Source organism: Petromyzon marinus, unplaced genomic scaffold (assembly GCF_048934315.1).
Source record: "Petromyzon marinus isolate PM22_M1 ecotype Great Lakes invasive population unplaced genomic scaffold, UKy_Petmar_22M1.pri1.0 PM_G_Scaffold_84, whole genome shotgun sequence".
Lineage (NCBI taxonomy): Eukaryota > Metazoa > Chordata > Hyperoartia > Petromyzontiformes > Petromyzontidae > Petromyzon > Petromyzon marinus.
In genome coordinates, this window is record NW_027423040.1 from 379,583 (window position 1) to 451,671 (window position 72,089).

General features: G+C 47.0%; 1 protein-coding gene across 1 annotated transcript; it reads left to right on the plus strand.

Moving 5' to 3' along the window:
- Positions 1 to 318: 318 nt before the first annotated feature.
- On the plus strand, positions 319 to 3,876 carry LOC142921688 (beta-1,4-galactosyltransferase galt-1-like). The gene is made up of 2 exons (XM_076062993.1): positions 319 to 911; positions 2,030 to 3,876. Exon 2 carries the CDS (start codon positions 2,114 to 2,116, stop codon positions 3,491 to 3,493), a length of 1,380 nt encoding a protein of 459 aa, XP_075919108.1. The 5' UTR covers positions 319 to 911; positions 2,030 to 2,113; the 3' UTR covers positions 3,494 to 3,876.
- The last annotated feature ends 68,213 nt before the right edge of the window (positions 3,877 to 72,089 follow it).

Genomic DNA, 72,089 nt, shown 5'->3' on the forward strand with positions numbered 1-72,089 from the left:
TGTTTGCACGCAAAATTTACAGGCAGAAACCATCGCTTTTATGATTTTATTATTTTTAATGTTCAATTTATTATTTTTATTTGAAAATGTTATTTTATTATTTTTATTTTCTATCTTCCTGACTTTACCGCAAAGAACCAAGAATATTGTAATACATTTACACTGTCAATTTTAGCTGTACATTGTGAATACGAAGTGTATATGGTATATTTATATGTTTTATATAACTTAACACAATCAGCCATAGATCGGCGGGGTCGTGGTTCAAGTGCGGGGTCAGCGGTCGGCAGGAAGCGCGCGGCGGGGTCAGAGGTCAGCAGGAAGCGCGCGGCGGGGTCAGAGGTCAGCAGGAAGCACGTGGTGCTGGCGGCAACGCGGCCCAGTTCAGTTCCATGTATTTGGTATAACCCTGTGAGCCATTCAGCTCTTGAATCGGGTACGGCCCTTCCCTCTGCTGCTGCCCTCTGCTACTGCTGCTGCCCTCTGCTGCTGCTGCCCTCTGCTGCTGCTGCCCTCTGTTGCTGCTGCCCTCTGCTGCTGCTACTGCTGCTGCCCTCTGCTGCTACTGCTGCTGCCCTCTGCTGCTGCTGCCCTCTGTGCTGCTGCCCTCTGTTGCTACTGCTGCCCTCTGCTACTGCTGCCCTCTGCTGCTGCTGCCCTCTGTGCTGCTGCTGCTGCCCTCTGCTACTGCTGCCCTCTGCTGCTGCTGCCCTCTGTACTGCTGCCCTCTGTTGCTACTGCTGCCCTCTGCTACTGCTGCCCTCTGCTACTGCTGCTGCCCTCTGTGCTGCTGCTGCCGCCGGTGCCCGCGGGCTGCATTGAGCTTCGCGTGCGAGCCGAAGGGCGACGCGAAGCGGCGCTTCTACGGAGAGGAACAGCAGCAGGAGGAGCACAGCGCCCTCGACTGGCAGGTGCGGTGGTGGCGGCCTGGGGTCGTGTTAGTGCTGGCTATGGTGGTGGTTGTGGTGGTGGTAGTTGTGGTTGTGGTGGCTATGGTGGTGGCTGTGGTGGTGGTAGTGGTGGCTATGGTGGTGGTTGTCGTAGTGGTGGTTGTAGTGGTTGTGGTGGTGGTGGCTATGGTGGTGGTTGTGGTGGCTATGGTGGTGGTTGTGGTGGTGGTGGTGGTGGTTGTGGCTCTGGTTGTGGTGGTGGTGGTTGTGGTGGCTATGGTGGTGGTTGTGGTGGCTGTGGTGGTGGCTGTGGTGGTGGTGGTTGTGGTGGCTGTGGTGGTGGCTGTGGTGGTTGTGGTGGTGGCTGTGGTGGTGGTGGTTGTGGTGGCTGTGGTGGTGGTTATGGTGGTGGTGGTGGCTGTGGTGGTGGCTGTGGTGGTGGTGGTTGTGGTGGCTGTGGTGGTGGCTGTGGTGGTTGTGGCTGTGGTGGTGGTGGTTGTAGTGGCTGTGGTGGTGGTGGCTCTGGTTGTGGTGGTGGCTGTGGTGGTGGTGGTTGCGGCTCTGGTTGTGGTGGTGGCTGTGTAATTGGTTGACAATATTTTGTATTTCTCTCAATTTCAATAGATTTTATAATTAGTATTGGCCAGTATTAAGACTAAAATAACACCAAAGAAATATGTTGATGTTTGCGTAAAACGAATTATTATTGGCCACGACTATTTAGATCATCTGTTGAAATTGAGAGAAATAAAAAACAATTTCACCGTTCTGACAGCTGCAGGATCAGTGCTGCTGGGAGCGTATTGTTTAGCAATACATTTAACGCATGCTTATATCCAGGTTATCGTATGGTTACTCTTTGGTTCTTTCGGTAAAGTCACGTATGTAAAAATAAAATAAAACAAAAATAAAAACTAAATTAAATCACGACGTTTCAGGCGCAACACAAGCGTCAAATATTGCATTCACTTGCAGAGAGTTGTACCTGTACATATCCGCCCTGAGGCCAATACAGTCTTTTGATTTTGGAGAGCTTTTGTTTTTCTGTGAGGTTTACCTGAAATGGAATTGTGTAAAGTGTTGTGCATTTTTAACGCGAAGCTCTCTGTGTGTGTGTTTTTACGTAAATGTAATCACAGGCCGAGCGATATCAGACTTTTCGTCCTGAGACGGCGGTCTAGAGATTTGATCCAGACGTCTTGTCTCCTTGCACGCCTCGAAAGATGATGAAGCTACGCCTCCCGGTCCTGTTCCTCTCGCTGCTGCTGCTCAGCGTCTCATTGCTGCTGAGCATCTGGTACATGTACAGCTGGACGGGCTTCCTCGTTCGCGACCTCGATGCACTCGGCAACTCGTCCGTCTTCAGGCCAAAGCCGGGGTCTGCTTCCGATAAGATCAACCACGTGACACTGTGCGGGCAACGGGGAGCGCTGCAGAACACGTCGATGATGCGCGTGCGCGACACCAAGATATTCTTGGTGTCGGCGTACCACGACCAGCGCGAGGCCGGTCAGAGCACACGCATCATCGGCATCGCCAACCGGTATGAGCCGGACGTGCTCTCCTGCCACTTCTGCTGCCGAGGGCACTCGGAGATCCTGACGGTCACCGCCAGCGCCTACGTCCACTTGGATCACTTTGACTTCACGTACGGCACGGCTGACTTCCTGTGCACGGAGCCGCTGGACTGCGAGCCGGGACACGTGTCCGTCCAGCGCATGCGCACAATACCGGACGAGGAGGAGGCCGAGTGGGTCTTCATGCCCGTGCAAAATCGGCTCTACATGCCCCCCACCTTCACACAGGAATTCAGCGTCTGCATCTCCACGCTCTTCGGGAACTACAGCAACGTCCTGCAGTTCGTGCAGGCGATCGAAATGTACCGCATCTTGGGTGCGGGCCGCGTGACGGTATACAACACAAGCTGCAGCTCTGAGCTGAACAAAGTGCTCCTCTACTACATCAAGACCGGCCTCGTCGAGGTCGTTCAGTGGCCCATCACGGACTACGTGTGGGTGTCCAGAGGGTGGCACTACCCCGAGCACCCAGGTGAGCTGCACTACTATGGCCAGATAGCGGCGCTGAACGACTGCGTGTATCGGCACATGTACAGCACGCGTTACCTGGTCCTCACGGACATCGACGAAGTGATCATCCCTTTGAAGCACACAAACTGGAAGGACCTCACGCGGTACTTGAACGACAAGTACGGCGCCGACATTTACACATTCGAAAACCACGTGTTTCCCTACACGGTATCGGAAGAGTTTGGGTCAAAGTTCCAGGCGTGGAACGCCATCCCGGGCGTCAACATCATGCGCCACATTAGACGGGAGCCAAACCTGCCGGAGGTCTTCAACCCGACCAAGATGATCCTGAACCCACGCGCGGTGCTGCAGACGTCGGTGCACAGTACGCTCAACGCGCTGGGCATCTCGCAGACGGTGCCCGGAGACACCGCGATCACGCACCACTACCGATCGCCCAAGCAGCCCGACCTGCCGCTCGACTCGCTGGTCGTGGACCTCACGCTGTGGAGATACAATGCCACTCTGATCAGAAATGTCAACAAGGTCCTCAACAGGGTCTTCTGGAATGAGTAGGCACAACGGGCGGCGGTGGCGGCGGTGGCGTTGATTGTCATCTTGCGTTTTTTGCGGTCTTGTAATTTGAGTTAAACACCGGTGTTTGTGAGTTTTCCGTTTGCGAATGTGGTCAATGTATGGGACATTTATTTGCTAATCTTATGATTGCGTTTACAGTTAAAATTTGTTATCTTAATTTTTTTCTGCATTTTAATCCACCAGGGCACAATAGGGTTTGTATTGGTATGTCTTATGGAAGCTAGGGAAGTTAACATTGGTTTATTTTAAACCAATCCTAATTATTTCTATTGCTTTTGGGAGTACCACTCAAAATGTTTTCAGGTTAAAACATTTAAAATGTGGCACAAATTTATTTAAATAAATGTTCAGTGTGCATGTTCTACCAGTCTCTAATGAGCTTATTGTTTTCACGACTCATGTCCACGGAGGATAGTCAAATCCCAGAGTGTCAGGATTTTAAAAAGTAAATCCTGTGGTGATAAAAAAAATGCACATACGATATTAAACTTTGAATTTGAGTGATAATTTGAGTGTTTTGGGCTAAATGAGCTAGTAAAGACTCACATTAAACATTACAATAGATTCAGTAGGAATATATTTATACATCCAAATGTATATAGTTGTATATTTGAATATGTAACAACATCAGCTGTTGATACATACAGCTCATTTTAAATTATAAAGCCATGTTAATGTATTCCTAAACAATACATGGAGTTGACATTTCTGAATTGTTGCATTAGATAGTTTCACGATGGATTATTCAGCAGAAATCATCATTATCACGTACTATCAATCTTGCAAACCAGTTTTAAACATATACAGCAAAATGCTATTACTATTCTTTATCTACATATATAATATCACAGATCTGTCCTTCTGTCATTCTGTGACTGTGATTAACGCCTCCGGATTGGTTTAAGTGCGTCACGTGACCCCGAGCAAACAGCCAACCAGAGGTGCGCCCCCCCCAAACATGTATGCCCCCGGATTGGTTTAAGTGTGTCAAGTGACCGCGAGCAACCATCCAAGCAGAGATGAGCCCCTCCCCAACATGTACGCCCCCCGATGCTGCCCTGAGGCAGAGCCGTGCTCGGGCCGCTGCTGCCCCGAGGGAGATGGGTGAGGAGACATGTGAGTGACAGGAGAAGGGTGAGTGAGAGTGAGGAGAAGGTGAGTGAGAGTGAGGAGAAGGGTGAGAGTGAGAAGGGTGAGTGAGGAGAAGGGTGACAGTGAGAATGGTGAGAGTGAGGAGAAGGGTGAGTGACAGGAGAAGAGTGACAGGAGAAGAGTGAGTGAGCGTGAGGAGAAGGGTGAGTGACAGGAGGAGGGTGAGGAGAAGAGTGAGTGAGAGTGGAGAATATATGTAATTTGTACGTGTTTATCTTAGGGATGATCCTTCGGTAGAATACTTCAATACAAAACTTCCATAAATCGTTAACAAGTTTATATGCTTAACCCAGATATCATGGCACTTATGTATTTGTAACGAGAGTGCGCCACCTACAGGACGACCGGGGGGTTATTGCAGACACGTGCTATGTTGTCTCACATCTAATCAGTAAGGGGGATCCCATCTGGGTGAAAGGTAAATGGGTAGAGCTAGCGGGAAGCCTCGAGAGCCCTCTAGAATGTTCCGAGAGGGGCGTGGCTAGAGCCAGAGCTTAGCACCGCCGAGAGGGATATAAGCAGAAGCAGCAGAGGACTCTGGGTCGTCGGTGTGTGAAGAGCCCGGGTCCGAACGTCGTCACCACCTGCGCTACCACCCATCGGCCACGTGGCGGGCTCCACCAGCTGAGCCTCCCCTCTCTCCGACACGCCGTCAGCCAGCGGCGAGGCGGAGAAAGAGTGAGTGCCACGGCGGCGGGAGGCAAAGCGTGCGCCGCCGTCCCGGGAGCAAGAGAGAAGCCAGCTGCGCAGGGAGACACGTGCTGTACTGCAACTTGAGAATAAATACAACTGAAGTTTAACCCATGTCGGAGACGCTGATTACATATTGATAAGTGGATGTTAATAAAACATGCAACTAGTCGTAGTCAAAACCTTCTGTATTGTCATGTAACAATGTATCCGTTCACAAAAGTTAACATTTAAAATCGTGACGTTTAACAATATTCACATGCAGCGGTTGGCAATTTTACGTTTCAACTTTCCAGGCACTCGGGTTTGTTAATTCAGAGAGTGAAACAGCAAGGGACATTCTCGTCTCTTTGTCCTCTGTTTGCCTTCGGGTGCAGTGAGTTTATGGTGTTTTGCCATGGGTCCTCCCTTGCTCTCTCAGAAATTCCCTGAGTCACTTCTTGCCCATGGAAGAGTTATTCCTTTATGGCCTTTCATTAACGTTTCACCTTTTGCTACATGAGTTAGGTTTATTCCTGAGAAGCGAAATATTCGACGGCTTTAAGGCCTTCCTCAGCTCTGGTTATTCTCATCATGCCCATCTGATCAATGTCTCTTGTATTATGTTTACCCGTTTCTCATTATAGTGCTGTTTTGGCTTCGTCATCTGGTTTTCCCAAGCTTCAGCATGCAGGGAACGCATATTTGTCTCCAAGGAGCCATGATATAAAAATAGACAATATTACACTAACATTTTTTTGGAAGAGGCATATATACAACAGGTGTGGGAGCATGGTGCTGAGGTTTAGGAAACTGTAAGTCCCAGGCTTCTATGGTCTGGCCTTCCCATAAACAAAACACGAGGAATGGTAAGGGTGGTTGCTTACGCCTCCACCGACTATTAACACCAGTGGAGGGATGGAGGCAAGGCCGGTGAGTCAGATGCCTTCTATGACCTGTCACAAGTACTAGCTAAAGTCGCCCCTTGGGATGGAGTCATCCTGTCGGGTGACTTTAATGCCTGAGTGGGTCATGACACTGGCATCTGGGCCAAAGTGATTGGAAGGCATCGGCCAGAACAGCTCAATAACAACGGTAGGAGGCTGCTAGACTTCTATGCGGCACTCTGGGCTTACCAACACGCTGTTCCGGCATCGGCGCATCCACACAGCATCATGGATGCACACTGGGTCCAAGCAGGGACATCTGCTGGACTATATAGTAACAGAACACCGAATGCAAGCCCATGTCCTTGACACCAGGACCTACCGTTGAGGTGATCTGCCCGTTGACCATATGCTTGTCATCTGTAAGATTTTCCACTCCGGTGGTGGGTGTCCATCTAGGACACCATTCAAAGCCACATTGGCCTGGTCTCAGCTAGCTGATGAACGTTGCAAGTTAGAATGTCATCATCTCTTGCAGGAGAATACAAGTTAGGAAGCATTAAAGTCAGAACACAGATCAGAACATTTAATTAAATGACTGCGTGTTGTCTTGGTGTGGTCTGGGACTGTTTTGTTGGTGTTTTACTGCCTTGCCCTAGCTTGCGTTCGGTATTGATACATCGGCAGGCATGTATGTACTCATTTAATTTGTACTTAGATACTATATTTATAGTCGTACATTTTTAGTGACTTGCATTACTTTTTTCTATTTTGTACTCCTAACAAAATTGTATTGCTTGTTGTAACTTGATCCGCCCCTGCTGGACATTTGTGAAAAAGACCAGAAACCTTCACATTACAGGCATCGCAGAGTCCAATTCCAGTTGCCTCCAGACACTCAGACCGCCACACGCAAGCCCGCACTTTGTTGAAGGAACTGGTTCCCAGAGAGTTGGCTGCAACAATCCAACACAACCAATTTAACGGGGTTCAGGAGTTACATGAGGTGCATCCGAAGTCAACGCTACATATTGACAGAAATAATTGAATCACGCTCTATTGGGGGGCAGAGTGGTGCACCAGAATGTGTCTGGGATCGATTCCAGACTCGTGTGCTTTTTTGGGTGGGGTTGGCATGTACTCCCCTTGTTCTGCATGAGGGTGAGTGAGCGTGTGAGTGAGTGGAGTTGGAATGTACTCCCCTTGTTCTGCATGAGGGTGAGTAAGTGGAGTAGGAATGTACTCCCCTTGTTCTGCATGAGGGTGAGTAAGCATGTGAGTGGAGTTAGAATGTACTCCCCTTGTTCTGCATCAGGGTGAGTGAGCATGTGAGTGGAGTTGGAATGTACTCCCCTTGTTCTGCATGAGGGTGAGTGAGCGTGTGAGTGAGTGGAGTTGGAATGTACTCCCCTTGTTCTGCATGAGGGTGAGTGAGCATGTGAGTGAGTGGAGTAGGAATGTACTCCCCTTGTTCTGCATGAGGGTGAGTGAGCGTGTGAGTGAGTGGAGTTGGAATGTACTCCCCTTGTTCTGCATGAGGGTGAGTGAGCGTGTGAGTGAGTGGAGTTGGAATGTACTCCCCTTGTTCTGAATGAGGGTGAGTGAGCGTGTGAGTGAGTGGAGTTGGAATGTACTCCCCTTGTTCTGCATGAGGGTGAGTGAGCGTGTGAGTGAGTGGAGTTGGAATGTACTCTCCTTGTTCTGCATGAGGGTGAGTGAGCGTGTGAGTGGAGTTGGAATGTACTCCCCTTGTTCTGCATGAGGGTGAGTGAGCGTGTGAGTGAGTGGAGTTGGAATGTACTCCCCTTGTTCTGCATGAGGGTGAGTGAGCGTGTGAGTGAGTGGAGTTGGAATGTACTCCCCTTGTTCTGCATGAGGGTGAGTGAGCGTGTGAGTGAGTGGAGTTGGAATGTACTCTCCTTGTTCTGCATGAGGGTGAGTGAGCGTGTGAGTGGAGTTGGAATGTACTCCCCTTGTTCTGCATGAGGGTGAGTGAGCATGTGAGTGAGTGGATTTGGAATGTACCGTGGCGAGGCCCTAATCCGCTGTGTACCAATGCTAATGATAACGAAAAAGGGATGGCTGCGGCAGGACTCTGGGTGCACGCCTCGCCGCTAAGGCTGTTTTTACTATGCACACGCTGTGTAAGTGCGCGCGAGTGCCAGCAAGTGGGCCCCACACCGAAACCCTGCAGCCCCGCACACACCCTCTCATGCACACCGTCTCCCCACAAAAATCACAGACTCCACGCCGAGGCTCTACCCACACACACAGAAATGAACTAAAGTTTATTAACGGCACAAAAACCCGCTACCTGGAGGGGGAATATTTCGTGAGGAGAGCCTAGCCTAACTCTGCCTATGACCCCAGTTACACAAACGTCCTACCATGTACCTCGTAGCTGTTCTCACGGCATCGCACGGACGCTATGAGAGTCAGAGGGAGACGGACAAGCGAAACCCTTGCCTATCGCTGCCTCATAGCAGCACTCGCTGGCATCACATGGACGCTGCGAGCGGCTCGAGGAGGCAGGACGGCAGGCAGTGGGTCTGGATTGCCCGGAGGTTGAAGACAACTGCCCCAATCGTCCCGGGGCTCCCACCTTCATTCTCTAAACTTAAAAGGCCCAGGGTGGAATTGTACCGCGCGGCCAATCGCGCGCTTAACCTGCGCCGTCTAAATGGAGGGCCACGGGGTCTGCTGCCGCTCACCCATTGTCCTCCCGTGCTCATTAATTCTAACCCACTGGTCTGCTCTTCTGGCCAATTACTCCACACTCCGCCTATCCCAAGGTCGTGAGTAACTCATCGCGGTTGGTCCAGTGAACCTTTCCCTTCTGCGCCCATAAAATCTTCAGCCAATTTAGGGGCACCGCAGTGTAACCTGTCCTGTGGGGGGTCGGCCAATCTCCTGGCACCGGGAAAACTCTGTGCGGCAAGGCGTTTTCAGATTCATATATTCTTGTAACACCAGAGAACACACACGGTAGAGAAACCCTTCAGGTGCACTCTGTGCGGGAAGGCGTTTACAGTTTCACCAAAGCTTAAAGTACACCAAAGGACACACACGGGAGAGAAACCCTTCAAGTGCAGTGTGTGCGTGAAGGCATTTGCACAGTCATCCGATCTTGTAAAACACCAGAGAACACACACAGGAGAGAAACCCTTCAAGTGTGCTCTGTGCAGGAAGCCGTTTGCAGATTCATCAAATCTTCGAAGACACCAGAGAACACAAAAGAATCACAAGGAGCAAAGTCGGAGTCTGAAATCAGCTTGTGAAAGTCAAAGTGCCGCAATGAGCCCATCCCTCATGAAACACGAACCGGAAGAAAATCCCAGCTTGGACACTTTTAAAGGTATAAAGGTGAAATATGAAGAGGTGATGGTGAAATGTGAAGATGAAGATTCATTTCCAGAATGGGACCTTCACATTGATGAAGGCAACGTGAAGCAGGAGGAGAATTCTGACTGAGGCAGAGCGAGGCAACTCCCAGCAGTTTGTGGAAGTGGAGGTATGGGTGGACTTGCTTCTAGACAATACAAAGTCAAGTGGAGACCCGGTAGATGTGTAAGCTTGAGACGATGTCGCTACAATAGATGCACCTTTGTCACAGGCCTTTAATGACAGGAACGTGAAGTTGAACACTTTGTGGGCCCGTGGGTTGGGTAGATCTCTAACCAGGAACAAGAGCCAATAAGCTCCCAAGCATTCACTATGTTATCATAATAATTGATTTTACATGGTGCTTGGTTAATTCCCTCAGCAACTCGGAGTTTTGTGTCGTACCTCGTCTGAAACACTCGAAGAGCATCCCCAAGTAGCAGGGTTTCTCTCCTGTGTGTGTTCTCTGGTGTTTTACAAGATCGGATGACTGTGCACAAGGTGGTGGCCCTGCACCAGCCTGCATGTGGACAAGAGCCTGTCAGTAGGGGGCGATGATTGATGCGTCATCTCAGTTGTGTAGTTTGTAGGCAATCTTCATTCGAAGCTTTCGTGACTGCAGGAATCCACACTCTTGAGTTATTTCGGTAAAGTCACCACGTGGGTAGAAACATAACAGATCACGGCGTTTAGATCACAACACAAGCAATCGTCATCAGGTGGGACAACCACAGCAAGAGAAACTGCTGAAGTAGTAGGCGCCTACTCCAGCAGTTTCTTCTTATTGCTGCTGTGCTTGTCCCACCTGATGACGATTGCTTGTGTTGCCATCGAAACGCCGTGATCTGTTATTTGTAGTGTGATGTTTTAAATTTGCTACATTTTGACCCAGACGCCAGCATGCAACGGCCTACTCGTTTTGAATGACGCAACAATAGTACGTTGTACATACACTGTTAAGCAGACGGTGCGTATTTGTAAAATAACTTCTTGTTAATACGATGTAACGTGATGCAGTCGATTTCGCTGCAGTAATTCAATGTTGCTGATATGCCCGTCAATGATTTATAATGAATACTTGTCTGATTGTGCATGTAACATTATCTGAGGGTCACACATTGAACAAGTGATGTTAGGACAAAGTGTGTGTGTGTGTTTGGAAGTAACCTGTACAGAGAACTCAGGTGAGACCAGTTGTTCTTGTGATACAGGTCAAAGGGTACTTTTGTGTTTCACGAAGCGTCTGCCTCTGGAGCAACTCATCGTCTTTGAAATAGGGAGCACGCTCGGATCATTCATCAGTTACAAGGCATACCACTTGAAAGTTACACGTATAGGAGGAGGTACATTCTCTAAAACACGAATTGTAGTTTTGTCTTACGTGTTAACGTAGATTTTGTCTAACTAGGACTAGAAATGCTCCTTGCTAATTGACGTCTGGATGTTCGTTACCTATCGGTTGAAGCAAACCCCACTGCTGTTGTTGAGAGGCTGTGCACCAATAATGGTCCAACACATTGACGGCCTTCAGGCCAGGAAAGTCACAACATTTGCACACGAAGGACACATTCACACAAGTACCCCATGCTCCGTTTTGAAGTTTTAAAATGAAACATCTTTGAATTGTGTTGTGTTATGAATTAGATGATTTTATTTTTTCATTAAAAGCTTGTATCAATTTACATCTGGAAGACTTCATTGAAAAGGACATTTCGTGTGAATTTTCTCTCGTCATTAAGTAGATGGCCTTTGCCGGGGGTTCGGACACACAGTGTACACACACAGTGTACACACAGTGTACACATGCACACAGTGTACACACACACAGTGTATACACACATAGCGTACACACACACAGTGTATACACAGTGTACACACACACAGTGTACACACACATTGTACACGCACACAGTGTATACACTGTACACATACACAGGGTATACACTGTACACACACAGTGTACACACATACAGTGTATACACACAGTGTACACACACGGTACACACACAGTGTATATACACACAGTGACACATAGTGTGCACACGCAGTGTACACACACTGTATGTGTACACAGTGTACACACGCAGTGTACACACAGTGACACAGTGACACAACAACAACCGCAATTCGCCACTAAGTGGCGGTGACGTCACCACGACGCTTGTGCCAGGCACAGTGACACACACAGTGACACAGAGCGACACACAGTGACACACAGTGTATACACAGTGTACACACACACAGTGTACACGCACACAGTGTATACACAGTGTATGTCCACACAGTGTATATATGTACACACACACAGTGTATACATAATAATGTCCACGTTGTTGCTGAGCTCACACACCAAAGGGAGGGAGCAATGGAAAATTAATCTAAATCAGCTTAAACTCCAACTCTGTGACGTCACCACTCTGCATACCTCATCGGCGTGAAACGCCAGGGTGAGGTGTACCTCGCTAGTGACGTCATGTCACCAAGGTATTCCACCGTGCTCTTGAACGTGACGTCACCTCCGCCAGTGTCACTGCAGATATCTTTCCAGTGGCAATCCTTATTTGGGCAAAGCTACGCCCAGTGACTGGCGGCTCATTAACATAATGTGACCGTTAAAGCCGTCTCGAGTTTATTGCGACGGGTTCAGCGCCCACGCCCCCATCCCTCCACATATGGGCCGGCCTCATTAACATAATTTATTCAGGTACAGAGCCGCTCTTGGGAGGGAAGTGACGTCATACTACTTCCTGCTGTCGCTAGGCAACAGGAAGCTGCCCTGTGCGCGCTTGCACTGAAATCCGAGGTGAGAAATTCTCATCGTTGTGGTGATGGTGGTCGTTGTGGTGGTGGTGGTTGTTGTTGTTTACCAAGGTAGAGCCTCGCTCTCTCTCGTAGGGATGTCAGTTGAGTAGCAGCGAGCATGGGAATCGATGTCCAGGTTGGAACTTTACAACGCGGGGCCTAGCCACGCGGGGCCTTGCCTCCTGCCCTCGCCTGATTGCATTCACTTTAATTATCTCGATTAAGTTTAATTTGTCTTCACCCGGCTCGCCACTTTGTAACATTGTTTTATTGTAAATATTCACGCAGTTTTTATTTTCGTTCTTTTGTTACCAGGCCAAGCCCGCTTGAGCTGCTATACCGCTCTTGTTATCAGAAGCGACCTGCCCACAACAACACAAGGTGAGGCTTTGTCAACGTGTGTGAATGTTTTGACTTAAAACTTTGGTGACTGCAGGAATTAATATTCTTGGTTCTTTCGGTAAAGTCATGTAGATAGAAAATTAAATGAAAATAACAATAAAATAAATGAATAATTCCAAATAAAGCAAAACAACTCACGTCGTTTTGATCGCAACACAAGTGGTCTTTATTTAATGTAATTGTATTATCTGTTATTGTTATTTTCTATCTACGTAACTTTACCGAAAGAAACAAGAATAAGTGTGTCAATGTCTATCGGTCAAAGACACTAAACGGAGTGACGCGCAAACAGCAGGCGTCAGGGTCGGGATCGAACCCACGACTTCCTGTATACCAGGTGAGGTAGTTAACATCTCACCACGGAGAGAGGCACGCAAACTCCAGTTAGCCTCGGATATGTTCGTTGATCCTCAATTAATTACTTGGTGGAGTGAGGAAGCATTCATGCCAAGCAGATGAAGGTGGCCAGGCGTGATTCTAGACAGTTTGTGTTTGCAGTAACGTCTATTAACTCTGTTGAACACGGAGGTTATATCATAACAATAGTTTATTTTTGTTTTCCTCTGGAACTCTTCATAAGAATGGAAACAGGAGGTGAACACAGCACACACATTCAGCTGAAGTCGGAACTGTTCATCCCAGCATTCAAGGACATCTGAGCCTGGATTCACACCTCTAAGTTGCGATTGAACGTTGATTTATGCATTTCTGCATTACACAAATAGTATTGTTTTCAACACCCTTTGCTATGTAAGCTGAATTTAGCTCTCATAAATATTCGTTTTTTAGCCAGACAGCCGAAATTGTGTACTTAGAGTTTTGGGTTAACATTCATTTTGAAGATACGAGGGCTTCCAGGCATGTTTATAACCATTTGCCCTCTCATTGTGTGCCATCACAGCCCGTGTGATGAAGTTGGGACACTTTTTTACTACATAATGAATATATGAATAAGTATAGACGTGTAAGTCACATGTGACTGTATATATGCATTGACGTGTCGATGGTGTGGATATTTTTTTCTGTCAGCAGCTGACGCTGGTCTAATGGAGCAAAGGCAGTCGGCACAGCTCGGTACGACAAGTCAACAATGCGACCAGCGTGCATACAGCACGGATCGGACTGGAAATTTGACACAGCACCAGAGAACACACACGGGAGAGAAACCTTTCAAGTGCAGTGTGTGTGTGAAGGCATTTTCACGGTCATCTGATCTTGTAAAACACCAGAGAACACACACAGGAGAGAAACCCTTCAAGTGCACTCTGTGCGGGAAGCCGTTTGCACTTTCATCACATCTTCAAGTATACGAGAGAACACACACGGGAGAGAAACCCTTCAAGTGCAGTGTGTGTGGGAAGGCGTTTGCACAGTCATCTGCTCTTAAAATACACCAGAGAACTCACACAGGAGAGAAACCCTTCAAGTGCAGTGTGTGTGGGAAGGCGTTTGCACAGTCATCTCCTCTTGTAACACACCAGAGAACACACACGGGAGAGAAACCCTTCAGGTGCACTCCGTGCGGGATAGCATTTGCACAGCAACAACAACTTCAAGTACACCAGAGAACACAAAAGCATCAGAAGATCCACAAGGAGTGGAGTCTGAAATCAGCTTGTGAAAGTCAAAGTGCCACCATGACCCCATCCCTCATGAAACAAGAACCGGAAGAAAATCCCAGCTTGGACACTTTTAAAGGTTTTGGGGTGAAATATGAAGAGGTGATGGTGAAGAGGGAAGAAGTGATGGTGAAGAGCGAAGAAGTGAAGGTGAAATGTGAAGAAGTGATGGTGAATAGCGAAGAAGTGAAGGTGAAATGTGAAGATGAAGATTCAACTCCAAAATCGGACCTTCACATCGATGGAGGCAACGTGAAGCAGGAGGAGAATTCTGACTGTGAGGAAGAGCGAGACAACTCCCAGCAGTTTGTGGAAGTGGAGGTGTGGGTGGACTTCCTAGACAATACAAAGTGAAGTGGAGAACCGGTAGATGTGTAAGCCAGAGACGATGTCGCTACAATAGATGCACCTTTGTCACAGGCCTTTAATGACAAGAATGTGAAGTTGAACACTCAGTTCTTAGGTTCAACCTGCAGAGTAAGAGCGGCCAGTCTTTGTGGACCTGTGGGATGGGTCAATCTCTCACCAGGAGCGAGAGCCAATAAGCTCCCAAGCATTCACGATGTTCTCATGATAATTGCTTTTCCGCTTTGCTCGCTTAATTGCCTCGGCAACTCGGAGTTTTGTGTCGTATCTTGTCTGAGACACTCGAAGAGCATCCCAAAGTAGCAGCTGCCCCTGTGTGACACAAGGTGGTGGCCCTGCACCAGCTTGCATGTGGACAAGAGCCTGTCAGTAGGGGGCGATGATTGATGCGTCATCTCGGTTGTGTAGTTTGTAGGCAATCTTGATTCGAAGCTTTTATGACTGCAGGAATCCACACTGTCTAGTTATTTCGGTAGTCATCACGTGGGTAGAAACATAACAGACCACGGCGTTTAGATCACAACACAAGCAATCGTCATCAGGTGGGACAACCACAGCAAGAAGAAGACGCTGAAGTAGGCGCCTACTTCAGTTTTGTCTTCTTGCTGCTGTGCTTGTCCCACCTGATGACGATTGCTTGTGTTGCGATCTAAACTCCGTGATCTATTATTTGTAGCTAATGTTTATAATTTGCTACATTTTGACCCAGATGCCAGCAGGCAACGGCCTACTCGTTTTGAATGACACTACAATAGTACGTTGTACATACACTGTTAAGCAGGCGGTGCGTATTTTTAAAATAGCTTCTTGTTAATACGATGTAACCTAATGCAGTATATTTCATTGCAGTAATTAAATTTTGTTAATAAGCCTGTCAATAATTACGAATGAATACTTGTCTGTGCATATTTTAAATGTTATTCTTTTATAAGGTGCTGTTGATATCGAAAACTGACACATAACTGGCATGCCATAAATAGGAAATTAACACTGCTTATTCGAATCAATGTATTCATATATGTTGATAAACTCTTTTCAAGCAGATTTTGTCTCTAACAGCGACTACAGGGACCACGTGATTGTTTAAAAATGTCTTTGATTATAACTATAATTGCCTACAATTCGTCATGTGTAGCTTATTTAGACTAATTTATTCACTACCCAAAATGTATTTACTTGAAAACATAGAGCTGATATTTGTAAGCAGTCTTTTTTATTTATACGTTTGAAAAAAAATATTTGCACAAATTGAACTTGTTCAGATACAAGGTGAATTCACAAGGCTTTGTAAAAAATCCAATATTTCAGAATTTTGCCTTAACGGAGAATATTTTTTTAAATGTTGGTAAAAATAAAGATTCAGAAATATATATTGTGCCGTGTCTACAATTTTATTGTAAAGTGGAATTGGTAAAAAAATTGATGGTTCAATGAGCAACTCTGTCTACGGGAAAGCTACCCATACGGATGCTTACCTGAAACCGGATTCCCACCACCATCCATCCCAGAAGAATTCCCTCATCAAGACTCTGCACCATAGAGCCCAATGCATATCCGACCAGGAACACATAGCCAGTGAACTCAAACGCCATGTCTCGGACCTCATTCATGAACACAAAGCAGACCTAAAACACGGTAGGACCAACACCTCGGCCGTGGCAGATCATTGTTATAATTCAGTAGGCTCACTTGACATTGACTTTTCCAAGAGAGAGGTTCTTTGTAAGCCATCTGGCTACCATGAGAGATTCGTTCATGAGGCTATCCACATATACAAGCACAGAGACAATTTCAACCGAGAAGATGGATTCTGGCTTAGCAATCATTGGAAAGATTTGATAAACCATTTCAGGTCTTAATTGATTGTTCACGCTTACAGTGGCTTTCAGACAGCATACATTAAACAAATTTCGTCTCCCCCACTCCTCTTTTCAGAACATAGATGGACTAGTTCTTCTAAATAAATTGCCAAATCGCTGCGCGTGGCGCTAACGTTTTTTTTTTTATAAATAAATAAATAAATACACCGTTTAAAAATAAATACATTTATGCAAACCGACACACCTGATGACAACCGTTTGTGTTATGGTCGAAACGTCGTGATAATTTTTATTGTTTTATATATTGTATTATTTTATTGTTTCCCTTCAACGTGACTTTACCGAAAGAACTAAGAATATTAATTACTGCAGTCACGAAAGCTTTAAATCAAAATGCATATTAAAATTAATTAGCATGCCAAAATTAGCATAGGACAACCGTTGACCAATCGCTGTGCACCATCGCCGGAGACGCTCCCAGGTTTGCTTCTCGACCAATCGGATCGCTGGCCCTCCCCCCCTCCCCACTTTGGCACGCGGCGACCAATCAGATCGCGGGAGGACGCTACCATTTTTAATGCCCTACACGCTGAACGCCGCGCGCCCATGTGCGTGTGAGTGTTTAGTTTTGTTTTAATTATTTTAATCATTAAAGTTCGCGAGTGTCAAGGTAAGCTACGTTGACTTTATTTTTTAAAGCATTTTCTCAAGAGAACCATTGTTGCTGCTGCTGCGGCTGTTGTTGTGAAAGGCCCGGTACACCCTGAGGCCTTGCCTAGACTAGGACAGCCTTGATGTCACGTGGGTCCACACTCTTTGCTTCTTTCGGTAAAGTCACGGAGGTAGGAAATAAAATTTATTTATTTAATTTAATTACATTTTACTTTATACCTACGTTAAATTTAATTTAATATTTTTATTAAGTTAATTGAAACTTATTTTATACATACGTATTTTTTTTTATAAATGAATATTTTTTTAATTTAAATTAAATTTATTTTATGTTATACCTACATTAAATTTCATTTAGTAAAAAATTAAATTTTATTCACATTTATTTTATTTCATACCTACGTAAAATTAAATTGAATTTTTTAATTAATTTATTTAAATTCATTTTATTTTATACCTACGTAAAAAATTTTTTATATATATAAAAATTACATTTATTTTATTTAAATAAAATTTATTTTATACCTACGTTAAATTTTTTTATAAATTATTTTTTAAAATGTATTTAATCTTATACCTACGTTAAATTAAATGTTTTAATAAATTAAATTTATTTTATTTAAATTACATTTATTTTAGTTAATACCCACGTTTAATTTAATTTTTTTTAATAACTAACATTTTATTTAAATTAATTTTATTTTATACCTACGTTAAATTAAATTCTTAACAAATTAAATTATTTTATTTAAATACATTTTTTAAAATAAATTACATTTATTTTATTTAAATTACATTTATTTTATACCTACGTAAAATTAAATTAAATGTTTTAATCAAATTTATTTTACATGTACAGTCATTTTAACTGCTCTGACTGCCACAAGCTAAGTGCGGCCTGGAAGCGTATTATTAAGTAATACATTTTACAATTACAATTCCTTATAGAGGAACCCCATACTAATGAACTGACTACGTATCTATACAATTAAAAGACCGCACGCAGATTTCGCAAAAGCGGACCCCGTTGTCAATGATATAATTTGATGTACGTACAGTTGCTGTACGTACATCATTAAAATTACATCGATTGTAATACGTCACCAAAGACACAATTTTAATTTGACCCCCGGGTCTGATCGCGTTAACTGTGCAGGTGGCGGGTCGAGAGGTTACTTGCATGTGTGTGCAGCTTATTGAATATTGACGTGCGATGACTTGTGGAGAGGAAGAATGATGATGATGATGTTGATGGCGATGCAAGTCTTGAAGTCTGACGTTGTTCTCCGAGTCGTGTAGCCTACCGCGTGCAACTTTGGGGATTGCGTAATGTCATTTTAGTTTCCTCTGTGGAACTTTTTATTTTGTTGATTCTAACGCTTTAACTAACGTAGGGCGGGCTTGGGAGCGGCGTTGACGATGTGTTTTGGCGTTACACCAACCAGCACCTTTGCATTCATTTTTTATTTTTTTTATTTTTTTATTGTTTTATATATATTTTGTTATTTTGTTGTTTCTCTTCAACGTGACTTTACCGAAAAAACTAAGAATATGAATTACTGCAGTCACGAAAGCTTTAAATCAAAATTTAAGTTGGAGGTGCTTTGATTGTTACAGCGAGAGGTGGAATCATCACCGTTATGGGTTTAAGTGGGCACGGAGCCTGTCAAGGGAATGGGTAGGTAGAGGAATGGGGTTGGAGAGTATACACAACTTGCATTTCTAGTCATTTCAACAATTTATGGGCATGCGCATCATTAACAGTATCCTGATTGATGAGCAAAACAAAATCATCAATCTATTGTCATAAATGAGTCCGAAATATCAAGTCATGCTCAAAACCGCATTCCTATTGTTATAAAAATCATTGCACCCCCATTCATGATGACAATTCCAATATGGTCATTATGTTGCTCAGAATTACACTTATATTCTCAGAATCATGAACATTTATTAAAACAGCAGTGTGCTCAAAATGCTCATTTAACAATTTCAACATGTACACAATTCCAAGATTATAATCAAAGTAAGTCCTATGTATCGTGGTGTTTTTATGCTTATCCATTATTGCGCGCCCCCCCCAAAAAATATTCAAAAGTCTATTTTTATAATGTTTGCACGGTGTACAGTCTGGAAATTACCCACATGGCAAATTTCCAGCTTGGTGCGTGTCGGGAATTACGCTAAACATTTTGAACAGACGCACACATTCACAACTTTGCCTTTGGTATATATGGAGATTAGTAATAAATTGTTAATTTAACTACTTTCATGTTGACTGATTCGAAATAGGAAAAGCACTGGCTCACCACGGGGCTTATCGCGTGGTATCTGGGGACTTTATTTGAAACGTAAACCCCACAGTGTGTGAGTACAATTCCTCGCAAGTTGCGTCCACAGAGACAGACAGACAATAACGTTTCTAGGTAAGAGTAAGAAATGAATCTACGTGTCGAGGAGAGACGAGAGAGCAAAGAGGTCACCTCGGGAGACGGGGCGGCGCGTCAACCTTAGTCACATGACGGAAGGAGTGTGGGCGTGCCATGCGTGTGTGTGTACCGTGTGTGTGTGTGTGCACCGTGTGTGTGTACTGTGTGTGTGTGCTGTGTGTGTGTGTACTGTGTGTGTGTGTGTTACATATTTCAGTTTAATTCGTGGTTTCGTGGTAATTAATTGAAGGTGAAGGGGTTACCAGCCCCTCGCACCCGTCCAGAGCCCCCGTTTAGCCCCTGTGGTGGACACATATGCCATGAGGGGAGGAGCCAATCAAAATTGGATCTCCCCACACAGCGCTGTCCACGACAGAGTTGCCCGTCCGGCACCGCGAGGAGGTAGGGGGTTGTTTTGCCGGGCAATATCTTTTCATCAGTTGCGTAACGCTGTGTGGAAGCTACCTGGTCTGTCGCTCCGCACTAAGCTTCAGGTCTTCTCGGCCACGGTCATTCCCTCCCTTCTCTACGCTTGCGAAACGTGGACCCCCCTAATGGAGCATCTTCGCCGGTTAGAAACATTTAGGCTGGCCTGCCTACGATCCATCCTGGGTTTAACCAGACTGGATTGTGTGAGGAGCTCACAAATCCTTGAAAGATCTGGGCAGGGTCCCATCGGTGAGCTCCTCCGGCAGGCAAGGCTGCGATGGCTGGGTCATGTAGCCCGCATGCCCAGCCACCGCATGCCAAAACAGCTTTTGTTTGGCCGGATTGAGGGGGCTAAGCGGGCGCGGCACGGGTTAGAGAGGAGATGGAGTGATGTGGTACAGGAGGACGTGGAGTTGAGTGGACTTGCCGATGACTGGTACCAGCGGTGTCAAGATCGGCCTCTGTGGAGGAGGCTCGTGAAGGATGCTCCTGGGCAGTTGGAGGCAGTCGCCCTCCAACAACAACGGAGGGCGGAGGAGCGACGCTCAGAACAACGAGCGGAGCGCCGGGTGGCTAAAGCACAGCAGGTTGGCACAGTAGGGGGCACAGGTGGTGCATCAGCCAGTCATCTCAGTCAGTCGACCCGTGGCACCTGGGTCTGCCCAGTGACCTCCTGCCAGCGGGCGTTCGACACTTCACGTGGCCTCACGGTGCACATAGCCTAGCACAAGCGTCGTGGTGACGTCACCGCCACTTAGTGGCGAATGGCGGTTGTTGTTGTTGTGTGTGTCTACTGTGTGTGTACCGTGTGTGTAACGTGTTCGGCGGTAGTCCAGCGTGACGTCACCTCCGCTTGGGTCACTGCCGATATCAATCCAGTGGCAATCCTTATTTGGGCAAAGCTACGGCCAGTGACTGGCGGTTCATTAACATAATGTATCCGTTAAAGCCGTCGAGAGTTTATTGCGACGGGTTCAGCAGCCACGCCCCTTCCCTCGACATATGGGCTGGGCTCATTAACATAATTTATTCAGTTACAGAGCCGCTCAATGTGGAAGGGGCGTGTCTCTTGCCCCGGATGTGACGTCATGTTTCTTGCTTACCCGCGTGACGTCGCTAGGTAACAGGAGGCTGCCGATCCGCGCTTGCACTGAAATTCGAGGTGAGAAATTCTCATGGTGGTGGTCGTGGTGGTTGTTGTTGTTTACCAAGGTAGAGCCTCTCTCGTAGGGATGTCAGTTGAGTAGCAGCGAGCATGGGAATCGACGTCCAGGTTGGAACTTTACAACGCGGGGCCTAGCCACGCGGGGCCTTGCCTCCTGCCCTCGCCTCATTGCATTCACTTTAATTATCTCGCTTAAGTTTAATTTGTCTTCACCCGGCTCGCCACTTTGTAACTTTGTTTTATTGTAAATATTCACGCAGTTTTTATTTTCTTTTTCACCAGGCCAAGCCCGCTTGAGCTGCTATACCGCTCTTGTCATCAGAAGCAACCTGCCCACAACAACACAAGGTGAGGTTTTGTCAACGTGTGTGAATGTTTTGACTTAAAACTTTGGTGACTGTAGGAATTAATATTCTTGGTTCTTTCGGTAAAGTCACGTAGATAGAAAATTAAAATAAAATTAAATGAAAAATTGAAAATAAAGCAAAAAACCCACGAGGTTTCGATTGCCACACAAGTGGTCTTTATCTTATTAAATTTAATCTGTTATTTTTATTTTCTATCTACGTGACTTTACTGAAAGAACCAACAATACGTCTGTCAATGTATCTATCGGTCAAAGACGCTAAGCGCGTGCCTCTGTTGACTCTGAATGTGTGGAGGGGAACACCTTCACCACGGGGAGAGAGAGACAGAGACACGGATAGCCTCGGCTATGTTGATTGATCCTCGATTCATTACTTGGTGGAGTGAGGAAAAATTAATGCTGAGCAGATGAAGGTGGCCAGGCATGGTTCTGGTCACACCACCACCTGTTTACTCATGGCAGTGTGTGACAGTGTCAAGTTTGTGTTTGCAGTAAAGTCTATTAACTCTGTTGAACACGGAAGTTATATCAAGACAATAGTTTTTTTGTTTTCCTCTGGAACGATTTATAAGAATGGAAGCAGGAGGTGAACACAGCACACACATGCAGCTGAATTCGGAACTGTTCATCCCAGCATTCAAGGACATCTGAGCCTGGATTCACACCTCTAAGTTGCGATTGAACATTAATTTCTGCATAACACAAATAGTATTGTTTTCAACACCCTTTGCTATATCAGCTGAATTTAGCTCTCATTAATATTCCTTTTCTAGTCAGACAGCCGAAATTGTGTGCTTAGAGTTTTGAGTTAACATTCATCTTGGAAGATATGAAGGCTTCCAGGCATATTAATGACATTTGCCCTCTCATTGCGTGCCATAACAGCCTGTGGAGAGAAACCCTTCAGGTGCACTCTGTGCGGGAAGGCGTTTGCACGTTCATCAAATCTGATGAATTTGGGAAACTTTTTCATTACATCATGAATATATTAATAAGTATAGACGTGTAAGTCACGTGTGCATTCCTCTGTGCCTGACGTGTAGATGGTGTGGATATTATTTTTTTCTGTCTGCAGCTGACGCTTCCTCTGCAGAATTGGTCTGATGGAGCAAAGGCACTCAGCGCAGCTCGGTACGACAAGTCAACAATGCGACCAGCGTGCATACAGCACGGACCGGACTGGAAATTTGACACGGCACCAGAGAAGTCACACAGGAGAGAAACCCTTCAAATGTACTGTGTGTAACAAGGCATTTGCATGGCCATCAGTTCTTCAGACCCACCAGAGAACACACACGGGAGAGAAACCCTTCAGGTGCACTCTGTGCGGGAAGGCGTTTGCACAGTCACCACATCTTAAAGTACACCAGAGAACACACACGGGAGAGAAACCCTTCAAGTGCAGTGTGTGTGGGAAGACATTTTCAGATTCATCTGCTCTTGTAAAACACCAGAGAACACACACGGGAGAGAAACCCTTCAGGTGCAGTGTGTGTGGGATGGCGTTTACACAGTCATATAATCTCGTATTACACCAGAGAACACACACGGGAGAGAAACCCTTCCAGTGCAGTGTGTGTGGGAAGGCATTTTCACGGTCATCTCTTAAAAAACACCAGAGAACACACACGGGAGAGAAACCCTTCAAGTGCACTCTGTGCGGGAAAGCGTTTGCACAGTCATCACATCTTAAAGTACACCAGAGAACACACACGGGAGAGAAACCCTTCAAGTGCAGTGTGTGCGTGAAGGCATTTGCACATTCATCAAATCTTCAAGTACACCAGAGAACACAGAAGCATCAGAAGATCCACAAGGAGTGGAGTCTGAAATCAGCTTGTGAACGTCAAAGTGCCGCAATGAGCCCATCCCTCATGAAACAAGAACCGGACGAAAATCCCAGCTTAGACACTTTTAAGGTATAAAGGTGAAATATGAAGAGGTGAAGCTGAAATATGAAGAGGTGAAGGTGAAATGTGAAGAAGTGATGAGCGAAGAAGTGAAGGTAAAATGTGAAGATGAAGATTCAACTCCAAAATGGGACCTTCACATCGTGAAGCAGGAGGAGAATTCTGACTGAGGCAGAGCGAGGCAACTCCCAGAAGTTTGTGGAAGTGGAGGTGTGGGTGGACTTGCTCCTAGACAATACAAAGTCAAGTGGAGACCCGGTAGATGTGTAAGCCAAAGACGATGTCGCTACAATAGATGCACCTTTGTCACAGGCCTTTAATGATTAGAACGTGAAGTTGAACACTCATTTCTTAGGTTCATCCTGCAGAGTAAGGGTGGCCAGTCTTTGTGGGCCCGTGGGTTGGGTAGATCTCTAACCAGGAGCAAGAGCCAATAAGCTCCCAAGCATTCATGGTGCTTGCTTAACCACCTCAGCAACTCGGAGTTTTGTGTCGTACCTCGTCTGAAACACTCGAAGAGCATCCCCAAGTAGCAGCTGCCCCTGTGTGGCACAAGGTGGTGGCCCTGCACCGGCCTGCATGTGGACAAGAGCCTGTCAGTAGGGGGCGATGATTGATGTGTCATCTCAGTTGTGTAGTTTGTAGGTAATGTTTAGAATTTGCTACATTTTCACTCAGACGCCAGCATGCAATGGCCTCGTTTTGAATGACACAATAGTATGTTTTACATACACTCTGAAGCAGACTGCAACTTTTTTTTCAAAGCTTGTTAATACGATGTAATGTGATGCAGTATATTTCGCTGCAGTAATTCAATGTTAATATGCCTGTCAATAATTTAGAATGTATACTTGTCTGGTTTTGTGCATACTTGTAACATTTGATCTGTAAGGGTCAAACATTGAATAAGTGATGTTAGGACAAAGTGTGTGTGTGTGTTTGGAAGTAACCTGTACAGAGAACTCAGGTGAGACCCGTTGTTCTTGTGATACAGGTCAAACGGTGTTTTTGTGGTTCCACGAAGCATCTGGAGCAACTCATTGTCTTTGAAATAGGTAGTACGCTCAGATCATTCATCAGTTACAAGGTATACCACTTAAAGGTTACACGTATAGGAGGAGGTACATTCTCTACAACACGAATTGTAGTTTTGTGTTACGTGTTGACGTAGATTTTGTCTAACTGGGACTAGAAATGCTCCTTGCTGATTAACGTCTGGATGTTCGTTACCTATCGGTTGAAGCAAACCCCACTGCTGTTGTTGAGACGCTGTGCACCATTTAATGGTCCAACACATTGACGGCCTTCAGGCCAGAAAAGTCACAACATTTGCACACGAAGGACGCATTCACGCAAGTACCCCATGCTCTGTTTTGAAGTTTTAAAATGAAACATCTTTGAATTGTGTTGTGTTTTGAATTAGATAATTTGTATTTCTTCATTAAAAGCTTGTTTCAATTTACATCTGGAAGACTTCATTGAAAAGGACATTTCGTGTGAATTTTCTCTCGTCATTAAGTAGATGGCCTTGCCGGGGGTTCGGTTCAATGCGGACACAAACAGTGAACACACACACAGTGTACACACACAATGTACACACAGTTTATACACAGTGTACACACAATGTACAGACAGTGTACACAGACAGTGTACACACACACAGTGTACACAGTGTGTACACAGAGTGTACACACAGTGTACACACACACTGTATACACAAAGTGTACACACACACAGTGTACACACACAGTGTACACACACAGTGTATACACAGTGTACACACACAGTGAACACACAGTGTACACACACAGTGTCTGTACACAGTGTACACACACAGTGTATACACAGTGTACACACAGTGTACACACACGCACAGTGCACACACACAGTGTACACACACAGGGTACACACAGTGTATACACAGTGTACACACACAGTGTACACACACAGTGTACACACAGTGTACACACACACAGTGTACACACACTGTACACACAGTGTACAAACATACAGTGTACACACATAGTGTACACACCGGGTACACAGTGTACACACACACAGTGACACATACACACAGTGACACACACAGTGACACACAGTGACACACACAGTGTACACACACAGTGTACACACACACAGTGTATACAAACTGTACACACAGTGTATACAAATAGTGTACACAGTGTACACACACTGTACATACACAGTGTGCACACACAGTGTACACAAACTGTACACACACAGTGTACACACACAATGTACACACACAGTGTACACACACACAGTGTACAAACACGCAGTGTACACACACAGTGTATACACACAGTGTACACACAGTGTACACACACGCAGTGTACACACACAGTGTATACACAGTGTACACACACAGTGTACACACACACAGGGTATACACAGTGTACACACACAGTGTACACACGGTGTACACACAGTGGATACACCCAGTGTACGCACACAGGGTACACACACAGTGTATATATACACACAGAGTGTACACACACAGTGACATAGTGACAAGCACACTGACACACAGTGACACGCACACAGTGACACAATGACACACACAGCGACACACAGTGACACAGTGTATACACACAGTGTACACACACACAGTGTACACACACACAGTGTATACACAATAATGTCCACGTTGTTGTTGCTGAGCTCACACACCCAAGGGAGGAAGCAATGGAAAATGAATCTAAATCAACTTAAACTCCAACTGTGTGACGTCACCACTCTGCATTACGTCATCGGCGTGAAACGCCAGGGGGAGGTGTACCTCGCTAGGACGTCATGTCACCAAGGTATTCACCCCTCCCCCGTCCACCGCGCTCTTGAGCGTGACGTCACCTCCGCCCGTGTCACTGCCGATATCGTTCCAGTGGCAATCCTTATTTGGGCAAAGCTACGCCCAGTGGCTGGTGGCTCATTAACATAATGTGTCCGTTAAAGCCGTTGCGAGTTTATTGCGATGGGTTCGGCGCCCACGCCCCCATCCCTCGACATATGGGCCGACCTCATTAACATAATTTATTCAGTTAAAGAGTCGCTCGTGGGAGGGAAGTGACGTCATACTACTTCCTGCTGTCGCGAGGCAACAGGAAGCTGCCGTGTGCGCGCTTGCACTGAAATCCGAGGTGAGAAATTCTCATCGTTGTGGTGGTGGTCGTTGTGGTGGTGGTTGTTGTTGTTGTTTACCAAGGTAGAGCCTCTCTCTCGTAGGGATGTCAGTTGAGTAGCAGCGAGCATGGGAATCGATGTCCATGTTGGAACTTTACAACGCGGGGCCTAGCCACGCGGGGCCTTGCCTCCTGTCCTCGCCTGATTGCATTCACTTTAATAATCTCGCTTAAGTTTAATTTGTCTTCACCCGGCTCGCCACTTTGTAACTTTGTTTTATTGTCAATATTCACGCAGTTTTTATTTTTTTCACCAGGCCAAGCCCGCTTGAGCTGCTATACCGCTCTTGTTATCAGAAGCGACCTGCCCACAACAACACAAGGTGAGGCTTTGTCAACGTGTGTGAATGTTTAGACTTAAAACTTTGGTGACTGCAGGAATGAATATTCTTGGTTCTTTCGGTAAAGTCACGTAGATAGAAAATTAAATGAAAATAACAAGAAAAATAAATGTAAATAAAGCAAAAAAACTCATGTCGTTTTGATCGCAACACAAGTGGTCTTTATTTAATCTAATTGTATTATCAATTATTGTTATTTTCTATCTACGTAACTTTACTGAAAGAAACAAGAATACGTGTGTCAATGTCTATCGGCCTGGTATACTTCCTGTATACCAGGTGAGGTAGTTAACATCTCACCACGGAGAGAGACACGCAAACTCCAGTTAGCCTCGGCTATGTTCGTTGATCCTCAATTATTTGGTGGAGTGAGGAAGCATTCATGCCAAGCAGATGAAGGTGGCCAGGCATGATTCTAGACACGCCACTGCCTGTTTACCCAGTGACAGTGTACAGTTTGTGTTTGCAGTAACGTCTATTAACTCTGTTGAACACGGAGGTTATATCATAATAGTTATTTTTTGTTTTCCTCTGGAACTCTTTATAAGAATGGAACAGGAAGTTAACACAGCACGCACGTGCAGCTGAAGTCGGAACTGTTCATCCCAGCATTTAAGGACATCTGAGCCTGGATTCACACCTCTAAGTTGCGATTGAACATTAATTTATGCATTTCTGCCTAACACAAATAGTATTGTTTTCAACACCCTTTGCTATGTCAGCTGAATTTAGCGCTCATAAATATTCCTTTTGTGCTCGGAGTTTTTGGTGAGTATTCATTTTGAAGTATAGACGTGTAAGTCACATGTGACTATATATGCATTCCTCTGTGCCTCGATACTGACGTGTAGATGGTGTGGATATTATTTTTTTCTGTCTGCAGCTGACGCTTCCTCTGACGCTTCCTCCACAGAATTGGTCTGATGGAGCAAATGCGCTCAGCGCAGCTCGGTAGGACAAGTCAACAATGCGACCGGTGTGCATACAGCACGGATCGTACTGGAGATTTCACACGGCACGAGAGAACTCACACAGGAGAGAAACCCTTCAAGTGCAGTGTGTGTGGGAAGGCGTTTGCACATTCATATAATCTTGTAACACACCAAAGAACACACACAGGAGAGAAACCCTTCAGGTGCAGTGTGTGTGGGAAGGCGTTTGCACATTCATCTACTCTTGTAGACCACCAGAGAACACACACGGGAGAGAAACCCTTCAAGTGCAGTGTGTGTGGGAAGGCGTTTCCACGTTCATCTGCTCTTGTAATACACCAGAGAACACACAGGAGATAAACCCTTCAAGTGCAGTGTGTGTGGGAAGGCGTTTGCACAGTCATCTACTCTTGTAACACACCAGAGAACACACACGGGAGAGAACCCCTTCAAGTGCAGTGTGTGTGGGAAGGCGTTTGCACAGTCATCTACTCTTGTAACACACTTGAGAACACACACAGGAGAGAAACCCTTCAGGTGCACTCTGTGCGGGATAACGTTTTCACAGCAACAACATCTTCAAGTACACCAGAGAACACAGAAGCATCAGAAGATCCACAAGGAGTGGAGTCTGAAATCAGCTTGTGAAAGTCAAAGTGCCGCAATGAGCCCATCCCTCATTAAACAAGAACCGGAAGAAAATCCCAGCTTGGACACTTTTAAAGGTATCGAGGTGAAATATGTAGAGGTGATGGTGAAGAGGGAAGAAGTGATGGTGAAGAGGGAAGAAGTGATGGTGAAATGTGAAGAAGTGAAGAGCGAAGAAGTGAAGGTGAAATGTGAAGATGAAGATTCAACTCCAAAATGGGACCTTCACATCGATGGAGGCAACGTGAAGCAGGAGGAGAATTCTGACTGTGAGGCAGAGCGAGGCAACTCCCAGCAGTTTGTGGAAGTGGAGGTGTGGGTGGACTTCCGAGACAATACAAAGTCAAGTGGAGACCCGGTAGATGTGTAAACTTTACGTTTTAATAATTGTGTTTTTTTAATTTTATTTTGGGCACCTTTATAATACATGCCACAGGACCCGCACGAGCTTAATCCGGCACTGTCTGGGATACCGTTCCAGTGCCCAACCAGGCAGTGTTGAAAACACCGCGGGTGGAGTTGAGGGTGACGGTGGAGGGCGCGACGGGGGCGAGTGATGCCGATGGGCGGCGAGGTGGTCATCCGAGAGGATGCCCAGTGGGGAGATGAAACAATTAAATCGCTCCACGTGTCAGGTGATGTTGATATCGAAAACTGACACGTAACTGGCATGCCATAAATAGGAAATTAACTCTGCTTATTAGAATAAATGTATTCATATATGTTGATAAACTGTTTTCAAGCATATTTTGTGTCTCTAACGGCGACTACAGGGACCACGTGATTGTTTAAAAATGTCTTTGATTATAACTATAATTGCCTACAATTCGTCATGTGTAGCTTATTTAGACTATAATTTATTCACTACCCAAACTGTATTGACTTGAAAACATAGAGCTGATAGTTTTAAGCAGTTTTTTTTATTTATACGTTTGAAAAAATATATTTGCACAAATTGAACTTGTTCAGATACAAGGTGAATTCACAAGGCTTTGTAAAAAATCCAATATTTCAGAATTTTGACTTAAGGGAGAATATTTTTTTAAATGTTGGTAAAAATAAAGATTCAGAAATATATATTGTGCCGTGTCTACAATTTTACTGTAAAGTGGAATTGGTAAAAAAAATAGATGGTTCAATGAGCCACTCTGTCTAGGGGAAAGCTACCCATATGGATGCTTACCTGAAACAGGATTCCCACCACCATCCATCCCAGAAGAATTCCCTCATCAAGACTCTGCACCATAGAGCCCAATGCATATCCGACCAGGAACACATAGCCAGTGAACTAAAGCACGTACACCAAGCTCTTAAGGCTAATGGTTACTCTGACTACACAATCCGCAAAGCTATCACTGCAACCATGAAGAAGGACCCTTTTGAGGAGCCTTTCAAAACCATCACTTTGCCCTACATTGCGGGGATCACAAAAAAGATCTCCAAAATCTTGAATGAACACAAGATCCAGGTCCGTTTCAACACATAACATAAAATCCGTGATCTGGTTCCGTCTGTAAAAGATGTGATTCCGGACATACAGTATCCTGGTGTCTATAAACTAAGTTGCCTCTGTGGTAGTAGTTACATTGGAGAAACCATACGACATGTCTCGGACCTCATTCGTGAACAGAATGCAGACCTAAAACACGGTAGGACCAACACCTCGGCCGTGGCAGATGACTTATAATTCAGTAGGCTCACATGACATTGACTTCTCCAAGACGGAGGTTATTTGCAATCCATCTGGCTACCATGAGAGATTCGTTCATGAGGCTATCCACATATACAGAGACAATTTCAACCGAGAGGAAGGAATTCTGGCTTAGGAATCATTGGAAGGATTTGATAAACCATTTCGGGTCTTAAATGATTGTTCACACTTATGGTGGCTTCCAGACTGCATCCATTATTTTCGTCTCCCCCCTCCTCTATCCCCAACATATATGGACTCGTCCATCTGAATGACTGTCAAATCGCTCTCCGTGGTGCTAACGTTAAAAAAACGCCACTTTTTTAATTTTCTTGCTGTGGTTTTCACACCTGATGATGATTGCTTGTGTTGCAGTCGAAACGTCGTGAGAATTTTATTGTTTTATATTTTTATTATTTGATTGTTTCCCTTCTACGTGGTGACTTTACCAAAAGAACCAAGAATAGTTCATAGTTCCATTTATTTGGTATAGCCCTGTGAGCCATTCGGCTCTTGAATCGGGTGCAACCGCAACATACAAAAAAACATGAACAAGAAAACATCTTAAAGTGATTATGTGACTGTGCAAACAGAAAATCCAGGAAAAAAACATCAAAATATTCCTGAAATAGCACCGTACACCAACGCTGTGTGCAAAAATCCCAGTGGGATGCAAGTCAAACAACAACAACCACAAGACAACTAAGATTAAGGCCATCAGTCTAACTCCGTGCTACAATAAACAAAAACATGGCCAAACCAAAAAAACGTTTTCGAAATCACCAAAATAGAGCCATAAATGCAATGTAACCGTGATCATAGGGACTGTGACCGAACTTTGAACAATAAACTACATAAATAACATGTAACACCAAACCCTAGAGCCATAGCTGGCTGCAAATATGAATCCCTGCAGTCACGAAAGCTTTAAATCAACATTTATTATTACTCCGCTAACACCTTTCACTTTCACACGCCGCTAATTTTTTGCGACAAGAGGTTTCATTACCACAGGTTACACGTGCAGTGGGCCCAAGACGAGGCGAGACGGTTCGCTAGAGGCAACACGTTTATTCAACAAGGGAACCACAGCACAGAGGGGTGACGACCCCTCACAGCCGATAACCTCAGGAGGCAGTCCCTCCACACTACGGTGCCCTTACTCTGGTTCTAGCGCTAACCCTACACTGGTTATGTCTGAACCCGACCCTAGCCAGGGTCACTGGGCTCTTCGCTTCAGGGTCTTCAGAGTCTTCAGGGTAGTGCTCAGAGTCTTCTTCAGAGCTTCAGGTGGACAAGGACCGCCAAACCCGTTCAGGGGTCCGGCTTTTATCCCCGTTCCAGGGTCTCTCTGCCCCTGGCCAAGCCTTCTGGAACTCTCTAGGGGGCCCTGGAACATCCCTCAGCCCCCCCCCCTCCCCTCTTGGGGTCTGGGGGCCCTGTTCGTCCCACCTGGTCTGTACACCACCCCCTGTTGACGCATGTCCGCTATTACAGGTCAGCTCCCGTGGTAATACGCATACAGCCCAACATGGCGCTACATCATCCCCCCCCCCCCCCCCCCCCCGTAGCATCCAGGCGTCTGCTACGTTCACAGGAAGCCCTAGACGCATGCACGAATATGCTCAAGGTGCCATGTCATACGTTCGAGCGTATGGATGTCCCCGACTTATTTATTACCTTTACATGTAATCCAACTTGGCCTCAGATAAAACAAAAAAAGTAATAACTTTCATTCGGCCAGACACCCAGCCGTCGATACGACTTCACAGCCAGGGTGTTCAGACAAAAGCAAGTCAAATTCATCGAGAGCATTCACTGAGAGTCGTGTTTTTTGGAGAAACAAGATGCTGGATGTACTCAACTGAGTGGCAGAAACGAGGACTTCCACATCATCGGGGTTTCCCCTTTTTTTCTGGCAACAAAACTGAAACCTTTTGGCGTCCTCTGGTCGAGCACCAATTGGGTCGAGGCTCTAAAGAAAGCCGTCCCTTGGTGTGGACCAATCGGTTTCAAGGACAATGTCACATATATTATCATAGTGCGTGTGTTTTGTTTGCATTTTGACTGCAGGTATTGTGGTTAATGCAGTAGACATGAATCCTTGTAAAAAGGTTTCAGTTTTGTTGCCAGAAAAAAGGGGAAAAACCCCTATTATTATATTTTGGTACTGGCAAAGGAGGTCTAATGATGTAGATGACTTCCCCACGCTCATATTTTAATCCGGCTGAAAGAAAAAAATCATCCAATCCAAATCGATGTTATATCTGCCGAGTTTCCAAATCCAGAGGAAGACCCAAAATCTGTTTGCAGTAGTGACCGCAAATATGATTCATGGGCCATGCGGAAACCTTAATGTCAATGTAGCAGCATGTATGAAGGATATAGAGAGCAGCAAGAAATATCCGAGACAATTTATTAAAGACACACAAACTGGAGATGATGGATATCCTCGCTATAGAAGGTGAGCTCCAGCAGACGGTGGATACACAGCAAGACTGAAGATTAGAGGCAACGCGGAAATCGAAATGGACAACAGGTGGGTTGTTCCGTATTCTCCGCTTCTTTCTAAAATGTTTCAGGCGTAGATGTGTTGACCACGCTCCACCTCCTCCAGTCAGTGTGTGTATCATGGTGTGTGTGTCAGTGTGTGTGTCAGTGTGTGTGTGTGTCTGAGTGGCTGGGTCATGTAGCCCGCATGCCCAGCCACCGCATGCCGAAACAGCTTTTGTTTGGCCGGATTGAGGGGGCTAAGCGGGCGCGGCATGGGCTAGAGAAGAGATGGAGTGATGTGGTACAGGAGGACGTGGAGCTGAGTGGACTTGCCGATGACTGGTACCAGCGGTGTCAAGATCGGCCTCTGTGGAGGAGGCTCGTGAAGGATGCTACTGGGCAGTTGGAGGCAGTCGCCCTCCAACAACAACGGAGGGTGGAGGAGCGACGCTCACAACAGCGAGCGGAGCGCCGGGTGGCTAAAGCACAGCAGGTTGGCACAGTAGGGGGCACAGGTGGTGCATCAGCCAGTCATCTCAGTCAGTCGACCCGTGGCACCTGGGTCTGCCCCGTGACCTCCTGCCAGCGGGCGTTCGACACTTCACGTGGCCTCAGGGTGCACATAGCCTGGCACAAGCGTCGTGGTGACGTCACCGCCACTTAGTGGCGAATGGCGGTTGTTGTTGTTGTCTGAGTGTGTGTGTGTCAGTGTGTGTGTCAGTGTGTGATTAACTCTCTGCTTTATTGACCTGGTCAAGGCCTATGATACCATCAGTAGGCCTGGGCTCTGGGTTGTTCTTCGTGCTTTTGGAGTACCTGACCCTCTGCTCACGATCATTAAGGACCTTCATGATGGTGAGCGGGCCCGGGTAAAACTACGTGGCCGGGAGTCAGAGCCATTCCCTGTACACCTTGGGGTGCGACAGAGATGTCCTCTGGCTCCCATATTATTTAACATCTATTTTGACCACGTAGTTCGTGAAGCCTTCAATAGCTGTACCGGGGGAATCTCCATATGGTACAGATATAATGGGAGGCTGATCAATGCCCGGATGCGGTCAAGGGATGGCTCCCTATTGCTCAACCACGTTATGTATGCTGATGATTTGGTAATAGCTGCTCAGTCAGAGGAGGAGTTGGAGACGCTGCTGCTGAGACTGGAGCGTGCCACTAAGAAGTGGGGCCTTACCATCAGCCCCAACAAAACTAAGCACCTGCCTGGGTATTTTGTACCATCGGACACTCCACCCCCACAACTCCCAATCGTTGATGGGGCAGTTGTGGAGAGAGTGGAGAGTTTCCCATACCTGGGCAGTGTGCTTATGACTAGCTCCAGTTTAACTGCAGAGGTCTCACTCCGAATCAGTCGAGCGGCAATATCTTTTCATCGGTTGCGTAACGCTGTGTGGAAGCTACCTGGTCTGTCGCTCCGCACTAAGGTTCAGGTCTTCTTGGCCACGGTCATTCCCTCCCTTCTCTACGCTTGCGAAACGTGGGCCCCCCTAATGGAACATCTTCGCCGGTTAGAAACATTTAGTCTGGCCTGCCTACGATCCATCCTGGGTTTAAGCAGACTGGATTGTGTGAAAGATCTGGGCAAGGTCCCATCAGTGAGCTCCTCCGGCGGGCAAGGCTGCGATGGCTGGGTCATGTAGCGCGCATGCCCAGCCACCGCATGCCGAAACAGCTTTTGTTCGGCCGGATTGAGGGGGCTAGGCGGGCGCGGCACGGGCTAGAGAAGAGATGGAGTGATGTGGTACAGGAGGACGTGGAGCTGAGTGGACTTGCCGATGACTGGTACCAGCGGTGTCAAGATCGGCCTCTGTGGAGGAGGCTCGTGAAGGATGCTACTGGGCAGTTGGAGGCAGTCGCCCTCCAACAACAACGGAGGGCGGAGGAGCGACGCTCAGAAAAACGAGCGGAGCACCGGGTGGCTAAAGCACAGCAGGTTGGCACAGTAGGGGGCACAGGTGGTGCATCAGCCAGTCATCTCAGTCAGTCGACCCGTGGCACCTGGGTCTGCCCCATGACCTCCTGCCAGCGGGCATTCGACACTTCACGTGGCCTCAGGGTGCACATAGCCTGGCACAAGCGTCGTGGTGACGTCACCGCCACTTAGTGGCGAATGGCGGTTGTTGTTGTTGTCAGTGTGTGTGTCAGTGTGTGTGTGTCAGTGTGTGTCTGAGTGACTGAGTGTATGAGTGAGTGACTGAGTGACTGTCTGAGTGAGTGACTGAGTGTCTGAGTACGTGTCTGAGTGACTGAGTGTCTGAGTGTCTGAGTGAGTGTCTGAATGAGTGACTGAGTGTCTGAGTGAGTGACTGAGCGAGTGACTGAATGAGTGTCTGAGTGAGTAACTGAGTGACTGAGTGAGTGTCTGAGTGAGTAACTGACTGACTGTGTCCGAGCGAGCGAGTGAACCACTCCCAACGCCCTCACCCGCTGCCCTGGAGTCTCCTCACCCTCCTCCTCACCACCCTACACCTCACCACCCAGCCCCTCCTCACCACCCTACACCTCACCACCCAGCCCCTCCTCACCACCCTACACCTCACCACCCAGCCCCTCCTCACCACCCTACACCTCATCTGCTCCTCCTCACCCTGCATCTCCCCTCCAGCTGGTGTATCTCAGCCATGATGTCGTCTATCTGCTTGAGAATCCGGCACTCCTCCACCCTCTTGAGACTCGCCACCCTCTCCTCCTCCTCCACCTCCTCCTCGTCGCCCGACTTGCAGTCGCCATCATCGGCTGCACTGCGTGATCTCCGTAGTCCCCTCCTCCTCCTCCTCGTCCTCTTCTTCTTCTTCCTCCTCCTCCTCCTTCTCCTCGTTGTCCGCCACCTCCCCATCGTCTCGTGCTATGTCGACACTCGGCTGCAGGCGGCTGGCGTAAAATTTCAGCAGCAGCCTGCGGACGCCCCCCGTAGACTCCACCACCTCCTCCTCCTCCTCCTCGTTCCTCCGCTCCTTCACCTCGTCACCCTCCACCACTACCTCCCCCTCCTCCTCCTCGTCGTCCCTCCGCTCCTTCACCTCGTCATCCTCCACCACCACCTCCTCGTCCCTCCGCTCCTTCACCTCGTCACCCTCCACCACCACCTCCCCCTCCTCCTCCTCGTCGTTCCTCCGCTCCTTCACCTCGTCACCCTCCACCACCACCTCCCCCTCCTCCTCCTCGTCGTCCCTCCGCTCCTTCACCTCGTCACCCTCCACCACCTCCTCCGGTGTTGAAGACGACGACGATGTGTCCGAGAACGACCAACAGTTGGACGACGATGACGACGCTCTCTGCTGCCGGTATTGTTGCTGAATTTGTTTCCGTCGCTGCCGCTGCTTCTCCAGGGCGCGACCCCGGCGCCTCTCGGTGGGTGGCGGCGGCTCAGCCAGCGGCCGCGGCATCAGCGAGGAGAAGTGGAACGTCGCCCCACGCGGGGCCGAGCGCCGCTTGCCCGCGACCGCCGGCGCCAGCAGCGTCGGAGGAGGAGCCGGCGGCGTCGGAGGAGACGGAGGAGGCGGAGGAGGCGGAGGAGCGTGGCAGGTAGAGGAGCCCGGGCAGGGATTGGGATTCGGTCCCGCCGGGCAATCCGCCGCCGCCGCTGCCTCCCGCCGCTTGCTTAGCGGAGACCTCCCGGCCAAAACCTCCTCCTCCTCTTCCTCCGCCGCCGCCTCGGCCTCCTCTTCCCCTCCTCCTCTCGCTCCTCCTCCTCCGCCCCTCCTGCTGCTCGCCCTCCTGCCCACGCCCTGCCACCAAAAGTCGAAGTGTCTCTTCCGCGCCGCACGCGGTCCAACCGCGGCCTCCCTGCGTCTCTCCGCCTCCTCCGCCTCCTCCTTGCCCGCCGCCTCGTCAGCGCCGAGCGCCGGCCCCGACTCTCCGCCGCCGTCTCCACGCTCCGGGGCGACCCTCGGGCCGATTCCCGGTGTCGGCGTCGTCCGGGCGCCGCCGCCGCCGCCGCCGCCGCCGTGGGAGCTCTCCTGGGGGGGCGCCGCCGCCGGAGTCTCCCGGCGGCGGCGCCCCCCCTCGAGAGCCCGGAGCATCACGGGGCGACGAAGACGACGGTCGCGGCGGGGAGGCCCCGGCGCAGGCCCCGGCCCCCCGGCATCGTCGTCGTGGAGCGGGCGAGCGACCTTGAAGGGCGCCGCGTGGGACTCGGCTCCTCCTCCTCCTCCGGCGTCATCCGCGGAGCGCTTGGGCACCCGGATGGGCCAGGAGGAGCGAGCCCTCGCGGAGGGGGCGGCCGTGGCCGTGGCCGGGGCCGGGGCCCGGGCCGGGGGAGGCCGTCTGGGAGGCTGCTGGTGAAGGGGGAGGGCCGGAGGAGAGGGAGGAGACGCGGGATCAGATTCCAGCATTCAGCACGCAAACGTCCTGGTAGTGGTGGTGGTATTGGTGGTAGCGGTGGTGGTCAGTGATTGTAGTGATGTTGGTAATGGTGGTGGTAGTGATGGTAGTGTACGGTAGTAGTGGTGGTATTGGTGGTGGTAGTGATGGTAGTGTATGGTAGTAGTGGTGGTGGTGGTGGTGGTAATGGTGGAAGTGGCGGTAGAAGTGGTGGTGGTGATGGTGCTAGTGGTGGTGGTAGTAGTGGTGGTGTAATGGTAGTGGTAGCGTTGCTGGTAGTAGTGGTGGTAATGGTGGTGGTGGTAGTGATGGTAGTGTATGGTAGTAGTGGTGGTAATGGTGGAAGTGGTGGAAGTGGTGGTGGTGATGGTGCTAGTGGTGGTGGTAGTAGTGGTGGTGTAATGGTGGTGGTAGTGTTGGTGGTAGTAGTGGTGGTAATGGTGGTGGTGTCCGGCAAAACAACCCCCTACCTCCTTGTGGTGCCGGACGGGCAACGCTGCCGTGGGCAGTGCCGGGGGGGAGGGTCAATTTGGATTGGCCTTTCCCCTCATGGCGTTTGTAACCACCACAGTGGCTAAGTGGGGGCTCTGGACAGGTGTGAGGGGCTGGTAACCCCTCCACCTCCGATTAATTACCACTAAACCACGACCACAATATTTTGTGCCGGAGGCCCCGGGGGGACAGGCGTCTATGATGTCTCCTGACCAAACCCAATTTGGCGGAGCCAGGAGACTGAATCCTTCCCCTCGGGGCTCCTCCAAAAACAACAAAAAGCCACTACGTGTGGCCACGTGGAATGTTCGAATGCTCACTGCGGAGGAGAGGCTGCCACTCCTCTGTCAAGAGCTGGACCAGTACTGCCTGGATCTCTGTGGTAATAAGGAGGTCCTGTGGACTGGCTCTGGCTCCTGCCACCATGAGGGGTGGACAGTCCTCTACTCGGGGCAGGAGACTGCCAAACAACAGGGTGTGGCTCTTTTTCTGAATAAAAGAATGAAGGGCTGTGGGAGCGTGGTGATGAGGTGTGGGAAGCTGTAAGCTCCAGGCTACTTTGGGCTCGCCTTCCCATCAACCACAGGCGAGGAGTGGTGGTCATGGTAACTTATGCCCCCACCAAAGACGAACATCCGTGGAGGGATGCAAGCAAGGCCAATGAGTCAAATGCCTTCTATGACCTCCTGTCACAGGTGCTGGCTAAAGTGGTCCCTGGGGATAGAGTCATCTTGTTGGGTGACTTCAATGCCCGAGTTGGTCATGATGCTGGCACCTGGTCTGGAGTAATTGGAAGGCATCGGGCAGATCAGCTCAATAACAACGGCAGGAGGCTGCTAAATTTTTGTGCAGCCCATGGGCTTGTAATTACCAACACACTGTTCCGGCATTGGCGCATCCACACCACATCATGGATGCATGCCGGGTCCAAGCAAGAACATCTGCTGGACTACATAGTGACGGAACAGCGAATGCGAGCCCATGTCCTTGACACCAGGACTGACCGTGGAGCTGATCTGCCCACTGACCATCGACTTGTCATCTGTAAGATGCACCTGCAATTCTTCTACTCCGGTGGTGGGTGTACACCCAGGACCCCATTCAAACCCTTAGTGGCATGGTCTCAGCTAGCTGATGAAAGTTACAAACGAGAATTTCATCATCGCTTGCGGCTGGGATTGGCATTGTCTCCCACTCCTCTTGATGTCGAGGGGAAATGGGCGAGGTTTGGGACTGTAGCTCATGTAGTTGCAATGGCTGCTTTGGGTACACGGTCTAGACCTCCCCAGAGACCCTGGCTGACAAGAGGTGTTCAAGCTGGCTGAGAAAAATCGACAGGCCCACTCTCATCGGCTACAGCGTCCCACGTCGGAGAATGAGGAGGCTTACCGCAGCCTTCGCTCGGAGGTTCGGGGAGCCGTGAGGCGCTGCAAGGATGGGTGGTGGTCACGGGTTGCTGAGGAGATGGAGTCTGCCTCAGTGGCCCGCGATCACAAATCTCTATTTAACTCCATCAAAAAAGTAACCTGCAGCGCCACACCTATTACCGTCATTAGGGGAAAGAACGGTGATCCAATATCCGACCCCCAGGAACAGGTTTGCAGATTTTCTGAGCATTCCTGATGTCCTGGGGAAGTGGAAATCCCTCAGCCAGGAAAACAACGTGGGACAAAGTGGGGATGACCCTACTGAGGCTGCGGTGCCTCAAATATTGGAGGAAGTCACCCCCTGTGAGTGGCTGGCTGAGGTGCCATCCGTTGAGGACAGCAAGTTGGCCCAGTAGGGGGCACAGGTGGTGCATCAGCCAGTCGTCTCAGTCAGTCGACCCGTCGCATCTGGGTCTGCCCCGTGACCTCCTGCCAGCGGGCGTTCGACACTTCACGTGGCCTCAAGGTGCACATGGCCTGGCACAAGCGTCGTGGTGACGTCACCACCACTGAGTGGCGAATGGCGCTTGTTGTTGTTGATAGTGGAGCTGCTGGTAGTATATTTGGAGTGTGTGTGTCTCTCGCCTCGTGGTCACGTGGATTTGTTTCTGGTTCCTCCGGTTTCCCCCCCTCCAGATTTAGAATTAACATCACGCATTTAAAATATTTCACTGCGATACATTTCCACACGATGAAGTCACGTTGTGTTGAGCTTTCATTCGTGATGGCCAGGTCGCTTGTGAAAAAACGCCACATAGCTCAGTGGGCCTTACCTTGTACAATAAAATAGAAAAACTAGTTTATAGTTGAAGAAGAGAGATGAGTTGGATCTGTCACGTGGGTTATTTAAATAAAAAAGGTTATTCGTTTCATCAGGTCATGTGCACAGATTACAATAACATTTGGAGGGAAAAAAAACATGCTGGCCGTTATGTGACTTCACCGAAAAAGCCAAAAAGTAAGTTATGGTCAAGTTTTATTTTAAATTTATTTAGGATATTTGCTCTTAATGTGCTTACTTTCCCCCAGCACATTCACTGCATTGTCTTGGTGAATGCATGGCATCGCGTGGTCATAACCCACCGGGATATTTTTCCCTTACGCGTCAAGAGATTGACATTCTCAATGGAAATCATTTCAGGTATTCACTGAAAGTGTCAGAGATGAATTTTCAGGATAAAACTGAACATTCGTGCTAAAGATTGGTGCCATATTGTACGATTATAATTGTGCAAAATGCAACCAGAACACAATTAGCACGGTTAGCTACGTACCGCTACAGTCTACATTATAGACTCTCAGTACACTCACTCAGCTTAATAACCAGGCTACAGTCTACATTATAGACTGTCAGTACACTCACCATACTTAATAACCATTACTACAGTCTACATTATAGACTGTCAGTAAACTCACCATACTTAATAACCATTACTACAGTCTACATTATAGACTGTCAGTACAATCACCCAGCTTAATAACCAGGCTACAGTCTACATTATAGACTGCTAGTACACTCACTCAGCTTAATAACCATTACTACAGTCTACATTATAGACTGCCAGTACACTCACCATACTTAATAACCATTTCTACAGTCTACATTAAAGACTGTCAGTAAACTCACTCAGCTTAATAACCATTACTACAGTCTACATTATAGACTGTCAGTACACTCACCCAGAATTAATAACCATTACTACAGTCTACATTATAGACTCTCAGTACACTCACCATACTTAATAACCAGGCTACAGTTTACATTATAGACTGTCAGTACACTCACCATACTTAATAACCAGGCTACAGTCTACATTATAGACTCTCAGTACACTCACCATACTTAATAACCATTACTACAGTCTACATTATAGACTGTCAGTACACTAACTCAGCTTAATAACCATTACTACAGTCTACATTATAGACTGTCAGTACACTCACCATACTTAATAACCAGGCTACAGTCTACATTATAGACTGTCAGTACACTCACCATACTTAATAACCATTACTACAGTCTACCTTATAGACTGTCAGTACACTCACCATACTTAATAACCAGGCTACAGACTACATTATAGACTGTCAGTACACTCCCCATACTTAATAACCATTACTACAGTCTACCTTATAGACTGTCAGTACACTCACCATACTTAATAACCAGGCTACAGACTACATTATAGACTGTCAGTACACTCACCATACTTAATAACCATTACTACAGTCTACATTATAGACTGTCAGTACACTCTGGTTAATAACCATTACTACAGTCAACATTATAGACTGTCAGTACACTCACCATACTTAATAACCATTACTACAGTCAACATTATAGACTGTCAGTACACTCACCATGCTTAATAACCATTACTACAGTCTACATTATAGACTGTCAGTAAACTCACCATACTTAATAACCATTACTACAGTCTACATTATAGACTGTCAGTAAACTCACCATACTTAACAACCAGGCTACAGTCTACATTATAGACTGTCAGTACACTCACCATACTTAATAACCATTACTACAGTCTACATTATAGACTGTCATTACACTCACCATACTTAATAATCATTACTACAGTCTACATTATTATTCACAAATTAAATCGTTTGTATTTTGTCAATGGCCATAGCCTCAGCACTGTCCCATAGACCCAACACTGCCCATAAATTCAACAGTGCATATTTAAACTATCTGCGAATCACGGGCTGGACATTTGAGGCCACTTTTTACCTCACGTTTTCCCTCACGAGAGGCGATCTCGCACCCCTGGGGGGTCGTCATCGTCGATAATTTCTGCTCCGAAATAAAAAAAATTCAAATCCGCACCTCACGACTCTCAAAATGGCGCCTGGCCGACGAGGAGTCTCAAAAATTTGGCGGGAAAAAAAATCCCGCGTCACGTGGCTAGGGAGGAACCAAATCTGATTGGCTCCAAGCCGCCGCTTGGACCAATCAGAGAGCTCCAAGCGCCTCGCCTCACAGCAGCTCCGCTCCTGCACTGATAGATCACTGCAGGTCTCTCGTCTATAGTTGAATAGTGTAATAGTGTGTGTGTATCTGTGTGTATGTAGCTGTGTGTATGTGTGTATATGTGTGTATCTCTGTGTATGTGTGTCTCCGTGTGTATGTGTGTATGTGTATCTGTGTGTGTATGTGTGTGTATCAACCACGTTATGTATGCTGATGATTTGGTAATAGCTGCTCAGTCAGAGGAGGAGTTGGAGACGCTGCTGCTGAGACTGGAGCGTGCCACTAAGAGGTGGGGCCTTACCATCAGCCCCACCAAAACTAAGCACCTGCCTGGGTATTTTGTACCATCGGACACTCCACCCCCACAACTCCCAATCGGTGATGGGGCAGTTGTGGAGTGGAGAGTTTCCCATACCTGGGCAGTGTGCTTATGACTGGCTCCAGTTTAACAGCAGAGGTCTCACTCCGAATCAGTCGAGCGGCATTAACTTTTCATCGGTTGTGTAACGCTGTGTGGAAGCTACCTGGTCTGTCGCTCCGCACTAAGCTTCAGGTCTTCTCGGCCACGGTCATTCCCTCCCTTCTCTACACTTGCGAAACGTGGACCCCCCTAATGGAACATCTTCGCCGGTTAGAAACATTTAGGCTGGCCTGCCTATGATCCATCCTGGGTTTAACCAGACTGGATTGTGTGAGCTCACAAATCCTTGAAAGATCTGGGCAGGGTCCCATCGGTGAGCTCCTCCGGCAGGCAAGGCTGCGATGGCTGGGTCATGTAGCCCGCATGCCCAGCCACCGCATGCCGAAACAGCTTTTGTTTGGCCGGATTGAGGGGGCTAAGCGGGCGCGGCACGGGCTAGAGAAGAGATGGAGTGATGTGGTACAGGAGGACGTGGAGCTGAGTGGACTTGCCGATGACTGGTACCAGCGGTGTCAAGATCGGCCTCTGTGGAGGAGGCTCGTGAAGGATGCTACTGGGCAGTTGGAGGCAGTCGCCCTCCAACAACAACGGAGGGCGGAGGAGCGACGCTCACAACAGCGAGCGGAGCGCCGGGTGGCTAAAGCACAGCAGGTTGGCACAGTAGGGGGCACAGGTGGTGCATCAGCCAGTCATCTCAGTCAGTCGACCCGTGGCACCTGGGTCTGCCCCGTGACCTCCTGCCAGCGGGCGTTCGACACTTCACGTGGCCTCAGGGTGCACATAGCCTGGCTCAAGCGTCGTGGTGACGTCACCGCCACTTAGTGGCGAATGGCGGTTGTTGTTGTTGTTGTATCTGTGAGTATTTGTGTGTATGTATCTGTATGTACGTGTGTGTATGTGTGTATGTATGTGTATCTGTGTGTATGTGTATATGTGTATCTGTGTGTATGTATCTGTGTGTACGTCTCTGTGCGTGTATCCGTGTCTCTTTGATCTTTGTGTCTGTGTGGGTGCACATAGCCTGGCACAAGCGTCGTGGTGACGTCACCGCCACTTAGTGGCGAATGGCGGTTGTTGTTGTTTGTGTGTGTCTCTGTGTGTGTGTCTCTGTGTGTCTCCGTGTGTGTACGTGTGTGTGGTGTGTGTCTCTGTGTGTGGTGTGTGTCTCTGTGTGTGTTTCTGTGTGTGTATCTCTGTTTGATGTGTGTGTCTCTGTGTGTCTCGTGTGTGTGTCTCTGTGTGTGTGATGTGTCTTTGTGTGTGTCTGTATGTGTGTGTCTCTGTGTGTAATGTGTGTCTTTGTGTGTCTCTGTGTGTGTGTCTCTGTGTGTGTCTCTGTGTGTCTCTGTGTGTGTCTCTGTGTGTGTTGTATTGCCTTGTTACGCGGTAAATGCTGCGGCACAACAGGAGGGAACTGCAGGGATGAGGCTCTCCAGTCTTGGTGCTGTGAATTAAAACAGCGCCAGGGTGGAGCATCGCGTCCCTACAGCTCGTAGCTGTGATGGAGCGAGAGTGATCAGCGGACAGCCACCATGGTTGCCAAGTAAGGGGAGACTTCACCCGGAACTCTCCTCCACACGTGTTCCCCATGAACATTGTCGCAATAAACGTACGATCAGGAATCTTTAAAATATCCGACCTTTGTTGTTCCGCAAGAATATTAACGCTCAAACTCGTATCGAACTCTTCATTAATTCACTTGGTCAAACAGTTCAGGTACTCGGCAAAGCATTTCACCACCCGGTATGCAACAGTTAAACAATCTACTCCAAATCAACACCGAAATGTCAAATCATCATCCACCATTGACTTCCACATCGATGGAAGCCATTTGCCATGACGTCCAAGCCATTAAACACCGGAACAACGAACGTGCCATTCAAGTACATCTTGAAACCCATTATCTGAAGTAGTTTGTATTAAACAATAACTAAATAATAGAAACACGTTTACAAAATTAAGCGAAGTTATAGTCACGGACTTTTTCCAACTTTAGCTCAACAGGACCACAAAAACTCGGATATGCGGTGCATAATAAATGAATCAATCTGATTGAAATCATCAACTGGCTAAACACTTTCCGATTTCAACATCACCTTATAAAAGAATAACATTTTAAATATAAGCGCACAACTGTATCTATCTGTGATGAGCGCTGCACTTTCCGTTGTTTTAATGCAGGGGGCGCTGCAAACTTACGCACCCCCTGCATGGACGACGGAGGCGCAGGGACAGACGTTCGATTACGTTGGAATCGATCTGCAGACGGCAGTCTTCTCACATGGCCAGCAGCTCCGTGTCGCCTTATCTCGATCCCGCAATCCCAAACAGGTGAAAGTCCGCATCGAACCGAACCCCCGGCAAGGCCATCTACTTAATGTTGAGAGAAAATCCACTTGAAATGACCTTTTCAATGAAGTCTTCCAGATGTAAATTGATACAAGCTTTTAATGAAGAAATAAAATTATCTAATTCAAAACACAACACAATTCAAAGATGTTTCATTTTAAAACTTCAAAACGGAGCATGGGGTACTTGCGTGAATGCGTCCTTCGTATGCAAATGTTGTGACTTTCCTGGCCTGAAGGCCGTCAATGTGTTGGACCCTTATTGGTGCACAGTGTCTCAACAACAGCAGTGGGATTTGCTTCAACCGATAGGTACGAACATCCAGACGTCAATCAGCAAGGACCATTTCTAGTCCCAGTTAGACAAAATCTACGTCAACACGTAAGACAAAACTACAATTCGTGTTGTAGAGAATGTACCTCCTCCTATACGTCAAGTGGTATGCCTTGTAACTGATGAATGATCCGAGCGTGCTACCTATTTCAAAGACAATGAGTTGCTCCAGAGGCAGACGCTTCGTGAAACACAAAAGTACCCTTTGACCTGTATCACAAGAACAACGGGTCTCACCCGAGTTCTCTGTACAGGTTACTTCCAAAACACACACGCACTTTGTCCTACCATCACTTATTCAATGTTTGACCCTCAGACAAAATGTTACATGCACACGCACAATCAGACAAGTACGCATTCTAAATCATTGACGGGCATATTAACAACATTGAATTACTGCAGCGAAATTGAATGCATCACGTTACATCGTATTAACAAGAAGTTATTTTACAAATACGCACCGTCTGCTTAACAGTGAATGTACAACGTACTATTGTTGCGTCATTCAAAACGAGTAAGCCGTTGCATGCTGGCGCCTGGGTCAAAATGTAGCAAATTCAAAACATTACACTACAAATAATAGATCACGGCGTTTCGATGACAACACAAGCAATCGTCATCAGGTGGGACAAGCACAGCAGCAAGAAGAAGAAACTGGAGTAGGCGCCTACTACTTCAGCAGTTTCTCTTGCTGTGGTTGTCCCACCTGATGACGATTGCTCGTGTTGTGATCTAAACGCCGTGATCTGTTATGTTTCTACCCACGTGGTGACTTTGCCGAAATAACTCAACAGTGTGGATTCCTGCAGTCACGAAAGCTTCGAATCAAGATTGCCTACAAACTACACAACTGAGATGACGCATCAATCATCGCCCCCTACTGACAGGCTCTTGTCCACATGCAGGCCGGTGCAGGGCCACCACCTTGTGCCACACAGGGGCAGCTGCTACTTGGGGATGCTCTTCAAGAGTCTCAGACGAGATACGACACGAAACTCCGAGTTGCCGAGGCGATTAAGCGAGCACCGCGTAAAAGCAATTATCATGAGAACATCGTGAATGCTTGGGAGCTTATGGCTCTCGCTCCTGGTGAGAGATTGACCCAACCCACAGGTCCACAAAGACTGGCCGCTCTTACTCTGCAGGTTGAACCTAGGAGCTGAGTGTTCAACTTCACGTTCTTGTCATTAAAGGCCTGTGACAAAGGTGCATCTATTGTAGCAACATCGTCTCTGGCTTACACATCTACCGGGTCTCCACTTGACTTTGTATTGTCTAGGAAGTCCACCCACACCTCCACTGCCACAAACTGCTGGGAGTTGCCTCGCTCTGCCTCACAGTCAGAATTCTCCTCCTGCTTCACGTTGCCTCCATCGATATGAAGGTCCCATTTTGGAGTTGAATCTTCATCTTCACATTTTACCTTCACTTCTTCCCTCTTCACCATCACTTCTTCACATTTCACCTTCACTTCTTCGCTCATCACTTCTTCCCTCTTCACCATCACTTCTTCATATTTCACCTCGATAACTTTAAAAGTGTCCAAGCTGGGATTTTCTTCTGGTTCGTGTTTCATGAGGGATGGGCTCATGGTGGCACTTTGACTTTCACAGGCTGATTTCAGACTACACTCCTTGTGGATCTTCTGATGCTTCTGTGTTCTCTGGTGTACTTGAAGATTTGATGAATGTGCAAATGCCTTCCCGCACACACTGCACTTGAAGGGTTTCTCTCCCATGTGTGTACTCTGGTGTACTTGAAGATTTGATGAATGTGCAAATGTCTTCCCGCACACACTGCACTTGAAGGGTTTCTCTCCTGCGTGCGTTCTCTGGTGTTTTTTAAGAGCAGATGAACCTGAAAATGTCTTCCCACACACACTGCACCTGAAGGGTTTCTCTCCCGTGTGTTCTCTGGTGTCTTTTAAGAGCAGATGACTGTGAAAATGCCTTCACACACACACTGCACTTGAAGGGTTTCTCTCCCGTGTGTGTTCTCTGGTGTGTTTTAATATGATATGAATCTGGAAATGCCTTCCCACACACACTGCACTTGAAGGGTTTCTCTCCCGTGTGTGTTCTGTGGTGTTTTTTAAGAGCAGATGAATCTGAAAATGTCTTCCCACACACACTGCACCTGTAGGGTTTCTCTCCCGTGTGTGTTCTCTGGTGTTTTTTAAGAGCAGATGACTGTGAAAATGCCTTCACACACACACTGCACTTGAAGGGTTTCTCTCCCGTGTGTGTTCTCTGGTGCCTTTGAAGATTAAATGAATCTGGAAATGCCTTCCCACACACACTGCACCTGAAGGGTTTCTCTCCCGTGTGTGTTCTCTGGTGTGTTTTAAGAGCAGATGACCGTGAAAATGCCATCCCACACACACTGCACTTGAAGGGTTTCTCTCCCGTGTGTGTTCTCTGGTGTGTTTTAAGAGCAGATGACCGTGAAAATGCCTTCCCACACACACTGCACCTGAAGGGTTTCTCTCCTGCGTGCGTTCTCTGGTGTTTTTTAAGAGCAGATGAACCTGAAAATGTCTTCCCACACACACTGCACCTGAAGGGTTTCTCTCCCGTGTGTGTTCTCTGGTGTCTTTTAAGAGCAGATGACTGTGAAAATGCCTTCACACACACACTGCACTTGAAGGGTTTCTCTCCCGTGTGTGTTCTCTGGTGTGTTTTAATATGATATGAATCTGGAAATGCCTTCCCACACACACTGCACTTGAAGGGTTTCTCTCCCGTGTGTGTTCTGTGGTGTTTTTTAAGAGCAGATGAATCTGAAAATGTCTTCCCACACACACTGCACCTGTAGGGTTTCTCTCCCGTGTGTGTTCTCTGGTGTTTTTTAAGAGCAGATGACTGTGAAAATGCCTTCACACACACACTGCACTTGAAGGGTTTCTCTCCCGTGTGTGTTCTCTGGTGCCTTTGAAGATTAAATGAATCTGGAAATGCCTTCCCACACACACTGCACCTGAAGGGTTTCTCTCCCGTGTGTGTTCTCTGGTGTGTTTTAAGAGCAGATGACCGTGAAAATGCCATCCCACACACACTGCACCTGAAGGGTTTCTCTCCCGTGTGTGTTCTCTGGTGTGTTTTAAGAGGAAATGAATATGAAAATGTCTTCCCACATACACTGCACTTGAAAGGTTTCTCTCCCGTGTGTGTTCTCTGGTGTTTTTTAAGAGCAGATGAATCTGAAAATGTCTTCCCACACACACTGCACCTGAAGGGTTTCTCTCCCGTGTGTGTTCTCTGGTGTGTTTTAAGAGCAAATGAATATGAAAATGTCTTCCCACACACACTGCACTTGAAAGGTTTCTCTCCCGTGTGTGTTCTCTGGTGTGTTTTAACAGCAGATGACCGTGAAAATGCCATCCCACACACACTGCACTTGAAAGGTTTCTCTCCCGTGTGTATTCTCTGGTGTTTTTTAAGAGCAGATGAATCTGAAAATGTCTTCCCACACACACTGCACTTGAAGGGTTTCTCTCCCGTGGGTGTTCTGTGGTGTGTGTTTAAGAGCAGATGACTGTGAAAATGCCTTCCCACACACAGTACACTTGAAGGGTTTCTCTCCTGTGCGAGTTCTCTGGTGCTGTGTCAAATTTCCAGTCCGATCCGTGCTGTATGCACGCTGGTCACATTGTTGACTTGTCGTACCGAGCTGCTGTGCTGAGTGCATTTGCTCCATCAGACCAGCGTCAGCTGCAGACAGAAAATAAGAATATCCACACCATTTACACGTCAGTATCGAGCCATGGAGGAATGCATATATACAGTCACACATGACTGACACGTCTATATTCATTCATGTATTCATGACTAGCTGTACTACCCGGCTTCGCTCGAGACTTGGATCCACCACGTCCGGCCGCCTTTGTCTCCCCAGTGGCGATGTTCACACCACAACAGTTACTCGTTTTAGGCTGAGTTGACCTAGGGGAGGCCCAGAAGCGGTTGAAATAATTATCACCGGTGGTGGCCGTGAGCGGGAATCGAACTCGGGTCGCCGGGTTCGTAGCGTAGCGCTAACCACTACACTACAATGCGTTACGCTTCCACACACACACAGACACATACACAGACACACACAGACACACACAGATACAAACACACACACACAGACACACACACAGACACACACACAGACACACACACAGACAGAGCTAACCACTACACTACAATGCGTGACGCTTCCACACACACACAGACACACACAGATACACACAGACACACACACAGACACACACACAGACACACACACAGATACACACACACAGACACACACACACAGAAACACACACACAGACACAAAGATAAAGATCCCCCATATAGCCTTAACAGACTGTAGGGGCAAGTGCTGTTAGCGACACACACACACACAGACAACGCTAACCGCTACACTACAATGCGTTACTCTTCTACATGCGAGGGTCACGTGACAGATTTGACGTCACAGCTCACTTGCCGTGCAAAAAATCTATACATTATTGAGCTCCCCCCCCCCCTTAAAACAACACAAAAGTGTATTTGTATAATGTTTGTACGCTGTACAGTCTGGAAAGTACCCACATGGCAAATTTCCAGTTTGTTGCATGTCGGGAAGTACGCTAAACATTTTGAACAGACAACACACACAATCACAACTTTGTCTTTTATATATATTTGGAGATGCAGTGAAAAACTTTCCCAAAATTCATCACGCGGTTTCAGTATTTTTGATTTTCAGTTTGATTTATTTTGGTTATAGTCCCGTGAGCCGTTCGGCTCTTGAATCGGGTGCAATCACAACAAGCAACAAAACAAAAACACGACCAAGAAAAACATCTTACAGTGACTACGTGTGACTGTGCAAACAGCACTGTCATGGCACGCAATGAGAGGGCAAATGTCATAAATATTCCTGTAAGCCCTCGCATCTTCAACATTAATGTTGCCATAGAAACGTTGTGGGGTGTTTTGCATCATTTAAAAAAAGATAAATTATTATGTGTTATTTTCATTTTATTTTCTATCTACGTGACATTACCGAAAGAACCAAGAATATTAATTCCTGCAGTCACCAAAGTTTTAAGTCAAAACATTCACACACGTTGACAAAGCCTCACCTTGTGTTGTTGTGGGCAGGTCGCTTCTGATAACAAGAGCGGGATAGCAGCTCAAGCGGGCTTGGCCTGGTAACAAAAGAAAATCAAAACTGCGTGAATATTTACAATAAAACAAAGTTACAAAGTGGCGAGCCGGGTGAAGACAAATTAAACTTAAGCGAGATAATTAAAGTAAACGCAATCAGGCGAGGGCAGGAGGCAAGGCCCCGCGTGGCTAGGCCCCGCGTTGTAAAGTTCCAACCTGGACATCGATTCCCATGCTCGCTGCTACTCAACTGACATCCCTACGAGAGAGAGAGGCTCTACCTTGGTAAACAACAACAACCACAACCACAACAACAACCACAACCACCACCACAACCACCACCACCACAACGATGAGAATTTCTCACCTCGGATTTTAGTGCAAGCGCGCACACGGCAGCTTCCTGTTGCCTCGCGACAGCAGGAAGTAGTATGACGTCACTTCCCTCCCACGAGCGGCTCTCTAACTGAATAAATTATGTTAATGAAGCCGGCCCATATGTTGAGAGATGGGGGCGTGGACGCTGAACCCGTCGCAATAAACTCGGCTTTAACGGTCACATTATGTTAATGAGCTACCAGTCACTGGGCGTAGCTTTGCCCAAATAAGGATTGCCACTGGAGCGATATGGGCAGTGACCCAAGCGGAGGTGACGTCACGCTCAAGAGCGCGGTGGACAGGGGAGGGATGAATACCTTGGTGACATGACGTCACTAGCGAGGTACACCTCACTCTGGAGTTTCACGCCAATGAGGTAATTAAGAGTGGTGACGTCACAGAGTTGGAGTTTAAGTTGACTTTAGATTCATTTTCCATTGCTCCCTCCCTTGGGTGTGTGAGCTCAGCAACAACAACGTGGACATTATTGTGCATACACTGTGTGTGTGTACACTGTGTGTGTATACACTGTGTGTCACTGTGTGTGTCACTGTGTCACTGTGTGTCACTGTGTGTGCACACTGTGTGTGTCACTGTGTATATACTGTATGTACACCGTGTATACGATGTGTGTGTGTACACTGTGTATACCCTGTGTGTACACTGTTTGTGTACACTGTGTATACACTGTGTGCGTACACTGTGTGTGTGTACACTGTACATTGTGTGTGTACACTGTGTGTGTACACTGTGTGTACACTCTGTGTATACACTGTGCGTGTCACTGTGTGTGTCAATGTGTGTGTGTCACTGTGCCTGGCACAAGCGTCGTGGTGACGTCACCTCCACTTAGTGGCGAATGGCGGTTGTTGTCACTGTGTGTCACTGTGTGCGTCACTATCACTGTGTGTGTACACTGTGTATATACTGCGTGTACACACACAGTGTATACACACACACAGTGTACACTGTGTGTATACTATGTGTATACACTGTGTGTACACTGTGTGTGTCACTGTGTCACTGTGTGTACACTGTGTGTGTGTACACTGTGTGTGTACACTGTATGTGTGTGTACACTGTGTGTGTACACTGTGTGTGTACACTGTGTACAGACACTGTGTGTGTACACTGTGTGTTCACTGTGTGTACACTGTGTATACACTGTGTCCACTGTGTATGTACACTGTGTATACGGTGTGTGTGTACACTGTATACACTGTGTGTACACTGTGTACACGTGTGTGTACATTGTGTGTACACTGTGTATAAACTGTTCACTGTGTGTGTGTACACTGTGTGTGTGTACACTGTGTGTATACTGTGTGTATGTACAGTGTGTGTACTGTGTGTGTACACTGTGTGTGTACACTGTGTTTGTGTCCACATTGAACCGAACCCCTGCAAGGCCATCTACTTAATGACGAGAGAAAATTCACACGAAATGTCCTTTTCAATGAAGTCTTCCAGATGTAAATTGAGACAAGCTTTTAATGAAGAAATAAAATCATCCAATTCAAAACACAACACAAGTCGAAGATGTTTCATTTTAAAACTTCAAAACGGAGCACCGGGTGCTTGCGTGAATTCGTCCTTCGTGTGCAAATGTTGTGACTTTCCTGGCATGAAGGCCGTCAATGTGTTGGACCATTAAATGGTGCACAGCGTCTCAACAACAGCAGTGGGGTTTGCCTCAACCGATGGTTGTGAACATCCAGACGTGAATCAGCAAGGTGCATTTCTAGTCCCAGTTAGACAAAATATACGTCAACACGTAAGACAAAACTACAATTCGTGTTGTAGAGAATGTATCTCCTCCTATACGTGTAACTTTCAAGTGGTATGCCTTGTAACTGATGAATGATCCGAGCGTGCTCCCTATTTCAAAGACGATGAGTTGCTCCAGAGGCAGACGCTTCGAGAAACACAAAAGTACCCTTTGACCTGTATCACAAGAACAACGGGTCTCACCTTAGTTCTCTGTACAGGTTACTTCCAAAACACACACACACTTTGTCCTAACATCACATATTCAATGTGTGACCCTCAGATAAAATGTTACATGCACAATCAGACAAGTATTCATTCTAAATCATTGACGGGCATATTAGCAACATTGAATTACTGCAGCGAAATTGACTGCATCACGTTACATCGTATTAACAAGAAGTTATTTTACAAATACGCACCATCTGCTTAACAGTGAATGTACAACGTACTATTGTTGCGTCATTCAAAACGAGTAGGCCGTTGCATGCTGGCGTCTGGGTCAAAATTTATCAAATTCTAAACATTACGCTACAAATAATAGATCATGGCACTTCGATGGCAACACAAGCAATCGTCATCAGGTGGGACAAGCACAGCAGCAATAAGAGGAAACTGCTGGAGTAGGCGCCTACTACTTCAGCAGTTTCTCTTGCTGTGGTTTGTTGTATATGAGCCTTTTCCAAAATTGATATTAACAATAATATTTGCCGTTATATATATCATATTTTTTTTAACAAACGAAACAAAATAATTAATAAAACCCGTAAGCCAGGCACACGCAAAACCAGGTGTCGGTCATAAACAGGCCATTAATAAATAAAGAAATAATAAAACTCTCGAGGCGAGGATGTTAGCAGCTATCTGCGAAGATCTCCAGATGAACAAGAGTTTGATGTGCCCTAAGGGAGGTCACGCAGAGGGAAGCCCTCCGCAAGCCAGAAATGAGGACGCCCACGGGTTAAACTATTTTTTTTTAAACAACAGTTCAAATTTAAAATGCAATAACAAGAATAAGCTAAAGTTAGCGGTCCTCGCGCTCACTCCAATTAAGAACAGGCCACCAGACACATCAGTGAATTATTATCCAATGAATAATTCGCTATCAAATGATTTTCACCTTTAATACTTTTACTGTTAAAACAAAGCTTGGAGCAGGAATACCGAGTCACATCAAAGGTTATCGAGAAGGAATGAGACAACGGGCAAACTTGCGAAAGAGTTTAAACAATACCCCAAGCAACCCCGACCACCTTTGTCTCTCTCACAGCGCGGAGAAGCAGGAATTACACCTTATCACAAGGGGCCATCTGGAAAAGCCAGCCGGGTTTGATGAGGAGACACACCCCACCCCACACACGGCAACCAGACAAACAAGTTTTAAAGAAATTGCAAAATAACATTAATAATAACGTGTTAACCTTAAACGATATTCCATTATAGAACCTTACAGAACCAAGGGATATGGATTCCAACCATCTGGAAACGGACCTCTTAAACTCAGGATGGAAATTATTTTTCTTTTTAATAATTCCATCATAACAATTCGAACCTCGGTAAACCGAGAGGTGTCGGGAGGACGTAGTTACAAACACGAGTCGTGGCGAACATGGGACCAAATGGTATTTGAGAAATATAAGTCGAAAGTATAAAGAGATAGGTGCTCCCGACCACCTTTGTCTCTCCCGAAGAGCGCGAGAGAGGAATTTCACGCCAGGGCAAACAGATCGTTATCGCAGGAGCCATCTGTACACACACACACACGAACTCACACACACAGACCCCGCCCCCCCTTTTCCACTGCGCAGAGAGAATTGTCTTTGAATATAACGGTCAGCCGCATTTTTCAAAAGTCAGTGAAGTTAAGTCAAGAGTCAAGACAGATCAGCGAGTCGAGACGTCCACAGGACGAGCAGTCGCATGGAGCGGCTGGCTCCTAGCCTCGCTGAGTAGCGAGGATCGCTGAGTCGCGATGTATCAACAAAAGTGAGTCATACAGCAGTGGAGGAAACCTGCTGTCAGCGAACCAGCACGGGCGCGTTCGCGCACTTCAACAGAGAGAGCACGTGCGACTCAACTCACTCAACTGAAGAAAAAGCTTGGCCAGCCGCCAACAAAGTATCAGCGAATCAGCGCTGAGAGCGCTCGAGCATCTCCACAAAGCAAGCATGTGCAACGTGGCTCAACCAGCAGCGGAAAAGCTTGGGCAGCCGCCAACAACTTCAGCAAACCAGTGACCAAGCGCGTGCGACTTGAGTCATACAGCAGTGGAGGAAACCTGCTGTCAGAGAGCCGCCAACAACCTCAACAAAGAGAGCGCGTGCGACTCGGCTCACTCAGCAGAAGAAAAACTTGACCTGTCGCTCGCGAGCGCAGCGTCAGATACTACAGCAGCGGAAAGAGCGCGCGCCGGCGTAGCTCATCCAGCAGTGGAGGAAACTGCTGTCAGCGAATCAGCACGGGCGCGTTCGCGCATCTTCAAGGAGAAAGAGCGCGGCCAGCAACGCCAAGCAAGAGCGTGCAGCAGCTCAGCCAGCAGTGGAGAGAAACTGCTATCAGCGAATCAGCACGGGCGCGTTCGCGCATCTTCAAGGAGAGGGAGCGCGCCACCAGCGTGCCATCAGCACCATCACCAGCGCGTGCCAACAGCGCGCCACCAGCGTGCCATCAGCACCAGCGCATGCCAGCAGCGTGCCACCAGCGTGCCACAGTGCGCAACTTCGCATCACCAGCGCTGAGAGGGCAGCGGCCCCGCACTCAACACCCATCGGCGCGACGACGGCGAGCGTCGTGCTGACTCATCCAGCCAGCGGTGGACAGAAACTGGCAGCCGGTCGTATGCAACCCCTCCTCCACACTCTCCCCCTCACTCCCCCACCGCGCCGCAACACACAGGAAACACATTTTGGACACAAGAGATGCTAACCTCGGCGTCTGCTTTACGCAAAGAATTGAACCAGTGATAAAGAAGACACACGATATGCATATCGGGATAATCAAGAAGGGTGCCACTCCAAGGTGGTGCATTAAAAATCAATTCATAAAGGAAAATACTGCTGTCATTGAGTTGCATAATAACCAATCGTCCTGTTAACAATGTGATACGAATTGACTTGAAGGTCTATGAATGGATGTGGTACTGTGTGGGCAATGTTTAAACACGAATTTACATATTATAAGGTTAAGGTTTTGATAGAATAGTTGCATGTTTTAATCTCTCTCTCGACAACCGATTGATTGTGTTACGCGTCGGGAATTAACCACAGGTGCCGCTATCGAGGTGAAACAACGCAATCGTGATGGTATCATGTTAACGCTGTGTTGAAATTCCAAAATCCCGAGATTGAGTTTTCATATTATCCAAAAATTAAAGTTAGCTAGAAAATTAAATTGATTAAAGCAGAAGGTTTGTGTGTGATTCTTCCCGAAATTCTGCATAATATTGTTCTGCGTTTGAGATCTGAATCCTGGGGACCTATCATAAGCACACTATCACCACACATAATCCATCACCCACATAATCCGTAATGTTCAATCGAGAGTAATCGTATCCTTATCGATAATACGGAATTAAAGAGCAGAGTCGAATCGACTCTCTCTCATTCACGCTCACAACGCCTGCGTCACTGCATACGATTAATTGCGTTATTCCAATTCATAACACAATCCTCGTCACCGAGGCTCGACCTGATAATCCATAACGACCTGCATTATCATAACCACGCCCACTCGCATAAATTAATACAATTATCTCTCGGATCAGCATAATTTATGAGCATATTTACACTGATTAACATAACTTCGGATAAATTAGGCAAATCTCAAATTTCATTTAATTTTCATTATTTTCATCAATTTTCATAACACCTATATATACAACAGGTTGTCCGACCTGATGACGATTGCTTGTGTTGTGATCTAAACGCCGTGACCTGTTATGTTTCTACCCACGTGGTGACTTTACCGAAAGAACTCAAGGGTGTGGATTCGAATCAAGATTGCCTACAAACTACACAACTGAGATGACGCATCAATCATCGCCCCCTACTGACAGGCTCTTGTCCACATGCAGGTTGGTGCAGGGCCACCACCCTGTGCCACACAGGGGCAGCTGCTACTTGGTGATGCGCTTCGAGTGTTTCAGACGAGGTACGACAAAACTCGGAGATGCCGAGGCGGTTAAGCAAGCGCCGAGTAAATGCAATTATTATAACATAGTGAATGCTTGGGAGCTCATTGTCTCTCGCTTCTGGTTAGAGATCTACCCAACCCACAGGTCCACAAAGACTGGCCGCTCTTACTCTGCAGGTTGAACCTAGGAATTGAGTGTTCAACTTCACATTCTTGTCATTAATGGCCTGTGACAAAGGTGCATCTATTGTAGCGACATCGTGTCTGGCTTACACATCTACCGGGTCTCCACTTGACTTTGTATTGTCTAGGAGCAAGTCCACCCACACCTCCACTTCCACAAACTGCTGGGAGTTGCCTCGCTCTGCCTCACAGTGAGAATTCTCCTCCTGCTTCACGTTGCGTCCATCGATGTGAAGGTCCCATTTTGGAGTTGAATCTTCATCTTCACATTTCACCTTCACTTCTTCCCTCTTCACCATCACTTCTTCACTCTTCACCATCACTTCTTCACATTTCACCATCACCTCTTCATATTTCACCTCAATAACTTTAACAGTGTCCAAGCTGGGATTTTTTTCCGGTTCGTGTTTCATGAGGGATGGGCTCATGGTGGCACTTTGACTTTCACAAGCCGATATCAGACTGCACTCCTTGTGGATCTTCTGATGCGTGTGTGTTCTCTTGTGTACTTGAAGATTTGATGAATGTGCAAACGCCTTCCTGCACAGAGTGCACTTGAAGGGTTTCTCTCCTGTGTGTGTTCTCTGGTGTATTACAAGATTAGATGAACTTGCAAATGCCTTCCCACACACAGTGCACTTGAAGGGTTTCTCTCCCGTGTGTGTTCTCTGGTGTACTTGAAGATGTGGAGACTGTGCAAACGCCATCCCGCACAGAGTGCACCTGAACGGTTTCTCTCCCGTGTGTGTTCTCTGGTGTTTTTTAACAACAGATGACTGTGAAAACGCCTTCCCACACACAGTGCACTTGAAGGGTTTCTCTCCTGTGCGAGTTCTCTGGTGCCGTGTCAAATTTCCAGTCCGATCCGTGCTGTATGCACGCTGGTCGCATTGTTGACTTGTCATACCGAGCTGCGCTGAGTGCATTTGCTCCATCAGACCAATTCTGCGGAGGAAGCGTCAGAGGAAGCGTCAGCTGCAGACAGAAAAAAATAATATCCACACCATCTACACGTCAGTATCGAGGCACAGATGAATGCATATATAGTCACATGTGACTTACACGTCTATACTTATTCATATATTCATGATGCAGTGAAAAAGTTTCCCAAATTCATCACAGGGCTGTTATGGCACACAATGAGAGGGCAAATGGTCATAAACGTGCCTGGAAGCCCTCGTATCTTCAAAATGAATGTTCACCCAAAACTCCGAGCACACAATTTCGGCTGTCTGGCTACAAAAGGAATATTTATGGGAGCTAAATTCAGCTGACATAGCAAAGGGTGTTGAAAACAATACCATTTGTGCTATGCATAAATTAATGTTCAATCGCAACTTAGAGGTGTGAATCCAGGCTCAGATGTCCTTAAATGCTGGGATGAACAGTTCCGACTTCAGCTGAATGTGTGTGCTGTGTTCACCTCCAGTTTCCATTCTTATAAAGAGTTCCAGAGGAAAACAAAAGTAAACTATTGTTGTGCTATGACGTCCGTGTTCAACAGAGTTAATAGACGTTACTGCAAACACAAACTGTACACTGTCACTGGGTAAACAGGCAGTGGCATGTCTAGAATCATGCCTGGCCACCTTTCATCTGCTTGGCATGAATGCTTCCTGACTCCACCAAGTAATTCATTGAGGTTCAACGAACACAGCCGAGGCTAACTGGAGTTTGCGTGTCTCTCTCCGTGGTGAGATGTTAACGACCTCACCTGGTATACAGGAAGTCGTGGGTTCGATCCCGACCCTGACGCCTGCTGTCTATTTGGAGTTTGCGCGTCTCTCCGATGAGTGTCTTTGACCGATAGACATTAACACACGTATTCTTGTTTCTTTCAGTAAAGTTACGTAGATAGAAAATAACAATAACAGATAATATAATTACATTAAATAAAGACCACTTGTGTTGCGATCAAAACGTGAGTTTTTTTTCTTTATTTACAATTATTTTTTCATTTTATTAGCTGTTATTTTAATTTTATTTTATATCTACGTGACTTTACCGAAAGAACCAAGAATATTAATTCCTGCAGTCACCAAAGTTTTAAGTCAAAACATTCACACACGTTGACAAAGCCTCACCTTGTGTTGTTGTGGGCAGGTCGCTTCTGATAACAAGAGCGGTATAGCAGCTCAAGCGGGCTTGGCCTGGTGAAAAAAATAAAAACTGCGTGAATATTTACAATAAACAAAGTTACAAAGTGGCGAGCCGGGTGAAGACAAATTAAACTTAAGCGAGATTATTAAAGTGAATGCAATCAGGCGAGGGCAGGAGGCAAGGCCCCGCGTGGCTAGGCCCCGCGTTGTAAAGTTCCAACCTGGACATCGATTCCCATGCTCGCTGATACTCAACTGACATCCCTACGAGAGAGGCTCTACCTTGGTAAACAACAACAACAACCACCACCACGACCACCACCACCACAACGATGAGAATTTCTCACCTCGGATTTCAGTGCAAGCACGCACACGGCAGCTTCCTGTCACCTCGCGACAGCAGGAAGTAGCATGACGTCACTTCCCTCCGACGAGCGGCTCTCTAACTGAATAAATTATGTTAATGAGGCCGGCCCATTCGTGGAGGGATGGGGGCGTGGGCGCTGAACCAGTCGCAAAAAACTCGCGACGGCTTTAACGGACACATTATGTTAATGAGCCACCAGTCACTGGGCGTAGCTTTGCCCAAATAAGGATTGCCACTGGACCGATATCGGCAGTGACCCATGCGGAGGTGACGTCACGCTCAAGGGCGCGGTGGACGGGGGTGGGGTGAATACCTTGGTGACATGACGTCACTAGCGAGGCTCACATGACATTGACTTTTCCAAACAGAGGTTCTTTGTAAGCCATCTGGCTACCATGAGAGATTCGTTCATGAGGCTATCCACATATACAAACACAGAGACAATTTAAACCGAGAAGATGGATTCTGGCATTGGAAAGATTTGATTAACCATTTCAGGTCTTAATTGATTGTTCACGCTTACAGTGGCATTCAGACAGCATACATTAAATTTTTCGTCTCCTCCCTCCTCTTTTCAGAACATAGATGGACTAGTCCTTCTAAATAAACTGCCAAATCGCTGCGCGTGGTGCTAACGTTTATAAATAAATAAATACACCGTTTAAAAATAAATACATTTATGCAAACCGACACACCTGATGACGACCGTTTGTGTTATGGTCAAAACGTCGTGAGAATTTTTATTGTTTCATATATATTTTATTATTTTATTGTTTCCCTTCAACGTGACTTTACCGAAAGAGCTAAGAATACGGAATATCATTTGGGTCATTTTTTTGTTACTCAAGATGAGATTTCTGATATTACTGCGTTTTTTTAAATATTTACATAACCAATAAAAATTTGGTTTTTTTTTCAGACCGCGCCAATGCCAACGCGAGCGTTTATTGTTGATGGTGAGTTTTGTAAATCCGTCGTACGGTTAAAAAGAAAAACAATTTCCCCGAAAAAAAATAAAAATCTCTCCGCCTTGGAGCCAATCAAGTTTCAGTTTCTCCCCTCCCACGTGACGCGGAGTTTTCTGGCTCCTCCTCGCTCGCCGCCATTTTGAGAGTCGTGAGGGAGGTGAAGCCTGCGGCCTTGACAACGACGAAGATTCACCAGGGTCAGTGACAACCTCACACTCACACTGTGACAACCTCACACTCACACACACACTGTGACAACCTCACACTCACACACACTGACAATCTCACACTCACACACACTGACAACCTCACACACACACACTGACAACCTCACACACAGACTGACAACCTCACACTCACACACTGACAACCTCACACACACACACACTGACAACCTCACACACACACACACTGACAACCTCACACTCACACACACACTGACAACCTCACACTCACACACACTGACAACATCACACACACTGATAACCTCACATTCACACACACACTGTGACAACCTCACACTCACACACACTGTGACAATCTCACACACACACACTGACAACCTCACACACACACACTGACAACCTCACACACACACACACTGACAACCTCACACTCACACACACTGACAACCTCACACTCACACACACTGACAACCTCACACACACACACACTGACAACCTCACACACACACTGACAATCTCACACTCACACACTGACAACCTCACACTCACACACACACACTGGCAATCTCACACTCACACACACAACCTCACACACACACACTGACAACCTCACACACAGACTGACAACCTCACACTCACACACACACACTGACAACCTCACACTCACGCACTGACAACCTCACACTCACACTGACAACCTCACACACACACACTGACAATCTCACACTCACACACACTGACAACCTCACACACACACACACTGACAACCTCACACACACAGACTGACAACCTCACACTCACACACACTGACAACCTCACACACACACACTGACAACCTCACAATCACACACACACTGACAACCTCACACACACACACACACTGACAACCTCACACACACTGACAACCTCACACTCACACAGTGACAACCTCACACTCACACACTGACAATCTCACACACACTGACAACCTCACACACACACTAACAACCTCACACTCACACACTGACAACCTCACACACACACTGACAACCTCACACACACACACTGACAACCTCACACTCACACACACACACTGACAACCTCACAATCACACACACTGACAACCTCACACACTGACAACCTCACACTCACACACTGACAACCTCACACTCACACACTGACAACCTCACACACACACTGACAACCTCACACTCACACACACACACTAACATCTCTCAGGGACATGATCTAACCCACGCCCTCCTGTAGACCAGGCGAGGTAGTTTTGTTAACAAAGTAAATAATCTCCTCATCGTGTACATGTACACACGTGTGTATAGAGAGAGAGTGAGTCACGAGTGATAGATAATTAATAATTAATCTGAAGTTAGTCGTCCAAGTGGGAACGTGAAGAGTTTGCAGTGTTGGTTTTGGTGACGGTTTGTTTTTGGCGGGAAAAGTGGAAACGGCTGCGCTGGGGGCTCGCGTGAGGTAAACTTTTAATTAAACACAACTCTTAAATTACTCGCCTAATGTTTATTTTATCATCGTAATATACACGGCGTTTAATATTTGCGCAGGTTGAGCACGTTTCGGGCAACGGGGGGAGCGGTGGCACAATGGTTAGCACGCATTGACCAGCGTGGTGAAGTATGGTCAGGTCACATTGACCAGAGTGGTGAAGTATGGTCAGGTCACATTGACCAGGGTGGTGAAGTATGGTCAGGTCACATTGACCAGCGTGGTGAAGTATGGTCAGGTCACATTGACCAGGGTGGTGAAGTATGGTCAGTACACATTGACCAGGGTGGTGAAGTATGGTCAGTACACATTGACCAGCGTGGTGAAGTATGGTCAGTCCACATTGACCAGCGTGGTGTAGTATGGTCAGTACACATTGACTAGCGTGGTGAAGTATGGTCAGTACACATTGACCAGGGTGGTGAAGTATGGTCAGTACACATTGACCAGGGTGGTGAAGTATGGTCAGTACACATTGACCAGGGTGGTGAAGTATGGTCAGTACACATTGACCAGCGTGGTGAAGAATGGTCACTACACATTGACCAGCGTGGTGAAGTATGGTCAGTCCACATTGACCAGAGTGGTGAAGTATGGTCAGTACACATTGACCAGCATGGTGAAGTATGGTCAGTACACATTGACCAGAGAGGTGAAGTATGGTCAGTACACATTGACCAGCGTGGTGAAGTATGGTCAGGTCACATTGACCAGGGTGGTGAAGTATGGTCAGGTCACATTGACCAGCATGGTGAAGTATGGTCAGTCCACATTGACCAGGGTAGTGAAGTATGGTCAGTACACATTGACCAGCGTGGTGAAGTATGTTCAGGTCACATTGACCAGGGTGGTGAAGTATGGTCAGGTCACATTGACCAGGGTGGTGAAGTATGGTCAGGTCACATTGACCAGCATGGTGAAGTATGGTCAGTACACATTGACCAGGGTGGTGAAGTATGGTCAGTACACATTGACCAGGGTGGTGAAGTATGGTCAGTACACATTGACCAGAGTGGTGAAGTATGGTCAGGTCACATTGACCAGCGTGATGAAGTATGGTCAGGTCACATTGACCAGCGTGGTGAAGTATGGTCAGTACACATTGACCAGCGTGGTGAAGTATGGTCAGGTCACATTGACCAGCGTGGTGAAGTATGGTCAGGTCACATTGACCAGCGTGGTGAAGTATGGCCAGTACACATTGACCAGCGTGGTGAAGTATGGTCAGTTCACATTGACCAGCGTGGTGAAGTATGGTCAGGTCACATTGACCAGCGTGGTGAAGTATGGTCAGGTCACATTGACCAGGGTGGTGAAGTATGGTCAGGTCGCATTGACCAGATTGGTGAAGTATGGTCAGTCCACATTGACCAGGGTGGTGAAGTATGGTCAGTACACATTGACCAGGGTGGTGAAGTATGGTCAGTACACATTGACCAGCGTGGTGAAGTATGGTCAGTACACATTGACCAGGGTGGTGAAGTATGGTCAGTACACATTGATCAGGGTGGTGAAGTATGGCCAGTACACATTGACCAGCGTGGTGAAGTATGGTCATTACACATTGACCAGGGTGGTGAAGTATGGTCAGTACACATTGACCAGGGTGGTGAAGTATGGTCAGGTCACATTGACCAGCGTGGTGAAGTATGGTCAGTACACATTGATCAGCGTGGTGAAGTATGGTCAGGTCACATTGACCAGCGTGGTGAAGTATGGTCAGTACACATTGACCAGGGTGGTGAAGTATGGTCAGTACACATTGACCAGCATGGTGAAGTATGGTCAGTCCGCATTGACCAGAGTGGTGAAGTATGGTCAGTACACATTGACCAGAGTGGTGAAGTATGGTCAGGTCACATTGACCAGGGTGGTGAAGTATGGTCAGGTCACATTGACCAGCGTGGTGAAGTATGGTCAGTACACATTGACCAGGGTGGTGAAGTATGGTCAGTACACATTGACCAGGGTGGTGAAGTATGGTCAGTACACATTGACCAGCATGGTGAAGTATGGTCAGTCCGCATTGACCAGAGTGGTGAAGTATGGTCAGTACACATCGACCAGGGTGGTGAAGTATGGTCAGTACACATTGACCAGCGTGGTGAAGTATGGTCAGTGCACATTGACCAGCGTGGTGAAGTATGGTCAGTCCACATTGACCAGAGTGGTGAAGTATGGTCAGTACACATTGACCAGCGTGGTGAAGTATGGTCAGGTCGCATTGACCAGATTGGTGAAGTATGGTCAGTCCACATTGACCAGGGTGGTGAAGTATGGTCAGTATACATTGACCAGGGTGGTGAAGTATGGTCAGTACACATTGACCAGGGTGGTGAAGTATGGTCAGTCCACATTGACTAGGGTGGTGAAGTATGGTCAGTCCACATTGACCAGCGGTGTGAAGTATGGTCAGTACACATTGACCAGGGTGGTGAAGTATGGTCAGTACACATTGACCAGGGTGGTGAAGTATGGTCAGTACACATTGACCAGCGTGGTGAAGTATGGTCAGTACACATTGACCAGGGTGGTGAAGTATGGTCAGTACACATTGATCAGGGTGGTGAAGTATGGCCAGTACACATTGACCAGCGTGGTGAAGTATGGTCATTACACATTGACCAGGGTGGTGAAGTATGGTCAGTACACATTGACCAGGGTGGTGAAGTATGGTCAGTACACATTGACCAGCGTGGTGAAGTATGGTCAGTACACATTGACCAGGGTGGTGAAGTATGGTCAGGTCACATTGACCAGCGTGGTGAAGTATGGTCAGTACACATTGACCAGCGTGGTGAAGTATGGTCAGGTCACATTGACCAGCGTGGTGAAGTATGGTCAGTACACATTGACCAGGGTGGTGAAGTATGGTCAGTACACATTGACCAGCATGGTGAAGTATGGTCAGTCCGCATTGACCAGAGTGGTGAAGTATGGTCAGTACACATTGACCAGAGTGGTGAAGTATGGTCAGGTCACATTGACCAGGGTGGTGAAGTATGGTCAGGTCACATTGACCAGCGTGGTGAAGTATGGTCAGTACACATTGACCAGCGTGGTGAAGTATGGTCAGTACACATTGACCAGGGTGGTGAAGTATGGTCAGTCCACATCGACCAGCGTGGTGAAGTATGGTCAGTACACATTGACCAGGGTGGTGAAGTATGGTCAGTACACATTGACCAGCGTGGTGAAGTATGGTCAGTACACATTGACCAGCGTGGTGAAGTATGGTCAGTACACATTGACCAGGGTGGTGAAGTATGGTCAGTACACATTGACCAGAGTGGTGAAGTATGGTCAGTACACATTGACCAGAGTGGTGAAGTATGGTCAGGTCGCATTGACCAGCGTGGTGAAGTATGGTCAGTACACATTGACCAGGGTGGTGAAGTATGGTCAGTACACATTGACCAGAGTGGTGAAGTATGGTCAGTACACATTGACCAGAGTGGTGAAGTATGGTCAGTACACATTGACCAGCGTGGTGAAGTATGGTCAGGTCACATTGACCAGCGTGGTGAAGTATGGTCAGTACACATTGACCAGAGTGGTGAAGTATGGTCAGGTCACATTGACCAGGGTGGTGAAGTATGGTCAGTACACATTGACCAGGGTGGTGAAGTATGGTCAGTACACATTGACCAGCGTGGTGAAGTATGGTCAGGTCACATTGACCAGCGTGGTGAAGTATGGTCAGTACACATTGACCAGCGTGGTGAAGTATGGTCAGTCCACATTGACCAGCGTGGTGAAGTATGGTCAGGTCACATTGACCAGGGTGGTGAAGTATGGTCAGTACACATTGACCAGGGTGGTGAAGTATGGTCAGTACACATTGACCAGCGTGGTGAAGTATGGTCAGTACACATTGACCAGCGTGGTGAAGTATGGTCAGTACACATTGACCAGGGTGGTGAAGTATGGTCAGTACACATTGACCAGAGTGGTGAAGTATGGTCAGTACACATTGACCAGAGTGGTGAAGTATGGTCAGGTCGCATTGACCAGCGTGGTGAAGTATGGTCAGTACACATTGACCAGGGTGGTGAAGTATGGTCAGTACACATTGACCAGAGTGGTGAAGTATGGTCAGTACACATTGACCAGAGTGGTGAAGTATGGTCAGTACACATTGACCAGCGTGGTGAAGTATGGTCAGGTCACATTGACCAGCGTGGTGAAGTATGGTCAGTACACATTGACCAGAGTGGTGAAGTATGGTCAGGTCACATTGACCAGGGTGGTGAAGTATGGTCAGTACACATTGACCAGGGTGGTGAAGTATGGTCAGTACACATTGACCAGCGTGGTGAAGTATGGTCAGGTCACATTGACCAGCGTGGTGAAGTATGGTCAGTACACATTGACCAGCGTGGTGAAGTATGGTCAGTCCACATTGACCAGCGTGGTGAAGTATGGTCAGGTCACATTGACCAGGGTGGTGAAGTATGGTCAGTACACATTGACCAGGGTGGTGAAGTATGGTCAGTACACATTGACCAGCGTGGTGAAGTATGGTCAGGTCACATTGACCAGCGTGGTGAAGTATGGTCAGTACACATTGACCAGCGTGGTGAAGTATGGTCAGTCCACATTGACCAGCGTGGTGAAGTATGGTCAGGTCACATTGACCAGCGTGGTGAAGAATGGTCAGTACACATTGACCAGCGTGGTGAAGTATGGTCAGGTCACATTGACCAGAGTGGTGAAGTATAGTCAGGTCACATTGACCAGGGTGGTGAAGTATGGTCAGTACACATTGACCAGAGTGGTGAAGTATGGTCAGTACACATTGACCAGCGTGGTGAAGTATGGTCAGGTCACATTGACCAGAGTGGTGAAGTATGGTCAGGACACATTGACCAGGGTGGTGAAGTATGGTCAGTACACATTGACCAGGGTGGTGAAGTATGGTCAGTACACATTGACCAGGGTGGTGAAGTATGGTCAGGTCACATTGACCAGGGTGGTGAAGTATGGTCAGTCCACATTGACCAGCGTGGTGAAGTATGGTCAGTACACATTGACCAGAGTGGTGAAGTATGGTCAGTACACATTGACCAGCGTGGTGAAGTATGGTCAGTAGGGCAGAGAGCACGCTGTCCACAATGTCCGTCTTGAAGTTTGAAAATGAAACAGCTTATAATTGTATTATGTTTTGAATTGTATAGTTGTATTTCTTCATTAAAAGCTTATTCATTGAAAACGATATTTCGTGTGAATTTTCTCTCGTCGTTAAGTAGACGATGGCCTTGCCGGGGGTTCGGTTCGATGCGGACTTTCACCTGGTTGGGATTGCAGGATCGAGATAAGGCGACACGGAGCTGCTGGCCGTCTGCAGATCGATTCCAACGTAATCGAGCGTCTGTCCCTGCGCCTCCGTCGTTGGTACAGGGGGTGCGTGTCTCCGTTGTGGAGTTTCTGGATAATGTTTGGAATTAACCCAATTTTGACTGTGACACCAACATGCAATGACCTGTGTGTTGTGAATGATGCAACGTTATGTTTTACATGTGCCGTTTAGCAGACCGCGCATATTGTGGTGAATGTTGCTGGGGTAGCCAGGTGTGCCTGTCGGATTTTAACCTTGAACCTCTGCAATAAATAGAGAATGTGCTACCACATTCTTGGTTCTTTCGGTAAAGTCACGTGAATAGAAAACAAAAAACAAGAAAATTGGAAAATAATACATTGATAAAAAGATGCCCATTGGTCGACTGAGATGACTGTGCCCCCCACAGTACACACACTGTGTACACAGTGTGCACACATAGTGCACACACAGTATACACACACAGTGTACATTCACAGTGTACACACACACACAGTGTACACATACACAGTGTACACACAGTACACACACAGTGTACACACACACTGTACACACAGTGTAAACAGTGTAAACACAGTGTACACGCCCACATTGTGTACACACACAGTGTAAACACACACACAGTGTACACACACACAGTGTACACACACACAGTGTACAGACACAGTGTACACACACACACAGTGTATACACACACAGTGTACACACACACACACAGTGTACACACAGACACAGTGTATACACACAGTGTACACACACACACAGTGTACACACACAGTGTATACACATTGTACACACACAGTGTACACACACACACACACGGTGTACACACACACAGTGTACACACACAGTGCACACAGTGTACACACACACAGTGTACACACACACAATGTACACACACAGTGTACACACACTGTACACACAGTGTACACACACAGTGCACACACAGTGTACACACACACAGTGTACACACACAGTGTACACATACACAGTGTACACACACACACAGTGTACACACACAGTGTATACACACAGTGTATAGACACAGTGTACACACACAGTGTATACACACAGTGTACACACACAGTGCACACAGTGTACACACACACAGTGTACACACACACAATGTACACACACAGTGTACACACACTGTACACACAGTGTACACACACAGTGCACACACAGTGTACACACACACAGTGTACACACACAGTGTACACATACACAGTGTACACACACACACAGTGTACACACACAGTGTATACACACAGTATATATACACACACACAGTGTACACACACACACAGTATACACACAGTGTACACACACAGTGTATACACAATAATGTCCACGTTGTTGTAGCTGAGCCCACGCATCCAAGCGAGGGAGCAATGAAAATGAATCTAAATCAACTTAAACTCCAATCCCGCTCTGTGACGTCACCACTCAGCATAACTTCATCGGCGTGAAACGCCAGGGGGAGGTGTACCTCGTTAGTGACGTCATGTCACCAAGGTATTCCACCGCGCTCTTGAACGTGACGTCACCTCCGCTTGGGTCACTGACGATGTCGTTCCAGTGCCAATCCTTATTTGGGCAAAGCTACGCCCAGTGACTGGCGGCTCATTAACATATTGTGTTCGTTAAAGCCGTCGCGAGTTTATTGCAACGGGTTCAGCACTCACGATGTAACGGACGGCTACATTAGGATAATTTATTCATTCTCTAATTTATTTATTTACGGAGCCGCTCATTGTGGGAGGAGCGTGTCTCGTACCCCGGAAGTGACATGACGTCACCTGCTGCTGCGTGACGTCACGAGGTAACAGGAAGCTAGTACACACACAGTGCACACTGAAGTCCGAGGTGAGAAATTCTCATTATGATTGTGGTTGTTGTGGTGGTGGTTGTGGTGGTGGTTGTTGTTGTTGTTTACCAAGGTAGAGCCTCTCTCTCTCGTAGGGATGTCAGTTGAGTAGCAGCGAGCATGGGAATCGATGTCCAGGTTGGAACTTTACAACGCGGGGCCTAGCCACGCGGGGCCTTGCCTCCTGCCCTCGCCTGATTGCGTTTACTTTAATTATCTCGCTTAAGTTTAATTTGTCTTCACCCGGCTCGCCACTTTGTAACTTTGTTTTATTGTAAATATTCACGCAGTTTTTATTTTTTTCACCAGGCCAAGCCCGCTTGAGCTGCTATACCGCTCTTGTTATCAGAAGCGACCTGCCCACAACAACAATAACAACTACAAGGTGGGACTTGATAATTGTTTTTTTACCCTTTTATCTGACAACAAAACTGACACCTTCTTTACAAGGAGTCATGTTTACATTGACCACAATACCTGCGGTCGGAACGCAAACACACAACAACAACTCTGATAATGTATGTGGCACTGTCCTTGAAATTGATTGGTCCACACCCGAGACAACTTTCTTTTTGGCGTCTTCTGGTCCAACACCAACGTGAGACGAGGCTCTAAAGAAAGTTGTCTCGGGTGTGGACCAATCAATTTCAAGGACAGTGCCACATACATTATCAGAGTTGTTGTTTTTTGTTTGCGTTCTGACCGCAGGTATTGTGGTCAATGTAAACATGACTCCTTGTAAAAAAGGTGTCAGTTTTGTTGCCAGATAAAAGGGTAAAAAAACAATTAGCATTTTGTTACTGGCAAATGAGGTTTCCAATGGTGTAGGGTGGGGCTTGACAACAGCGTGGTGGTGTTCACTCTAGACGCCTTGGCGGTGTTCACTCTAGACACGTGGCGGTGTTCACTCTAGACGCGTGGCGGTGTTCACTCTAGACACGTGGAGGTGTTCATTCTCTACATGTAGAGGGGAGACCGGGGGATCGGGAAGGAAATCCACACGACCACGGGGAGAGAGAGAGAGAAACGCAGCCTCGGCTGTGTTGATTGATCCTCAATTAACTACTTGGTGGAATGAGGAAGCATTAATACTGAGCAGGTGAAGGTGGCCAGGCGTGGGTCTGGACACACCACCACCTGTGAACCATGCCAGTGTGTGACAGTGGTGGAGCCAGTGGGGGTGGAGAGGCACGTGCCCCCCCAACGATCCGATAGAAATCCCTAATTTTGATAGGATCATTGGGGTTTATTAGTAATGAGCTTCACTACCCAGCTTCGCCCGGGACTTGGATACTTGTATTTGGTTAACTTCGCATTCCCTTCTATTTCACTGAAAAACCCTGGAAAAAAATGATGCTTGCAAGAAAGAAAAAAGCCGAAACAAATCAATTTTAGATGTAAAGCTTTCGTGACTGCTAGGATCCATACTCTTTGGTTCTATTGGGTAAAGTCACGTAGGTGAAAATAAAATAACAAAAAATCACGACGTTTCGGCCACAACACAAGCGGCCTTCATCAGGTGAAGGGACGAGACTGTCTGGAGGACAGCGCTGGAGTGGGAGAAGCCACGCTTAGATCACAACCTTTAAGCTGTGTGAGAAGAAAAACACAAAGCACCTTGACAAAGGAATTAGCATTGAAATGGCTCATTGAAATAGCTAAGTTAAAGTATACACATCCGCAGAGGTACCGCTTGACAAAGGAATTAGCATAGAATTTAGCATTGAAATAGCTGAGTGATTAGCTTGTAACTGGTCACAGAAATAGCTATGTTCACCGAGGCACCTAGTACTCATCAAACAGGAGAATTTAGCGAAACACAACCACGCTCAGACAGCGGACCTTTAAACTGTGTGCGAGCAAACAAGGTGTTCTGACAAAGAAATTTGCATAAAAATTAGCATTTGATTGGCGGATTTTAGGAAAGAGGTGGTGTACGTGCCGTTTGGCGCGGGGGGGAAGGGGGGGAAGGGGAGTTTACCTATTGATGGTGTGAAAAGGGAATTTATAAGAGCTGCGAAAGTTTGGGGTACCACTACTTGAAAAATATACTGTACCATTGAAATTAGTTTAATTTTTAGTTCGGTTTAGCACATCTTTCCAATGGTTGCTTAATTTGAAACCATCCTCTCGGTTGAAATTGTGTCTGTGTTTGTAGATCTGAATTGCTTCATGAACAAATCTCTGATAAAAGCCCGTGGGTTTGCAAAGAACCTTGGTATCGGGGAAAATTATATCGTGATCCCCCACAGCGTTGTAACAGTGATCAGCCATGGCAGAATAATTCGTTTTGCCGTGTTTCAAATCTGATTTGTGCTCGCGAATTCGGTCAGAGACATGTCGCTTTGTCTCACCGATATAGCAATCACCACAGGTACAATTGAATTTGTAAACCCCGGGGTACTGTAATTCAGGAATGACATCCTTCACGGATGGGATCAGATCACGAATTTTGTGTACTGTATTGAACCGGACCTGGAGCTTGTGTTTGTTTAGAATTTTGGAAATCTTTTTAGTAACGCCTGCTATATATGGAAGTGTGATGGTTTTGACCGGAGTATCAAGTGGTTGTTTCTGTATGGAGGGAGAGACAGCTTGGCGGATGGTATGGTCACAGTAACCATTCCTTTTGAGGGCCAGGTGTACATGTTTTAATTCACTGGTCAGGTGGTGTTGGTCCGAAATGTAATGAGCCCTATGGTATAAAGTTTTGATGAGAGAATTATTTTGGGCTGGGTGGTGGTGGAAATCAGGTTTCAAGTAGGAATCTGTGTGGGTGGGTTTCCTGTAGACAGAATGCCCCAATGAGCCATCAGGTCTCCTCTCAAACAGAACATCTAAGAATGGTAGCTAGCCATCTTTCTCCACTTCCATGGTGAATTTTTATGGCGGGATGTCTGGAATTGATGTGGTGTAGGAAAAGGTTCAGAG

What these genes read in the sequence shown, in the direction of transcription:
- LOC142921688 (XM_076062993.1), top strand. Translation starts at nt 2,114, where the DNA reads ATGATGAAGCTACGCCTCCCGGTCCTGTTCCTCTCGCTGCTGCTGCTC.